This window comes from Xenopus laevis, chromosome 6S (genome assembly GCF_017654675.1).
Source record: "Xenopus laevis strain J_2021 chromosome 6S, Xenopus_laevis_v10.1, whole genome shotgun sequence".
Classification (NCBI taxonomy): Eukaryota; Metazoa; Chordata; class Amphibia; order Anura; family Pipidae; genus Xenopus; species Xenopus laevis.
The window spans coordinates 97,127,089-97,199,177 of record NC_054382.1 but is presented as its reverse complement, the minus strand read 5'-3'; the positions used below and the strand labels follow the sequence as shown (position 1 = coordinate 97,199,177).

At 38.8% G+C, this 72,089-nt stretch overlaps 1 protein-coding gene across 1 annotated transcript; it reads left to right on the top strand.

The window, feature by feature from the left end:
* Nucleotides 1-14,993: 14,993 nt before the first annotated feature.
* dsc3.S (desmocollin 3 S homeolog) lies at nt 14,994-49,717 on the top strand (the record flags this gene model as incomplete). Its single annotated transcript, NM_001095736.1, is given in 16 exon segments — nt 14,994-15,259; nt 23,613-23,697; nt 26,557-26,756; nt 29,171-29,287; nt 30,080-30,235; nt 32,145-32,289; nt 37,619-37,785; nt 39,345-39,479; nt 40,434-40,619; nt 41,787-42,046; nt 43,759-43,901; nt 44,001-44,228; nt 44,329-44,562; nt 45,150-45,271; nt 46,321-46,593; nt 49,232-49,717. Coding segments are annotated over 16 exon segments (2,712 nt in total). The 3' UTR covers nt 49,430-49,717.
* Nucleotides 49,718-72,089: the final 22,372 nt, after the last annotated feature.

Genomic DNA, 72,089 nt, shown 5'->3' with positions numbered 1-72,089 from the left:
AACTCAGGTAGTGTTGTATTTATTAGGGCAGCTGCCGTTCTCTGCCAAGTTTTACAACTAGGAGAAGATACTGAGCAGTTGTATTTTTTGCCCCTTGCACACTGTCTTGGAAGTCGTAACTACACCCTATGTCTTTTACTTCTGATGCACTGTTCAATATTATGTAATAACAATGTTTGCAGACATCTATAACTTAATTTATAATTATAGCAAAGATGTTTCCTATAGGTGAGGTCTGGTGTTGACTATGATAAGCCTGTGAGGCCTTGATGAAAGAAAAAACTAAGACCAACCGGCTTATGCAACTGGATGCATAACTAGCTTTGTGATATAAATCACGCCAATGCAGAAAATAATGACCAGATGAAATTATGCACATTATTAATTTCCTTCATGATGATGAATTAATATATTTTTCAGGAGTGGCCTTAATATATACAATCGCTTGGCTACTTTCACGTCATAAAGTATGACGAAAATATGGTTAAAGTAATAACAATATGCAACCACTGTATTTGTTGATATAAAAAGTTATTTTTTCATATTTTTCATTTTACTTCTTCAAGACAAGAGGGAGTTTGCACTTGTACATTAGCTCTGTAGATACCACTGGACGTGGAGAAAGAAAAATAAAGTGTTGCATGACACTATTGTTTGATAGAGATTCATGTGGTTTTTCATTAAAGAAGCAGATTTAACATTCAGTAACACTGCCAAATATAATAGCAGTATATTTAGCCATATCTGTTGTGGTAGAATGACCAAAGGAATATGTAAAAAGGTACGTTTTGGCGTAGATTTCTACCCAATAGGATATGAAAGTTGCAAGGGAGATGTTACTAAACAGGGAATGGTTTCTCTGTTTAAAGGATATTGCGGGCTGGCCCTGGAAGCTATAGTGTTTTGGAATTACTTTGGAATTGCATGTTGGAGCTCACTTTCCACTGGAAGGCTGTCCTGTGGAAAGGTATTTAATTATAATACAGGGGCAGATGTATCAAGGGTCGAATTTCGAGGGGTTAAATCCCTCGAAATTCGACTGGGGAATAGAATCGAATAGGGAATTCGGGTGAATTTACATGCTGGCGAATAGTCAAATGGGCGAATATTCGCCCGGCGAATAGTCGCACGATCGAATATTTGATCGAAGGAATTTTTATTCGAACGAATGATCGATCGAATGCCTTTTTATTCGATCAAAAACTTAGAAAAAAAGCCTATGGGACTTTCCCATAGGAAAGGCAGTCGAATGATTTTTAAAAGAAACAGTACTTCCACTATTGAATGGGCGAATAGTCGCAGCGTTTTTTCGCTCGATCTATTAGAATCATTCTACTCAGGCGACTTTAGGCCAATTCGATTGTCGAGGAGCACAAAAAACTCCTCGAAACTCGAGTTTTTTTCCCTCTATTCATTCACCCGAGCTTGGTGAATGTACTCCTAAGGGTTAGGAAGGTCTCTCTAAGCAGGGTATAGAACAGGAAGGTTGCCTGTATGTGTTAAGAACTCCCAGAGGGGCTGGGGTGCTGCCTGTCACTGCAAGGAGTAGAGGGAGACGTCACCAGGTGATTGAGAGTCTAAAGTGATTGAGGAAAGCTAGAAGGTGAGCCAGGCCTGAAGCTGTGAGCTGATATCCCAGGAGGGGCACTGACATTATGTTGGAAGAGTTTTCCCGAATAAACCTGTGTTTTTTGCCTGAAGACACTGGGGCCCATTTACTTAGCTCGAAGGAAAAGAAGAATAGAATAAAAAAAACTTCGAATTTCGAATGATTTTTTTGGCTACTTCGACCATCGAATTGGCTTCTTCGACCTTCGACTACGACTTCGAATCGAACGATTCAAACTAAAAATCGTTCGAATATTCGACCATTCGATAATCGAAGTACTGTCCCTTTAAAAAAAACTTCAACCCCCTACTTCGCCACCTAAAACCTACCGAGGTGCAATGTTAGTCTATGGGGAAGGTCCCCATAGGCTTCCTAGCAATTTTCTGATCGTAGAAAAATCGTTCGATCGATGGATTAAAATCCTTCGAATCGTTCAATTCGAAGGATTTAATCGTTCGCTCTAACGATTTTTCAATTGCGGTAAATCCTTCGATATTCGATGGATTTACCTTCGGCAGTCGAATATCGAGGGTTAATTAACCCTCGATATTCGACCCTAGGTAAATCTGCCCCACTGTGTTCCTGTCTTTATGCTCCTGATACTCTGCTTACCTGCCTACTAATTTCCCCCAAAAATTACGTGTACAGACATCCAGCTTGTCACACTGTGCAAACACTCCCTTATTTCTAATTTCTTAAATTCTGCATATCTGATCTGAGTGAAGGCATGAAAGGGTGTGACATGTTCCAGACAAACTTCAGACAATTGTCTTACTGTGTGTGCAAAGTCCTCTCTCTTGCAGCAAGGGTGTGTGCTAAAGCAGTTTTTTATACAAATCCACCTGCTAAATTCTGGTATAGTTATAGACTTCAACTATGATTAAAAGCCTGGGGCAATAATGAATCAATCTACCAGCCTATGATGTAAATATTATAACCCCTTTCAGTTGCATCTCTCCTCCTCTTTTCACAGCAATCATTGACCTAGAGCATGAGCAGTTAAGTCAAAGATATATTGGCTTCAGTTGCGCATGCTCCTGGTATTAGATAACTGGGATGAGAATGATACCAAACAGTGCAGAGCAATGAAGTTAAAAGTACTCTAATTTTACCCCTGATTACAAACCTTGACTTTTTAAATAAAATGCAGATGATAAGCCATTTAACCAGATTCTCCTTCCTAAATAAACCCCCTTGTATAATGTACTACACTACTTCTTATCGATTCTGCCTGTGTCACTGGCAGCTATGAGCAATAACAGTAAATTATTATTCAGAGATGATTTACTATAATTAAATGAATACTGCTTATTAAAGGAGGAGGGAATATAGGCTAATAAGGGTGAAAAATACAATGCTCATTAGTCATGTATAACAGAAAAATGATGAATATTGTATATTGGACATTTAAAGATAAACTCATCTCCACCCCCCAATTATTTCTGTTTAGAAATATGTAATTTATGTTTAGAAACTTTATTTCTGTTTAGAAATGTAATTCTGAGAAACTTTCGAATACGATAAACATTTTAAACAAATTGTGAGTTATTTTTAACCGTAACTGCTACTAAAATAAACAGACCTGTGAGGAACTGGAAAAGAGCTGCCTTTTTAATTCCTTATCCGTCATAATGGATAGTTGCTTATAATTATATTTTTCTCACTATTTTCTGTTAACAGTTCAAGAAAGGGTTCCCTACGACCCAAACATTGCTCATTTTGGACTATGCATGGTACACCACTTTATATATTGAATATATTCTCTCCTGTTAGAATAAAATAGGGCAAATTATGTAACATACTGTAGTTTTGAATTATAGGACATTTAGAAATTTGTTTTTGCTCACCTAACTGTGACCTAACCCGTACCAGCTTTTTTTTAAATCAGTTGGTAGTGTTCAGGGACTTTTGGGGCTTATACTGCTGCCTTGACTACAGCTGTGTTTGCTTGCACTTCATGAATCATATTCTTCTGTATGACACATGTGCCACTTTGCTTTCTGCCTTGAAGTTGAGTTGCTTTGCTTGGCCTGTAGCGAGCCATACACCACACCCACAGACAAAAGTACAATGTGACGCTTGTCAAAAAAAAAGGTGCAGCAAGCCCCTCCCTGTAATTACTTTCCTGGAGAAAGCTTAAAACGAACAAAATGTTGTGAAGCTATATCCCAAATGAATAAATACCATCACCATTACTCAAAAAAATCCTTAATAAGTGAATGGTCAACTCGGCCACAGTTTAATCAAGGTTAGATACGTTATATTACATCTGACAAATTTAGACCAAAGATCAACGCCTACCTATTTCCCATTTAAAGGATTAAATAATGCTTAATCTACAGTCCAATTAGCTTTATATAGAACATACTGTACATGCACACACATACTGTAGCTCAGATGCTGTCCCAAGCACCTATCTACAAACTCATTCTCATATTAAATGGTTTTCATCAGAATCTTGAATTAATTACAGTTCAGTATCATGAATGCATTAATCACACATCACCTTGGTAGTGTGTCCCAGCCAAAGTTCCCCTACAGGTTGATGGGAGACATTTTTATTCAAACCTAAAATAAAAACTATTTCTTAAGCCTGCTCCACATGTTTGGAAGTGTGCCTCTCTCTCTTTCAAACTGATATTATTATTGTTCCATTTCCTTATAAAGAGCCAAAATAGTCTGAATACCTGTACATAAGGTTACATAACAACTGATATATCTGATAGAGCAGAAAATGTGGAACCTGTCTGCAATGGCTAACAATCTAAATGCTGGTACTCTACAGGGTGCATATATGGGATGTCTTACCCAGCATCCTCTTATCTAGAAAGCTACAAATTACAGGAAGTCCATCTCCCATAGAATCTGTATTAAGCAAATGATTCTACATTTTAAAATTGGTTTTTTTATTTATTTTGTAGTGATAAAACAGTACTGTAACTAAGCTGCATAAATCCATATTGGTGGCAAAACAATCCTATTTGATTTATTTGCAGACTTAAAGGAACAGTAATACCAAAAAGGTGAAAGAATTTTAAAGGAATTGCAGTATAATGTACTGTTGCTCTGCAGTGGTAAAACTGGTGTTATGTTTCTGAAGCAAATACACTAGTTTCAACAGTGCAGCATAACAGTACAGCAGTGGTCCCCAACCAGTAGCTCGTGAGCAACATGTTGCTCTCCAACCCTTTGGCTGTTGCTCTCAGTGGCCTCAAAGCAGGTGCTTATTTTTAAATTACTGGCTTGGAGGCAAGTTTAGGTTGCATAAAAACCAGGTGTACAGCCAAACAGAGACTCCTGAGGGCTACCAGTCCAGATAGGGGCTACCAAACAGCCAATCACAGCCCTTATTTGACATCCCCATGGACTTTTTCATGCTTGTGTTGCTCTCCAACTCTTTTTTACATTTAAATGTGGCTCACGAGTAAAAAAGGTTGGGGACCCCTGCAGTACAGTATAGTGAAACACTTTCCTTTTTTTGGTGTTACTATTCCTTTATGGTTTGGAGAAGCAATTTACAGAAAGATCCTGTACCTGGAAAACCTAATGTCCCAACATTCAGGATAATAGACCCTATATATGTAGCACCACACATCCACTCGCATTTCCTTATTTACTATAAGTGGGCAAAGCATTTTATTTTTCAGAATTTCATCAGTGAATTCTTGTAGCCGTTTATATATCTCATACAAACTATATCTGTGTTATTATGGGTGTCACAGGATCAGGCATTGCCTTGATTCAACTGGCAGACAAAACGTACAAGGGGAACCCTGTACTTAACTCCTGGTGAAAGACAGTTTTTAAGTACAAGATTCTCTTGTGACCACAGTGTTTCACACTGAACCTAAGTCACAGTAAATAAATAATAGACACAAAAGGCCTAGTTGCAATATGCACCACCATATTAACTTACACTGCCACTGCTATATGGTGTCTGTAAGGGGGCAAATCTGTGTCCATTTTTGAGCCTATTACTGCATCTGCCTATAGTAAAAGTGACATGTAGCCTCTTCTTTATACAGCATTTTAGGTGCTTGTGTACCTACTATGAAATATTATGACAGGCACTTTATGCTGTGGGTCTGTTTTTTTTTAAAAAAAGAAAGAGGTGTACAACATAAAATAGGATAGAATAAAAATAGCATCCAAGTAGATAAAGAAAGGAAATACTGTTAATGAGAGTTCTTGTACAATATCTCAAGTATAGCAGAAGACAAAGTTTCTAAACCGTATATAATTTGTTAAAAAAAACAGCTAGTCTAGGTTAACAGTGCATAAATATAAAACTTTTTGAAATATCCAGTGGGATACATATCTATATGGTTCTCAGTAGTGATGCGCGAATTTATTTGCCAGGCCCGAAATCGTGGCGAATTTTCACATTTCGCCAGTGGCAAATAAATTCATGAAATCGATGTGAAAATTTGCCGGCGCGAATTTTGCAGGAGATTTGAATGTTTTTCGGCAAAATGGGAGAAATTAGCCCATCACTAGTTCTCAGTAATAAGAAAGACAAAAGAGAAATGAACATAGAAACATAAGAAAAAGCAAATATTGGGGCTGTAAGGAGCGGTGTATCCTTCTAATTCTAATTCTACAGTATATATTGAAAAAAAAATGTAATTTATAGATGGAAGAAATAGAAGAAAAGAAGGAATAATAATGGATGCAGGAGGAATACTGCAAAAGAACCTATTTTGGCCGGCTAAAAAAAGCTTGGGCAATGATGCTCTATTTGTACACAAGGCTTAAGACTGGGAGAGGCTCAAAACAAATATCCTGCAGTGGCCCAGTCAAAGCTCTAATTTCAATCTAACTGAGAATCTGTGGCACTATTTTAAAATATTTGAAATGAGGAACCTGGAGTAAATTACCTGGGAGAATAGGTTGATGCTTCAAAGAGTGTAAAAAGCTGGTAATGGCCAAAAGCTCTTATTGCTGCAAAATATATTTTAAATTGCAAACTCTAAAGTGCAGGCCCTACTTTTACCTCCTGTATATTTCAGTGGAATTTGCATGTTTGATGTATAGATTCCTGTCCTGCACTGTTGCATATATTACTGACACCTAAATCCATGTTCATTACTGTATGATAATAAAATAGTATGCAGAGATTATATATTTACAAACAGAAAAGTTTTTTTTTTTACATTTTTGAGATAAAAATACCACAGAAGACAACATTTAATTGTATAATTTATTGTTCAGGAAAATAAGAGAATTGTTTAAGGGTCTGAATATTTTTTATAAAGCACGGTGAGTGTGTGTGGAGAGTTCTGGAAAGTTGTAACCAAAATAACTGCAATATTTTGAATCTGTATTTCCGTAAAGGCTGCAGGTAAAGGTTTAATTGAACCTCACAAATTTGGCAGACCTCCGTTCATATTAATGACAGAAGAAGTATATTAGGTATATTCATCTAAACACCTTAAGATACTGGAGATACTGTGCAAAAGTAACCTTCCACATATCTTTTAATAATGACTATGAAGATTCTCACTTTTCCAGGTCTTGATACTATATATCTAGTATAAGTAATTCTAGAGCAACTGGACTTGCTGCGTAATCATTGAAGACGTTTCACTACTCATCCGAACAACTTCTTCAGTTCAACTGTATGGGAAGTCCCTTGCATATAAACTCTTCCACTAATCCAATCACAATGGCCCATTGTAACTTTTGAGAGAGGCAACAGCTGAAACTCACAGAGGTGTGAATGCTGTGTATCTACCGTGATAGGATTACCAAGGTATCATGCAACTCCTAGAACCAAGTGTTACTTGTGAGAGTTGCATGAATGATTATGTGAAGTGTTCTGAAACCGCTGGGGAAAAACTTGCCTTTTTGGACTGTTTGATATCCATCCAAGAGGGGGTAGCTTGAAAGCAGATGTATACAGGAAACCCACTCATACGGATCAATATCTGTTGTTTGATTCCCACCAAACTGGGTGCCATTAAAACTCTGCACCACCGGGCAGAAAGTATACCAACTGATACTGAGTCCAAAGACAAGGAGCATAAGCATCTGAGAGAAGCTTTGAAAGCACGTGGCTAGCCAGACTGGGATTTTGTCAAAACAACAGCAACTAAGCATAACAAGAACACCAAAAGAAATAACGATCTGGAGACACACAGTAGGCCCAATATAGTCATCCCTTTTGTAGCTGTGTCAGAGAAACACAGGAGGATTTTCAACAGCACCACATCCCTGTGTATTTCAAACCTAGCAACACACTGAGACAATAACTTGTACACCCAAAGGACCCAACCAAAATACATAAGTTATCATGCCACACCAATGCTACTCATCATATGTGAGTCCTACAATGCCGACTAATGTACTAAATCTTATAATGCATTTAAAATCAATAATCCTCCAGCAATGTTATGCACTAATGTATAAATGAGCAATAAATCCAGTGAATTAATGTATTACTTTAAAACAATACTGACATGTTCCTATAAAAAATCATAGGAACGTGTCAGTTTAAAGTAAATGCTGCACAAGGAATATTTACCCTAAAAGTCTCCCGCACTCACCCGACCCTCCGACACTGCTAAAAGATCTTCTCAATCATTTCAGTGAAGCTTGACTGGGGGCAGCGCGATACTTCCATAGGCTGATTACGAATGAAAACAGGACTTCAGCCTATGGAAGGATCGCTCCGCCCCCAGCCCTGCGTCACTGCTGTACTGCGAATTGGAGTGATATAATCCCCTCCCTCACTCCCCCTCAGCAGCCTAACAACAGATCAATGGGAAGGTAATCAGATAGCAGCTTCCTTAAACAAGATAACTGTTCCCTGGTAGATCTAACACCTGTACACAATAGTAAAAATCCAGGTCCCACTGCAACGCCTTCAGTTACATTAAGTAGGAGAAACAATAGCCTGCCAGGAAGCAGTTCCATTCTGAAGTGCTGGCTCTTTCTGAAAGCACATGACCAGGCAAAATAAGGTGGCTGCCTACAACTATAAGAAAATATACTTGTTGAATTAGGAATGACCTTTTATATGGTAGATTGAATTATTTGCAGTTTAAACAGTGTAACTTAAAAATAAAAAACACTATAAAGATCATGACAGAATCCCTTTAACATGCCTTAATTTGTACAACCCGGCACAGACCACACACAGCAATATGTCAGGCTTACTTTAACGTTTGGGTGTTTGCTTCATTGTACACTGCCCAGCAACAAAAAGGAATGCCTGGAAGATCTGTAATAGTGAATGCTGCAGCCTGAATAGTGGTACAAATATAGGATATACAGTATTAGCTTGAATTCTTTTGGTAATTTGGATCACCATCAGGGCCGCTCCGGCCATGAGTCAAGGTGAGAACCTTAAAAAATGTTTGATTTTGACCAACTGCTGCAGTCTGTAAGGCCTGTCCAAAGGGCCAAAGCCCTGGAATATAGCCCACAGCTCAAAGGGCACATGTTTCAGATTCATAAAATATATTCCAAGGCATTCTATAAAAGTTAAAAAATCTGTCTTTATTTAACATCAAGTATTAAAAAGTAGGCATGAAGACCAATTGACGTTCTGCCTTACGCGTTTCGAACCGAACTGTACTTATTCATAGGATGAATAAGTACCGGTCGGTACGAAACGCGTAAGGCGGAAACGTTTTGCTGCTGCCTGGACATAGCCCTGGCCTGGAACCTGGATACAACTTCAAAGTTCAAATACTTAAAGAACTGAAGATACTTAGAAAATAGTTTAAATGCACCTGGGCATGGCCCTGGATTGAAACCTGTCTTGAAGAAGATGGCCCTGTTGCCTGGAAACAACTTCACAGTTCAAAATACTTAAAGATACTTAGAAAAAAGTTTAAATGTACCTGGGCATGGCCCTGGATTGAAACCTGTCTTGAAGAAGATGGCCCTGCTGCTTGGACATGGCCCTGGAACCTGGTTACACAGTTCAAATGCAAAGATAAATATAATTAGAAAACAGTTTAAATACTGCTGCTGCCAAACAAGTCATAATACCTAACACTTATATTTCTCAGAACAGTGTATCTTTTCAAGAATGTCTTTTCTACTTGCTAATTCAGCAGCAAATTCCTGGCATGTCATTGGAAAGTTTACCAATACTGTAAGCATAGAATTGACAGACTGTACACTTAAACGTGATTTATTGGAGGGCCACATTATGTTCATAGCACCTCCACAGGTGCATTGCTTCCAGGCAAACAAAATGTTATCTCTACCAATTTTTGTAACTCAAGATAAGGAACCATCTTTTCTTTAAAATGGAAAAAAATCTGACTCCATCTCTCACAAATTGACAGATTATCAGAGTTCCATTCCTGCAATTTTGTATCTGTTGTTAAACATTTTAAACAGCTAATTTCATCAAACAAGTCATCCTCCTTTATATCTAATAGATCTGACTTACTCTTAAAAAACTGAACAGCCTCCTCAAAGAACTGCCTATCAGGAACATTTTTTAGTAAAACACACTCAGTTTTATCAATGTGATCAAAATGAGTACACCAAGCATTCAAGTAATCTACGCCTGTATTGTAAAAGTCATTAGAAACATAAAGGTAGTCCGCTTTGGTATACAAGCCATCGTCTTCAAGACAAGTCAGTGTGGCTTTTACCACAGATGGGATAAAATTCTCATCTCTTCATGCAGTCATCCTTCGAACTAATTCACTTACAATCAATGAAGACTCAACAGCAATTCCTTCTTGTGTTTCAACCTTCTTAATAGTATCATGAAAAAGAGGTAGGGTTGCATTAGAAAACTGTAACCAAAGCTCAGTGCAAGGATCAGAGAACCATCTCTTTAAGACAATTGGACATTTGTCATCAGATAAGAAAAATGATTTAAATGCTGAGTAAAGGTCAAGAATTCTTCTTAAGGCTGGTAACAAAGATAACCACCTGACGTTGCTAGAGCTAAGAACTTCCTTCCACTCTTGCCCAACAAAATCACAAAATCCTTTGAGGCGTTCAACTCTAACTGTGAAGATATGAAAATATCCAAAAATCTTTGAAACTACACCATGAATATCTAGAGGGATCATACCAAAACTGGTGTGTGCAGAGTTATTCAAAACGTGTGCCACACAGCCTAACACCACAACATTTCTGTTAAGAGATAACTTTAGTAATAACGTTATTGCCCCTTTTTCTTTTCAATCCACCAAAATTAATGTTAGTGTTATCAGCAAATATCCCAATTACTTTGTTTTCTATATGCAACCTACTAATAACCTGGAGGGTTTTCCCTCGACAACATTTCAGCAGTTTCTCCTTCAAGTTCAAAGTATCTGCACTTGACCACTACCCTGTGACTCATTTCCAACAAGGACATATCTCAACAGTATAGAAAAAAGTTTTATATGGCTATGGTTTGAAGCATCAATCAGTAAGGTAACAAAGGAAGTTTTCTCTAAATCTTGAGTAACCATTTCAGTTGCCCACCTAGTCATCACATTAGTTAGAATTAGTTCACATTTTGTTCTAGAACAACTAAATTTGCTCTCATAGAATTTCTTAATTAAATGTGAAGAACAATCCATTGACCTAAAACTATGATGATGCTTTATTGTATGGAATGCATATGTTCCTTCTTGAAGTGCCAACCGTAACTCACTTTTATCAGGTAACAATTTTTAAAAAAATGTGTTTACTTTTGAAGTACCAGCTTGGGACAGCAGTGCCCTTTTATGTTTTTTAGAAGCTATATGGTCTGTTACAGATGCTAGCCGACCACTTGCGATAGTAAAAGATATCTTACACATTGAACAGAAAGCAGAGTTTTCCTTTTCTCCTGGCCTGAGAAATGGAAATTATTTTCAAATAGAGTCAGTCAATACACACTTGCGTTTTCTTAGTTGCTTTGGCATCCTGTTGGTCTTCCAAGAACTTAGCTGTAAAAAATCCTACAACAAAGAAAAAGCTTGTTAGAATCAAACACATTGCTGAATTTGCAACCACTCTCCTATTAGTTAAAAAAAAGAAGTTAGAAAAAGAAATCTGACTTGACTTGAAGAAGAAATCTGACTTGAAGAAGAAATCTGACTTGACTTGAATAAGAAATCCGACTTGACTTGAAGAAGAAATCTGACTTGAAGAAGAAATCTGACTTGACTTGAAGAAGAAATCCGACTTGACTTGAAGAAGAAATCCAGCAAAGATATCCTGTAAATAAAGAGACACATTAGTACTACATCAGCAAAACTCTGGCAGGTCAGACTCCTAACACTACTTTAGAGACTTACCCGTTTATCCTGGCTTGTAAATATCCAACATGGCAATTGTGAGATGGAAGGATGACCGGCTTGGAATGCTTGAAGGAGTCTGACTTTGAAGAAATCCAACTGTGAAGAAATCCAGCAAAGATATCCTGTAAATAAAGAGACATATTAGTACTACATCAGCAAAACGCTGGCAGGTCAGACTCCTAACACTACTTTAGAGACTTACCTGTTTATCCTGGTTTGTAAATATCCAACATGGCAAGAAGAAAGGATGACCAGCCTTGAATGCTTGAAGGAGTGCAAATAAAAAAATATATAAAAAAATGAAGACCAATTGAAAAGTTGCTAAGCTACTTTTCAATTGGTCTTCTTTATTTTATTATTTTTTTTATAAAAAATAATTAGCCATACAGCATTATTATTATTATTATTAACATGTATTTATATAGCGCCAACATACTGCGTAGCACTGTAAAGTAGATGTGATTATACAACTAAATGACATGAATTATATACATAGAACATATGGAGTTACATACATCACAATCAATACAGGTACAAAAAGGTGAGGAAGCCCCGAAGCATAGGCATACACTCTAAAGGGAAGTGAGTAAAACACAAGGTGTGGGAGTGGGCAAGATCGAATTAAGTGGGTGAGAAATGTGGTACTGTATGTGGTGTTGCGTTTGGTAGTTAAGCAGAGTGAGGGTAGGCTTCTCGAAAGAAGTGCGTTTAAGAGATTTCTTGAAAGCAGAAAGGTTGGGAGAAAAGTCGGACAGACCGTGGGAGAGCGTTCCAGAGGAGGGGTGCAGCCCTTGCAAAGTCTTGAATGCGAGCAAGTGAGGAGGTAATGAGAGAAGAGTTGAGTAGCAGGTCAATAGAGGAGCGTAGTAAGCGTTTGGGTGAGTATATAGAGATGAGTTCAGAGATGTAGGGTGGGGCAGAGTTATGAAGTGCTTTGAAAGTCAGTGTCATTAATTTGAATGACGAGGGAGTGAATAAGAATTTTGGCAACATCTTGGGTGATGATCGTATTTTGGATATGTTCCTTAGGTGGAAGTGACATGATTTAATAAGTGACTGGATATGAGGAGTGAATGGCAGGGCAGAATCTAGGATAACCCCAAGGCACTGGGCTTGGGGAGAGGGGGTGATGTGGAATTGTTAACTATGATGGATACTTCCGGGATGTTACTGGTGTTAGTTGGAGGAAAGATCACCATTTCAGTTTTGGAGAGGTTTAATTTAAGCATACAATACTAAAACATACAGTTGGGACTCCGGAGTCAGACTCAATCTCAGACATGATCACTCAAACAAGTAGTAAAGCAGGTGCACCGTGCAGACTGCGCAGAGACAGCTATGCCTGCTCCTCTTCTTCCCCCCCGTCGCCCTGCCTATCTCCCTTCTATGACACACGGCGATCACATTAAGATCCTTCTCCAATCTACATCAGCCTGCGCAGCCCTGATGGTCTCGGACTCGGAGACCGGACCGCGTCCGCAGGGCCAGAACATTAAGCAGAGCAGACCGTCACCGACCCGAAGCCAGACCACCAGGAAAAGAATTGGTAAGTAACCAGACTCAGTCAGAGTGGTCACCTCACCTTGTGGCTGCACATGTCCTCCCCGCTCGGTCCTCCCAGGTACATGGGTACTATATATATAATATCTCCCGGCCCAGCCCCATTCTTCTTGGCGCCAAAATGTAGCCAATCGGGATAACTGAACCGTTTTTTTGTGCCCAATGATGTGGTTCCTTTTACATTTTTGCATGGGGATGTTGGCAGCAGTACACGGGGACTTTAAACTTAAAGGCAAATAACGGGGACACTTCACGGGGCATTTTTCGCCGGGGCACAGGGTCTTGAAACTGGGACGAATGGTAACCTTATGTCACTAGCTTTAGTCGGACATTGCATATAAATTAAAGACATGTTTAGTCGGACATAACTTTCGTATGATTGCTGTCAGGGGCAGAACATCGGCTGATCTGTTCTTTTGTACTTTGGTTAGTGGCAGGTCGGAAGATGGGAAAGTCCGATTGTACGATGATTCGTACGATGGGATCTTTGCGTCTATGGCCAGCTTTACACGTACAGCAACTTTACCTGTATAATAGATCCAATACCTGTAATTAAAGAATTGGGCTTACTCATCAGGCAGAATATAGATAAGAGATAGGGTTGCCACCAGTGTGGTTTTGAAATGGACATTAAAACTTTCTGTCTAGTTTACAACATTGAGAAAAATGGAGGAAAATCTGGCCGGTAAAAATGATGGTTGATCCCAATGTTATTAATAGGGAAAAAAGATAAATATATAGGAAGGATGGTATTTTTTTCCAGAAAAGGTGGCAACCCTATCAGCAGAGCAAATCTCAAGCACTTCTAAAGCTGAGGCATGGAAACTATTAAAGACTAATAACCCATTCAGCAACTGAGTGTGGGGCCTACATTACTGTTAATGGAACCTGTAAAGCACTCTGGAGCTTTTTATATACTCTTCCCAATCACAGACTTGTGTGACATGACAGAAAATCCCTGTTATCTTGGCAGAAGAGGAAGGAATGCAGCTCCCCCCCCCCTTTCCTCCCCCACAAGGCTGAGGTACAGACACAGTGAGAAAACTCTCTCTTTGCTTAAGTTTCCTAAACGGTGAGGTTTATATCCCTACCCGCCCCCTCAAGTTGCACAAAGTAAATAGAGAAGAAGTCCCTGCACGAAAACGAATTTGAAGGCAATTGCGCACATAACTGATCCCGGCTGGAAATATAGTGCAGCGCCATGTTGTGACTTGCGTTAACTTTTTATTATAATGGGGCTGGACTCGAGAAGTCTGAGGAGACAGTGTGAAACGCCTCAGCCAATTCAACGCACTCAGTGGCGCATATGGAGCTCTTTGTTTGCGCAAATATTTGCCATCAATCTACAGTAGCCTGACAGGCATTAACACACAGCGGGAGAACTTTGACCCCTGCTTGTTCCTATCACAATGCACAAACAAAGCAGCTATGTCTCTTACTGGGAGCAGGGCGCTCTCATAATAAAGGAATAGTCTCTGTGAGACTGGTATCGGCCACAGCCCCCGCCCTCGCCCTCGCCCCACCTTCCTGCTCGCTACATGGGAGGGGACAGGTGCAGCGTGTAATGAGGGAAATCAAGGAAGCCAGCCTTGTGTTACAGACGGAGCAGCAGCAGAAGTTGTGCCCAGTGCTGGCAGCCATTCCAACAGTAAAGTAAACCACAGCAGCCAGGGCTGGGGCAGGATTCGGTGGAAGAAGTTTGGAGTAGGAACCAGCTGTGCACACGCTAAAGGACAGCGCTGCCTTACTGCTTTGTCTTCTGATCAGCTGAGGTCTCAGTATGGGACTGACACTGACATCCACAGGGACGTCCCTTCTTGCCTTGTGCCTGTTACTCACCCTGGTAAGTGATGGGCCTCTAAACTGGCCACAGAACTAACAACTGGCCACAGAACTAACAATTACGATCTTTCTTGGAAAAGCTGAATCGTCAGATATACAGGTAGAAACAATAGAATTCTTCCTGTATCTGACGATTGAGCTCTAACAACGGTCCATGTTTGGGAGCCTTCACAGGGGCTCGAACGACGGGCCGGCCGTTATCCAAGTCTTCTGCCGATATCGGTCGGCTCTTTTCCCACCATACACGCAACGAATAACGTCCGAAATTATCTGTGCGTCTATGGCCAGCGCTTACAGTGACCCGATTCAACCTGGTATTGTCGCAACTACTTGTGCTGCTATTTCTCTGGTTGTCGGGTGCGACCCCGTCCCTTCTAGGGCTCTAGGTTTGGAGCCATTGGTGTCTCTTATTTTTGTTTTGTTCCTAAAAAGCACACACCCTCTTTATACAGGCTGCTGGCTTGAGTGGAATGCTGGGAACTGTAGTCCAAAAACAGCTCTCTGATTTCAACAGTGTAAATACTATGGAATTCAGCTACCGACATATATTAATCGGTATAGTTCTACTGCCTTGCCTCTTGTATTTCTGTGTCTGTCCCAACCACACTTTTTTTTTATTTCATTTTCCAAATTCCTCTCCCATGAGCTCTGAGCTAAGTGACACAATGTAGTGTGGAGTTTCAGGGGAGAAGTTCTAGCATACAGCCTGCTGGTTATTCAGACTTACTGCAGAGATCACCAATCATTCTTCTCCTTATTTCAAGTACTTCTATAAGCAGAGATATTTTGTATTTATATTTACATGGGGTTCTCTTATCTCCTATTAAAGGGTAAAGATAAAAACTGGCAACAGACCAAATTGGAAGCTTTTTGGCCCGTGTATGGGGCCCTCCAACGGGCTTCCCTATCGATATCTGGCCGAAAGTCGGCAGATGCCGATCGGGCGGGTCTAAAAACCCTGTTGGATCGCAGACCACATCTGTTAGTTTATGCAGTCCCGCGATCCGACCGCCCGTTTAACCCATTGTTATGATCCGATCATTGGGCCCCAGGGCCCACGATCAGATCAGCCCGATATCACCCACCTCAAACGCGCGGATCTCTCCATGTATGGCCACCTTTACTAGTTTGGCTAATGGCTCTTCTGGCATGATGTGAAATTGGTCACAATTCCATATACTGTAATACCAAGGCACTAGGACATAGTTCATTACCCTCATTAGCTTGGGGCCCATTTATATCTCTGGGAACTGGATTCACAGTCCAATATTTGAATCGGAGTGAATAATGTCTCCCCTCTTAATCACTGTTTTCTATTGAAGAGAGAAATGAGATTTGCCTTAAAGGTGTAACTTTTAATGTAATGGTAATAATTAAAGACTATTTGCAGTTGGTCTTTCTGTTTTTTTTGTGTCTATGTGGGGTTTCTAAGTATTTAGCTTTTTTGTTTAGTGATGCACCTGTTTTGACTTTTAGCAGATACAGTATTTGGTGCTAGGGTCTGGTTGACCCAAGCAACCAGCCAGTGGTTTATCTGAGAAACTGTACTGGAAGATAAATGAGGGTATGGATAGAAAGAAGCAATAATAACATAACAATTATAGTCTCACTGAGCAATAGTTTTCTTTTTGTTTGTTGCCAGGTTCAGTGAGTCCCATTTTAAAAACTGGAAATGGGCAGAAGAAGGTGGCAAATGATTAAAAGCTATAAAAACTACCAACTAAAAAGCTGCTAACATGAGGGCATTCTTTAACACCCTAAGTAAATTACCCCTTTAAAGTGTTGCATAGTGAGCTATAGTCAGAGAACCTCTAGCTCAGGATAACCTTCATAAAAGTTAGTTGTAACGCTAATTTACAAATGTATTATAATGTTAGAACTACAGGTATAGGACCTATTCTCCAGAATACTTGGTCTGCTAAAAATAATGAAAACATTAAATAAACCCAATAGGATTGTTTTGCCACTAATATGGGTTCATGTAGTTTAGATAGGATCAAATACAGGTATGGGACCTGTTAACTAGAATCCACAAGACCTGAGGTTTTCCAGATAAAGGGTCTTTCTGTAATTTGGATTTTCAAACCTTAAGTCTACTAGAAAATCATGTAAACATTAAACACCATAGGCTGGTTTTGCATCCAGTAATGATTCATTGTATCTTAGTTTGGGTCAAGTACAAGGAACTGTTTAATTATTACAGGTATGGGACGCTTTATCCAGAATGCTTGGGACCTGGGGTTTTTCGGATAACCGATCTTTCCGTAATTTAAATCTTCACACCTTCTTACCTTAAGTTTACTAGACTTAATTGGTTTGTTTCCAATAAGGATTAATTATATCTTAGTTTGGGTCAAGTACAAGTTACGGTTTTATTATTACAGAGAAAAATGAAATCATTTTTAAAAATTTGGACTATTTGATTATAATGGAGTCTATGGGAGACAGCCTTTCGGTAATTCGGAACTTTCTGGATAACGGGTTTCTGGATAACTAATCCCATACCTGTACAGATAAAAGGGAAATTTTTTTTTTTTTTTTAAAAAATAGGAATGGTTTGATTAAAATAGATTCTATGGGAGACTAAGCTTTCTGGATAAGTGATCTCATACCTATATCAGTTTGAGCAAAATATTTCAGTATTGGATTACCCCTTACTGTCTATCAAGAAGAATGCTTGACGGGAATAGAAAATAGTTTCTACTCCAACCAGATGCTTTGTCATTATCTGTAATCACTTTCCCAGTCCCCCTTTTCAGGAAAACTGTATGATAAGTATAATAATGTAATATAAACAAGTGACATTTTCATTTAATCTTAAAAAAGAAATGTTATATATATTTACAATATACAAACCCGCTTGGGACCTGGGTTTTTTTTTTCTCCATACTTCAGATCACCATACCTGAAAGATAATTTAAACAGTAACAATGAAAAAGATTGTTTTGCCACCCATATGTTTTGATGGAGCTTGGAAACCATCAAGTTCAGGTATAGGATCCCTTATCCGGAAATCCGATATCCAGAAAGCTCCAAATTACGGAATGGCTGTCTCCCATAGACTCCATTTTATCCAAATAATCCACATTTTTAAAAATGATTTCCTTTTTCTCTGTAATAATAAAACCGTAGCTTGTACTTGATCCCAACTAAGATATAATTAATCCTTACTGGAAGCAAAACCAGCCTATTGTGTTTATTTAATGTTAAAATTAATTTCTAGTAGACTTAAGGCATGAAGAAGACCCAATTTACGGAAAGATCCGTTATCGGAAAACCCCAGGTCCCGAGCATTCTGGATAACAAGTCCCATACCTGTACAAGGTACTGGTTTATTATTAAAGAGAAAAGGCAAATAAACATTTCTTGCTTAAATATTACTATAGGAAATGGGATTCCTGTATTTCAACATTTTCTGCATAAAGGGTTTCTGAATGATAGATCCCATACCAGTACTGTATTTTACATTTAGCATATTAACACCTTAGTGCATACTGTATTGCTCTGGCAATGCTCCATTGTTGCATAGAAATTGAATGAAAATCAAGTATAATGGATTTGTTACGAAATTTAAGAGGCTGAATAGGGCCAAATTGGGGTGATTTCCGGCATTTGCAACAACCACTGCTAGCCAAATAATTAAGAGTATAATTTACAATATGTTTTTTTCTAACATTGATATAAACAAGGGAAGCAAAGGCTTCTTATAAACTGTCGATTGTTCATTGTACACACTTCATTGTAAGAAATGGAAAATGTTATGTCATCATTTTATAACAGCAGTTATGTAAATCAAAGTTTACTAAATTTTATTAGGATACGGTAGGTTTTCATATCATCAATGAATTCCTTGCCACTTGTGATTTGCTATACAGGTATGGGACCTGTTATCCAGAATGCTCGGGACCTGGGGTCTTCCGGATAACTGATCTTTCCATAATTTGGATCTTCACACCTTGTCTACTAGGAAAACCTTTAAACAGTAAATAAACTCAACAGACTGTTTATGCTTCCAATAAGGATTAATTATATTGTAGTTTAGAACAAGTACAAGGTACTGTTTTTTATTACAGAGAGAAAGTTTTGGATTATTTGGATAAAATGGAGTCTATGGGACATGACCATTCCTTAATTCAGAGCTCTCTGGATAACTGGTTTCCAGATAATGGATCCCATACTCATACCAAATAATTTTCTGTCAAGGAAGCATCATCAGCAAACAATAGTGTATAGCATACCTGCTATTAAAATCCTGTTTACTGAGCACTTCTGGTCTTAAAGGAAAAGTAACACCAAAAAACTAAAATGTTTTAAAGTAATGAAAATACAATTTACTGTTGCCTTGCACTTGTAAAAACTGTTTGTTTACATCTGCAACACTACTATAGTTTATATAAATAAGCTGCTGTGTAGCCATGGGGGTAGCCATTCAAAGCTGGAGAAAAGGTGCAGTTTACACAGCAAAACAATAAACAATGGGATTCTTCAGAACTTAACTATTATCTACTGTATATCCTGTGCTTGAATGGCTGCCCCCATGGCTACACAGCATCTTATTTATATAAGCGATCGTAGAGTTTCAGTAGCAAATACCCCAGTCTTACCAGTGCAGGGCAACAGTATATTGTCTCCACAGAGAATTAAGCTGAAATGCTACACCTTATGTTTTTGGGTTTTGTACCAGTCCAAGGCTACCACCATTTAGTAGTAAAGATCTGTGCCTCCTGGTAGCTTTGCATCGTCTTTACGTTAATTTACAGCATATTCTTTGGGCTACTGTTAGTTACCTTATCTGAGGGGCCAGACCTCAGTATGCTGTATAGACACAATGTAATCAGGATCGAAGGCTAATTAGTAATTCAGACTCGCATCACATGGCAATATAGAAGCTAGTGCAATAAGCATCAGCATGTTTGATAGATGTTGCCTCAACCAATTTTTTGATGACCCCTTTTTTGATGGAGGTTCTAAGAGTCTCTTGGAAACAATTGACACACAACACCTACGTATAAGCAAAGTTTTTATTAGAGATAATAGAAGAAAACGAAATACATCGCTGAGTGAGCAAATGAGCAAAGCACCCCTCTTTGCATCCAAGACTGTGAGATCCCAATACAGTCAGCAGATCGAAGCCTCAAACGGTCCACAAGGTCCTGGGCAGTACGCGCACTACTCCACAGGAGAGATCTCAGCTGACCAAATGGAGACCCCCAGTGTTAATGCTCTAAAACTGTGAGCTCATACATTAAACTACTTCGTTACTAACAGATCTTGCTTCCCATGCGCTCATTGTTATCTGGCCAGACTCCCAATAAGCACATCCGAAGCAGAGATCTTATCTAGTCAACTAGTAGCACTTTAACACATATTCTGCCCCTGGCTATAACAAAGGAAAGCCCCATGAGAGGTTCCAGAAGTCATAAACCTATTAGGGACAAATACAAGTAAAAGGTCATCGACTAATTGGGTTCAGTAGTTTCTCTTGTACAAAGCTTTGTTATACATGATTATAGGTTATAAAGCTGTCTTGTATACTATGGTACAAAGCTTCGTTATAACCGATTATTGGTTATAAAGCTGTCTTGTATACTATATTGGGTTTATCAGTAGAACAGTTCTTTGTGTTATATTTCTCAAAGTATCATCATGAGCCACCACTGATGACCGTTCTTTATCAAAGTATAACAATGAGCCATCATTGAAAAAAACTCCTCTCATTACACCCCCTAAAGCTGACCATACATGGAGAGATCCGCTCGTTTGGCGATTGCCAGACAATCTCTTCCTGATATGCCCTTATTGAGGTTGGCGATATAGGGCTGATCATAATGCTGCTATCGACATCTGACCGACTTTCAGGCAGATATGGATTGGGGAAGCCCGTGGGAGGGCCCCACACACGGGCCAATGAGCTGCCGACTCGGTCTGTAGTACCGCTGGTATGCAAAAGATGTCCTAACAAGGTCCAAGATGGAGAGCAGCTGCGGACACATTTGAAGGCCTGGATCATATTCTAGGGTTGATAACATTCTGGGCTGGTACATCAAGCTTAGTAAATAAAATACAACAGTTCTGCATTTTATCCGCAGTTCTGTTTTTAGTTTGTATACTCCTTTAAGCCAGCAAATGGGTGTTGTAAGACCAGACAGCCTTGTTTGGTGCCTTTGTGATTGTCTGGCCCAGTCCATTCAATTTTCTCAGTCAGTGAAAGAGAGGGGTAGGTTTTTAGGCCAGAAGCACTGTTCTATCACACTGTTAGCCACCTACCAACCTAAGCTTGAAAGCTTATGGGTAATATTGTGTACCTGGTAGTATCTGTTTGCATAGGACACATGTCATATAAAGACTGTTTTCCTCTCCAGTGCTAATAGAACCTGCATTCCAGATGGAGGAAAACTAGTATATTTTCATGAAAACTGCCCCCACCACTGCTATGTATCCTACATCACACGCATGCTGATAACGAGCAAGCTGGAGTACTTGCTTATTATGTGCACGTGTGTGCCCCATCATGGCTGTCCTCACTGTACACGCCTTCTCAGCAACAGCTGGAGTCCCTTGCAGTCCCTAAATTTTTCATTATGCGCTATGGTGAACAGAATCTGGATGCCTCTTCTAATATTGCTTGTCTTTGGAACACTCACTTCTCAGTCCCAGACTGTTCCTGAAGCAACATCTGCACATGAACTGTTGGCTGCGAGCATGGCTTTTTCATAAGCAAATGTCAAAAAATGTGGCCTCCCATGTACCTGAATAGGAAACAACATGTTGCAACAATTGCACTGGGTGTTACCCCAGCACTCTTGCCTCCCATGTATACCCTGTATCCTACTGGTATAACTGTTGTACAAAATGTATTGCATATTCATCTGAACCACAAGCCAGCCAAAAATGTAATTTGTGACATTACTTATTATTATAAAGAATAATGACAAATGTCAAATAATATAACAGGAAAGATGAATCTGCCATTCTTTATATGAAATACTCTGCCAGCATGCTCTCATGCATTATTTTACTACAATGCACTTTAGGTGCCTTGTGCACCTGCATTATTATTTTGAAAGGCTCCAATAAGTAGATTCTAGGATATCAACTAGAGTCCTGAATTCCAGTACAGTATTTGGACAATTTAGCAATTCATTTTAAACTTTTATGAAACCAGACTGATTGAATGATGAATCATATATGATGTGTATTCAAGGGATACTGCCATGATTTTTATGTTGTTTCTATTCTAAATTACATTGTTTACACTGCAGATAAACAGGCTATTGATTCTCTTATTCTATGTAACTGAAGAAGTTGTAGTGGGACATGGATTTTTACTATTGACCAGGGGAGCTGTTATCTGGTTACCTTCCTACTGTTCTACTGATGGGCTGCTGGGGATGGGGGGGATGTTTCACTCCAAACTGCAGTGCAGCATTAAAATTGACTGAAGTTTATCAGAGCATAAGTAACATGGCTAGGGGCACCTGGGAAACTGGCAATATGTCTGGTCCCATGTCAGATTTCAAAATTAAATATAAAAAATCAGTTTGCTCTTTTGAAAAACAGATTTCAGTGTAGAAATCTGCTGGAGCAGCAAAAAAACACATTTTCCCATGAGAGTATCCCTTTAATTTGGAGGTAGAGAAGTCCTGGTGTAAAACTATTACTTATGAAAGGTGAAAATGTGGACTTTTAGTGCAAAGATATGACATTACTTTTGTGACAACTATAAAGGTATGAGGCACCAGGCCAAATATCATTATAAATATTTCAGAGCTCTAGATCTACTCTGTCTGTTTTATTGGTTCATTAATGTTTGCCTTCAATGCCCAGAGGGCATGCTGAATTAGACTGGTTATTTATGTATAATGCACTACAAGTGCTCTAAGTTAAAAAGGTGATGTCATGTGACCTAGCAAAACTTGCATATTCCTAGTAAATGAAATACCTTTTGTAAAATCTAAGGATATTCAAGGTTTCCTATATAAAAGTACCATACCGTTAAGGTATTTTCCAGGTAATTATAATGTTTAAAAAATGTCTTTTTGTTTTTAACCACTATCAGGGATACTATATTTTGCTACATCGAAACATGTTGCTCTGAGCAAGGGCTAGACAGTGTTTGGGCTAGACCTCCCCTCTTCAAGGGTGCATCTTCTTAAATGGAAATATAATAGTCTTATTCAGAATCTCACTGTGTAACAAGAACATAGTTGTGTAACAAGAACACAGGATGGGCAAGTTGGAACCTTTTTCAAATTAAGGCAATGGTGAAATTTGCTTCAGTGTTAATGCAGCAAAACATTTAATATCAAAATGTAATAAATTGTTTTATCTTATTTATTTTTTGTTTTTATTAGCCAGTAGCTGTGTTTACAGACACATGTGAGAAAGTGAAACTGCATGTACCTTCTGTAATCTATTCTGGAAATCTGATCGGCAAAGGTGAGAAGGGAGGCTTCTTGTTATTATCAGCTTGTTTATCTGAGCAGTGAATCTTGAGTTTTACAGGTACTCACAAGACCGTTTACACAGCAGTGGAGTAAAGCTGATATGCTGTTTGTGAATGTGTGCAGACACAGAGGATCAGCCCTGTCAGTACACACATAGTTTAAGGGAGCTAGCACATGGGTAGATTCGGGGGGGGGGGGTTTAGTCACCTGGCGACTAATTGCCTCTTGTGTGCGGCGACAATCTCCCCGAACTGCCTTTCCCCTGCTATAATGAGAAAACGCCAGCGTCAATGCACTCGCTTTGATTTCAAAAGTCGTCCGAAAGTTGAGGAAATCGATGCGCCGCAAGTGCATTGGCGCTGGGGTTTTCTCATTATAGCAGGCAGAAGGCAGTTCAGGGAGATTGTCACCCTGCAGAAGAGGCGATTAGTCGCCATGCGACTAAATCTCCCTGAATCTGCCCCGTGTGCTAGCTCCCTAAGGGGTTGTTCACCCTTTAAATTAACTGTTAGTATGTGGTTTTTGAGTTTTTTAGTGTTTTATTCAGCAGCTCTTCAGTTTGCAGTTTCAGCATTCTGGTTGCTAGGGTTGATATTAACTTAGCAACCATGCATTGATTTGAATAAGAGACTGAAATATGAATAGAAGAGGACCTGAATAGAATGATCAGTAATAAATAGTACCAATAACAACAAAAAAATGTAGTTTTAGAGAGCATTTGTTTTTAGATGGGGTCGGTGATCCCCATTTGAAAGCTGGTGAGATGGAAAATATTGAAGACCAATTGAAAGGTTGCTTAGAATTGGCCATTCCATAACATACTAAAAGTTAACTTAAAGGTGAACCACCCCTTTAATGTTTCCGCAACAAAATTAGCTGCGTGTGTGCTCTAATAGGCTGATACCATACCTATTCGCACATTTACTCCGGCAGAAAAACCATGTGGTGTGCTATTAAAGGAAAAAATTAAAGTGTTTTAAAGCAATTCAAATATAAAGTAGTGTTGCACTGCACTGGTAAAACTGTTTGTTTCAGAAACCATAGGTTTCCATATAAACAAGCTGCTGTGTAGCAATGGCAGAAATTAAAAAAAGGGCTAAATGACAGGATAAATAGTGGATAACAGATAACATTATGTTCTACAGAGCTTATCTGCTATCTGCTGTGTAGCCTAAACCTTTTCTTCTTTGAATGGCTGCCCTATTGCTACACGGCAGCTTATTTATATAAACAATAGTAGTGTTTCTGAAGCACACACAGCAGTTTTACTCCGTATCTTAACTAGAGGGGGGCGGGCCCTGGTGCGTGACGCAGCCGTGCCCCGCCCCCCCTCCATACTGCCATTTTCAGTGGCGCACAGGCTGCCGGGGGGCCCTAAGGGGGTGCGGACCCTGGCCCGCTTGCACCCCCTGCTCCCCCGGTAGTTCCGCCACTGGTTTTACTAGTGCAGGGCAACATTGAATAATATTGTATTACTTTAAAACACTTTCATTTTTGATGTCACTGTTCCTTTAAGCTCGGGCCAGATTACACAGATCTCAGCCTGTGTTTCTCCTCAGGGTGAGAATCTGCTACCCCCCTGCTGCTCCGCTCCTGCTTTGCCTGCACCTGGAAGCATTGTTTCTGCTCGGGCGCAGGCAGAGGCAGTGGATTTCTGCTCCAAAATGCAACATTTTGCATCGAAATCCGTCCTACCTTCAGAATACAAGGGGAGGAATAGGGTAGCGGATTCTCCACTTGCGGAGAATTATCTCTATCGACTAGCCCTAGCCTTCGCTTTGAAGTCTGTATTTGCTGAGATTCACAGGTTTGAAAAGCGACAGGGGCATATTAAAAATCTAATTTGTGAGTTGTGTGAGGGTTTTTCTGTTTATAAAAAATTCAGAATGTCAAAAACTTGAATGACAAACAACGGGGAAAAAACTGCAATGATGAGTTCATGTCCCGAAAAAAACTCAACACGCTCAAATTGATCAAGTTTCATGGATAAAAACCCTCAAATCAACCCAAAACTCGAGCTTTGCCTATGATAACTCCCATTGACTTCTACATGACCTTGCCAGCTTATAGATGGTCAATTTTTACATTCGAATTTTTGAGGTTTTTTTTGCTTAATAAATAGCATAACATGTGAGTTTTTAAAATTATGACTCGAATGTGTGAGTTTGGATGCAAAAAAAATTTGAATTGTGGAAAAAAAATCAAATTTGATTTTTGATAAATCAGCCCCTAAAACTAATCATATGCAATCGTAACAGATTATTTTAAGCAATAGCTGGATTGCGAGCGAATGAACAATGATCAGTATCTGAATGAGCTTATAATGGGCTAATGATAATACTGGGAAATAGTATAATTCAGTTTCATTGTGGGAATGGGATGCAAATTCTGTCTTTTTAATGCCTATTACACAAAACATTATGAAAAATACATATGGGATGAAAGCTTATACTGAATGGTGGTATGACACACTAAATACAAGAGTAATAGGACTGTTTTGATGTTGGTTTTAGAATTCAGTTTCACTGTAAAAACTGTATTTGTATGCTGAACACAGGGCAGATATTGGAGGTGCACTTCTCATTAGAGCTAGAATGTGGCTGCATGTAGATGTAAAACAGTGATAGTTTCTAAGTGACACTCCTTAAATATTTCACCCTTGAGCCTGAGTCCTTCCCTTTTTTTTTTTTTTTTTTTATACCACCTGTTTTTTTCCAACATTATCTACTCAAGGCATATTCTGCCCAAGGTATGTAAGTAGAATGAATAGAAATAACATTATGGGCCATGTTACTGATGGTGATATCCTGGCAAGCTAACCTTCTTCTGTTTTCTTTTTTTTTCCTCTTAGTAAATCCTCGGCATTGTCTGGATTCAGATTCACTTATCATTCAGTCAAGCAATCCTGACTTCTTAGTTTTGGAAAATGGATCAATTTATGCGCAAAAACGTATTTCACTGGCTGGTAAAACATGGTTTACAATTCGAATCTTGGACTCCGTGACTCTGACTGAGAAAAAAATTCGAGTTAAACTGATAACCAAAGCAAAGGTAAATATTTACTACTTGTTTTTTTCTGTCTTTTTCAGCAGGATTTGTATTCGACCTAATCCTTCTGTCTGGCCGAACCTAATCCTAATTTGCATACTTTTTGTCACAAAACCAGGAAGTAAAACATGTTTTCCCCTTCCCACTCCTAATTTGCATATGCAAATTAGGATTAAGATTGGGTTCGGTATTCGGCCGAATCTTTCGCTAAGAATTTGGTGTTTGGCTGAATCCAAAATAGTGGATTCGGTGCATCCCTACTATGTGATCAGGCAGCGATATACAGACTGATAAAAGCTGCAACTCATTCTGTGTATTGGCCTGTGTATGGGTCCACACGATGTGCTTCCCTAACCGATATCTGACCAAAGCTTAGGCAGATATCAATATGTCTGGTTTAAAAATCCTGTTGGAGCGAGGACCATATTGGCTCTTTGATGCAGTCTAACAGGTCCCCATACACGGGCCGATAAAAGCTGCCAACAAACTGAGTCGGCAGCTTATCGGCCAGTTTGTGGGTCCAACCAACGGGCTTCCCTGATAAATATCTGGATGAAAGTTGTCCGATCTCGATCGGGCAGGTTAAAAAAAATCCCATCGGATCGCGGCTGCATCTGTGCGTTTATGCGGTCCTGCAATCCGACTGACTGTATTGGATGCATTATGATTTGATCGTTGGGCCCTAGGGCCCTTGATCGGATCAGCTGGATATCGATCACTTCACTGTGTGCATATAGGGAAGAGAGCCACTCTTCCCGATATCTCTACGTCTATGGCCACCTTTAGGTCCAGTGATTTAAGCAAATACGATAACTATTTTCTGCAGCCTCTCCAAAATTTCTGCCGGTGTTTGGAAAAGAAGTCGGCACCTCTCCAAGGAATTCAATAGGAAGAAATTACCAAACACACGAGGGCAAGTGTAGCGTGTTTATTCACGTCAGTGATGTTTCGGGGGCGGACCCCCTTCGCCAGACACCTTTAGGTCCAGCCACTTGCATCTTTTTCATTTGTGCTCCATCCATTGGGCCCAATGACTGGATCAGCCCAATTTATGAAATATTGAATTGGAGAATCCAGCATTTCAACATTTTTCCCCTATACTGATATTCTACAGAACGTCAAAAACATTTTCCAGAAAGGGGTTCTAACATAGTGAAACATTTATTAAAGAGGATGAGGTAGATTTAATTTTGTGAGAATGTCTTGATCCAGAAACCCTGAATGCAAAATTCTCAAAAAAGCAGCAAAAGCCATTCACCGGCCCATCGAAGTAAGGGTCTGGCCACATGAGCAGATTCGGGGAGGTGAGTTGCCCCAGCAACAAATCTCCTCTTCTTCAGGGCGACAATCTCCCCGAACTGCCTTCCCCATGCCCTCCTCCCGTTAAAATGAAAATCGCCTGCGGCAATGCACACGCGGCCCTTCATTTTCCAAAGTCGCCCGAAGTTTCCGCTTGGTTGGTGACCTCACCAAACGGATAGATCTTCAAGTGTATGGCCAGTTTTACTCAAATTACCAAAATTATAATGGCAAGTGATCTGACATCAGTAGTAATAACTCACTGTATAAACAAACCACTCCTTTCCCTCTAGAAGATAAGGAACAGCTTGTTATACAGTGGCTTCTCAGTGGACAGCAGAATTGTTTTTACTTTGATTGTAGGGACTGGAAGTAGGATGTGACTTTTTCAGGTTTTGCCCTGTTTGGTACAAGAATAAAACATATAGACACTTTTGTTGTAATTAGGAAGTACTAACACGGTGGTTAAGATATGAACGCAGGACAAAGGCAATAACACAGCACAGTAATCATTTTTGCAAGATATATATAAAATGTATTTGTGTGTAACCTTAGAGCTCAAAAGTTGCTACAATGTTTTCCAGTATTGCAATAAACTGGGACAGCAGCTGCTGCGCTGTATGGCTTTTCCTGGTGTGGCAGATGCTTCTTATATTGCTCAGTATGCAAAAAAGGGCATGCATGCCTAGACACATATACATGAGTATTAGAAATAATTAATAATAATTAAAAAAAACAGTATTTGCCATCCTTGCCAATACTTGCTTCGGGCTGTTTCTAGTTTAAAAGTGTCAACAAAGGTGGTTGGCAGGCAATTATTTGAATGTACGCACTATTACTTTTGCAGGCAAGAGTTGTCTGACAATTGAATGTGTTGGGGCTTTCAAACAAGCCTCACTGAGGGCAAGAAAGGGCAATCTTAAATATTTTGTGTTTAGGAAGGAAAACATGGGGAGATTGCTGTGTGGACCAAAGAACTAAGGCTTCAAGGGGATATAAGCTGGTAAAATTTGTACACAGAACTGAATGTGAGTGAATTGTTGCTGCTACCTGTACATCAGACATTGCCTTATTTTATATTTTAATTGCAATTGAGCTTTTCTGGGGTTTTTTTCCAGCCTGCTAAATCAAGATATGCAAGAGAGCTACTGAGACGTTCCAAACGAAGATGGGCCCCTCTACCATTTTCTATCATGGAAAGCTATATTGGACCATTCCCATGTTTTGTACAACAGGTAACTTTTTTTTTTTTTGTAATCCTAAATATACGGATTCACTTTCCCTGAAAAAAAAAAATGTTTAGATTCTCCAAAGCCAAGACATGGAAAAATCTGCAATTATGCATAGGTAGAGTAGACTGTGTTCTTGTAAAACCTTTCCAGTTACCATTTAACGATATATCAATCCATTCGTATTCAATACATCAACTCCAAAACAAAACCCCAAGAGAAAACTACATGCTCTGCCACTTCCTGATTTAAGTGTTGCTTCCCAGACTTTGTCCAAGGCAGCTCTAGATGGGAAGAAAATTGACTGATGTGTTGGCAAGCTGGCCTATGATGATGGCAAGCTGAACTTCACATCCCTTCTGTTGTAGCTGCTTGCATTCCTGTGTGCTAAATTATATAGCCGTGACATTGGCCAATTCCATTAAGAAGGAGTTTTGAGATATTTTTGGGCCTGTAAGTTTGTTCAGGGAATTAAACTATTTCCAACCATTTTAAATTAAGAGGGAACTAAGTCAACTAATAAGCCAAATGTATAGGCCACTTTGTTAAATAAATTGATATTTATCATTGCAGCCTCCAGGATCTGTGCCAGGCCGACGATAAAAATTGATAAAACAAAAATTGTTAGCTCACGTTTTCATGTAGAATGTGACATTTTTAGTAAAAAGTTTATTAAAAATTTTAGTAACATTCCTTTTGTGTACAGATTCCATCAATGCAAGCAGCAATGTATTTACTTCAATTTGTATATGGGATTTATTTTAAATGCCTTCATTTATATTTCATATAATTCTGTAGATCCAGTCTGATACACAGGAGAACTATACAATCAGATACTCTATATCAGGACCTGGCGTAAATGAAGAACCCTTTGACTTGTTCTACATTGAACCCACTACTGGAAATATATATTATAGAAGAATGGTTGATCGTGAGCAGTATCCAGTTTTTAACGTAAGTTGTTTTTTGTGTGTTACATATTGCATATCATATTTAAAAAGGGGGATACAGATTTCTTTAGAAACCTCAGCTTCCCCTTCCACTTGCTTTCATCAAGCTCCCCCCCTGTAACATCTATTGCTTCCAGAATATTCCCTTCGAGCATTCATAACTTACTCCTGCAAATTCTGTGTCAGCAAACACAGAAGAGGATCCGAAGACAGGGGAGGATGTCTTCTGTGCAGTTTCATGGCAGGTCATCATAGGAAACATTTTAATGGAGTATATGTTGTGAGGAAGCTTGGAGGGGGGCTGAGGGTTCGGGGAGAGTATAGTTCAAATTCTTTTACGCCTGATGTGTGTGTGTATATATATATATATATATATCTATATCTATATCTATCTTATCTATCTATCTATCTTATCTATATCTCTCAATCAGCCAAAAGTGTGCACTACATTTAATAAAGTTACACACCTGGGTGCAGGAGTCTGGAGATTTTAAAACATCATATTACACAGCACTCACAGGGCTTTTAGTGATGAACAAAAATATGTTCATTAAATGTATTTTTATTAATGTAATGTGTGTGTGTGTGTATATATATATATATATATATATAGATATAGATATAGATATAGATATAGATATAGATATAGATATATATAGATATATATATATATATATATATATATATATATATATATAGATCTATATATATATACAAATATACATACACACGCATCATGTATGCATATTATATATATTATATGTACCAACAATTGTGTTTTCCATTTACAGGAATGGGGGGGGGGGTTCTGGTGCTTTTTCTACTGGTTTAAATACCTCTAAGGGATGTGACTCCCTCTGTACCTGCTCCTAATGTAATATACTGACTTAAAATGCATGATTCTTGGACTTATAGTTGAATCCCCCACAAGAGATTTTTAGTTGAATCCTCCACAAGAGATTTGTCCAAATACTGCACTGAATCCAAATCTTAATTTGCATATGTGGGGAAAGCAAAGAAAAGCAAATTTATTAGAGTAAAAAAAAATTCACATAACTCTAAAATTCGACCTTTGATAAATGGGTCTCCTACCCATTCTCTACTGGAAAATCTGGGATTCAAAAGGGAGACCATTCTTTTTCATGAAATTGAATCTGGCCCACTATATTCTATTATATTTATCATGAAATTGAAATGTACATCTTAAAGGGGTTGTTCACCTTCCAAACACTTTTTTCAATTTAGTTGTTTTTATATTGTTCCCTAGAAATAATGTCTTTTTTCCAATTACTTTCCATAATTAATTTTTTACGTTTTTTCCAAAATCTAAGTTTAAAGTTTAATGTTAGTGTCTCTGGTGTTTGTCTGGCAGCTCAGTAATTCAGGTGCAGACTCTGAACTGTTACAATTTTGCAACATTGAGTTGATCCATTTCTCAGCATCATCTCTGGAGTATTAGCAACAATTGTATCAATTCTAACAGCTGCCTGTAATGAAACCCAGAGATTCTGCTCAGCAGGGACAAAGATAAGAAATGTATCAACTAAATGTATCAATTTAGAACAGTTTACAGGATCGGCGACCCCCCCTCCCAGAGCTGCTTCAGAAGGAGAGAAATGACACTTTATACTTCAATATTAGAAAAACCGTGACACATAGAAAATAGAAAGTCTTTTGAAAAAGTCGTTATTTCTGGTGATCTATCTGATAACAACTAGTTGTTTGAAGGTGAACAACCCCTTTAACCATAAAGATCACTTTAAAATTATTATAGTGATATAGTTGGACGGCAACTTGAAATGGGGAGCGCCATTCATCACAATTAGAATAATGAACTGTTCTGTATCTTTGGTAAATTGTGTGCATTTGTTCTGTTCACTTGGTTTAGAATTCTTTTTGTCCTTGATTTCCAGTTAATTGGCTTTGCAAACACGTTGGATGGCTATTCGCCAGAAGCTCCTTTAAATATAGTAATCAAAGTTGAAGACAGCAATGATAATGCACCTATATTTGTAGAAGAAGCATTTTGTATTGAAGTTGCTGAACACACAAAACAAGGTAAGTACTTTAATATATATACTGATCCAACAAGACATGAAAAAAAGTCCTCCTTAAGTTAGTAGCATGGCGCGACAGTTCTATCACAAAATGTATCAATGTCTTTGCATAGCACTAGGTGTGCATTTCTGTTATACTTTTCCAGAACAATCTAGACTGGGATGCGAGGGACACACAATCACAAGTCAGGACAGTGAGGTTGTGGAATGCAGTGCCGGGTGATGTTGTGATGACTGATTCAGTTAATGCCTTTAAGAATATCAGTTAGTGGCTTCCTGCTATTGTGATCCAATTTTTGGCCAGGGGGCCAAATGTTTGGATCAGCCTGCTAGGAGAAAGATCTGTATGTTTGGCAACTTCACCAAGCAAAAGGATCTTTCCATATACTGTATAGCCAGTTATTTTTGTAATTATTTAAAAAAAAGTTGCTTCTCATTTAAAGTTTATGCAGTTTTTGCAGTTATAAGTTGGAAATGAGGTTTTACACATGCCTCTAACACAAAAAGGCTATGCACTGAGCATTACATTTGATTATAATACCGTATAAAGTGTTAAAGACAGCGGAGTACATGTTATAACCATTATGGTGAAAAAAAGCTTCCCCCACTGATAATTCTACTTTTGCTACTGTGCATCAAACAATCAATCGTCCTACATAGCTTTTGACATTGTAAAATCTCAAGGGATGACAGCCAGCCATGGTAAGTATATGGGCAAGTGCAAGAATGTAGTATTATTATTATTATTATTATTATTAATTAAAAAATATATATATATATATCTCTTAGATTTTTTTAATCGAGTTTGCATATAGATGCCTTTACAAAGGCATACAGGCACGTATTATGTTGCACGCACGAAAATCAGCACTTGTAATCACTTGACCGCAGGTGAGAAGCACAGATAGGATACAGCCACATATGTATGGATTATAATACACTTGGCAACGTTAAAGATATATAATGATTGACACTTATGTTCACTGCTGCACGTTGGGGTTTGTACACTCAATTAGCCACGCCCACTGATGATGTCACTGGCGAGTTTTGGCGCCATTTTCAAGTATATAGGAGTGTGTTTGTTGTGTTATGTTCACTTCCTGATGACGGCCCGAGTCATGGTGCCGAAACGTTGAAGATAATAAAGATTCACCTTTAAACACATTTGAGAAGACCTTGGAGTGCGGTTTATTGTACCTCTTTATATTACTTCGTGTGAACCTGCACCCAGGCATTAATGGATGTTGGCTGGGTGTGCATCAGACTGCGTGGAATATATATATATATATATATATATATATATATATATATATATATATATATATATATATATATATATATATATATATATATATATATATATATATATATATATATATATATATATATATATATATATATATATATATAAAATTTATTTTTTTTTATCACCAAGCTGTGTTTCAGCAAATGCTTACAGAAGCTAAGAGTTTTATTTGACATGTTTGTGGTGTTACAACTGTAGCAAAAATGCTAAAAACCCCAAATATATTTTTGCCCATCTGGTAAAAGGTGGTATCTATGAAAACTGTGCAAAGCAAAGTTTTGTTTCTATGTCATAGAGCATGAAGGAGTTACGGTACTAAAAATGCAAAGTCTGAGGGGGTGTTGTAACAGTGAAAAACCATTTTAGCAGATGTTCGCAGATATTCACATACAAGGATCTATTTATCCAATTTGATTTTCTCACAAACTCAGCCAAATAGCAACTTTTGAGGAATTTTCTGGAAATTTTGTGAAATCACAAGTTTGGCAAAGATTTGTTGGTTGCTAGTACAAAGGTATATGTGGATATGTTTACATAGAAATAAGACAGTTTTTTTTCCTGGAGTTTGTGTCACACTCCCAAGGCAATCAGGGTAAGAGATGGGTGGAATAAACAGCTTCAGAGGCAGTAATTTAAACTGCAGGTGCTTTCTTTATTTAGCAGTGCAGACACTACGGGGCACATTTACTAAGGGTCGAATATCGAGGGTTAATTAACCCTCGATATTCGACCCTCAAAGTAAAATCCTTCGACTTCGATTAAATCCTTCGATCAAAAAACCCTTTAGAAAAGTAATGGGAAAGGTCCCCATAGGCTAACATTGTAGCTCGGTATCTTTAAAGTGGCAAAGTATGTAGTCAAAGTTTTTTTAAAGAGACAGTACTTCGACTATCAAATGGTCGAATAGTCGAATGATTTTTAATTTGAATCGTTCGAGTCGTAGTCGAAGTAGCCTATTCGATGGTCGAAGTACCCAAAAAAAAAACTTAGAAAATTCTAAGTTTTTTTTACTTCGAATCCTTCACTCGAGCTTAGTAAATGTGCCCATACATGTTTCAGGTCAGAGCCCTTTCTCAGCCCCACTTTGGGATTGAAATATGTTTTAAAATTTAGATTATTTGATTAACATGGAGTCTTTGGCAGATGAAATTCCCACAATTTGGAGCTTTCTGGGTCACGCATGTAAAAAGATATTAAATTACCTAAATTGAAAGCGCAGAAATGTTGTAAATATTTTTTTATAACATTTTTGCATTGTAAGCGATAAAAGAGTCTTACGGGGCAATGTAATAAAAGTCGGTAACAGAAAAAATATTTGCGATGCGAAAAGTTATGCCTCTTTGTGAACAAATTTAATATAGCTTTTGTGAACCTGAAAACTATTTAGCAACCACTTCCGACAGTGGAAGAAGATTTGCGAATTTTTTACTTTGCGCCAGTGAGCAGTGAATGTAATAAAACTTCTTACTGAAAAAGTTGTTACGTTTGCGCCAAAAGATTAAGACACCTTCAAGCACTTCTTAAAAGTGGGCAATGCGCAATGAAAATTCCCAATGTAATACCAGTTTAAATTAGAGTATTACATTGCAAAATGCAAATTTTAATTCTTATCTGTGCAAAGTGTTTTGCTCTTTGCGACTTTTACATTCTCCCATTAAAGCATTAAATGTGTGGCATGATTTTCTCTTTCAACTATAAGGCAATTTCTTACTTTCCCCTGTTTTGTTCTTCTTTGTTAGTACAATTCTAATCATTGACCCTCATGCCTATATACTGTAACAATACAATATATATAATATATAGAGCTGCTGCTTTCTCTCTCTTCCACTATATCTATGTTCACTTTGTGTTATATTCGTAAACATTACAGCATGTCTGAATGGTGTCATGGAGGGTTGGGGAGGGGCTTCGAATATACATATTAATGTCTGAAGTGATGAAAGCAGAGATTTCCAATATGAATGGTTTTGTTTTTGAAGTACAGGTATGGGACCTGTTATCCAGAATGCTCTGGAAAACCTTACCAAACCTTAAATCTACTAATAAAGGGTATTGTTTTGCCCCCAAGGATTATTTATATCTAATTTGGGATTAAGTACAAGGTACTCTTCTATTATTACAGAGGAAATCATTTTTAAAAATGTAGAATTTATTTGATTAAAATGGAGTCTTTGGGGGGCGGAGCTAACTTCCGAGCGAGATGGAAGCGTGGTGAGAGAGCTCCACATACGCAAACTCTAAAACAATATCCAGTCCACCAAAGCGGAGAGGAAGGTATGACACACAAACCTACCGAATCGCAAAGGCTCCTAAAGTCCCGTCAGATGGAGATAAGGCCACGTCGGTTCCCAAGATAGAGTCACAACACACTAAGGACTCTGCAACGGAATCAGACAGTGAATCAGTGAGTTCAGAAACAAACACTTTGGCATACTTAAAAACCCTCCCGACTAAAACTGACTTATTAGAGATGATGTCGCAAATAAAAAGCACTGTGAAAGAAGAGGTGGCGACTATAAAAGCAGAAATTGTATCACTTAATGCATGGTTAAATGATTTGGAAGCTAGAAATGACTCTGCAGAAACAGTAATAGAAGTGTTTAATCTTGCCAATACTCACTATGCTAAATCAATAAACACACTGCAACGCAGATTAGACGACATCGATAACAGAGGGAGGAGGAACAACCTACGTATTTGAGGCCTACCTGAACTTCCTAAAGGGAGTAATCTCCAAGAGACTATAATCTGGTTGTTCCAGCAAATACTGAACTCACGACAACTATCAATAATGAAATTGAAAGGGTACACAGAGCCCTTAGGCCAAAGGGCCTTACCACAGAAAAACCCAGAGATGTTATATGTTGTTTATCGAGGTTTCGAGTAAAGGAAGAGATCCTAACTAAGGCCAGAAAACAACAGAGGGTTACATTTGAGGGAGAGGATATATTGAGAAAAATCTCATTTTTCTCTGGATGTACCCATTTGGAATACAAGTTTCAAAGGATGGAAAAGCTGCGAATATAACTAGTCCAGAAGATTTACCCACCTTTTGCCAGAAACTCGGTTTAACAGAAGCAGAAGTTGAAGAACGGAGATATAAAAAAAGGATTCAAGGACATTGGTGGGCTCATCTAAAAACAAGAAGAAAAAAATAAAACAGACATGGGAAAAAAATGCAAAAACAACAAAACTTGACTTCCTATAAGTGACAATCCTGAAAAATGTATGGGACACAGAGTCTACTCTAGATGCTTTTGCAATATTGTTTTTTTTATAGCTATGAATCAAAAGATACTACAAAAAGATTTCTTTTACTCCAACTCTTAATCGCTGCAAAAGCTTTGATACCTATGAACTGGAGAAAAGAAAACCCACCAACAATAGAAAATTGGTATGCTTTAGTAAATAAATATCCTTAATGGAATAAATAACAGCTTCCATCCACAACACCTACTTAGACTATGCAGCCGTATGGTTGCCCTGGCGCAAATATATTGAGAAATAAATTTGTATTCAACGACAGAAGAGAGAAACAAGTATTAGAAAAACTCGATATTATAAGTATTAGCAATACTTACCTTATAGATCGTGATTAGAACCAATAGACCCACACAATAAGAAAGGGAATAAGAAACTCAGATTAGGAATGAAACAGTGCTGTTTGTTACACTGTTGTTTATGTTATATATATATATATATATTGTACTTTGACTTACCTTTTTTATGTTCGGTACTTCTTGTTTGTTTTTTGTATGAAAAGATATGTACAATAATACTTTAATACGCAGTTCTGTATTCAAGGCGATAACCTATCAATAAACGTCAAATAAAAAATAAATGAATAAAATGGAGTCTATGAAAGATGAGCTTTCTGAGTAACAGGTTTCTGTATAACAGATCCTATACCTGTATTTACCCAGGTAATTAAGGAGTTATAAAGTTGTGGGACTTATAAGCTAAAGATGATAATTATTTTTCTTTAAACATATCTCAGCTGTGTTTTTTTCTGTATATTGTTCAGGTGTAATAATAGGAAGAGTCAAGGCCTTGGACAAGGATGAACCCAATACCCTGCACACTACCCTCAGATATAGTATTATTTCACAGACTCCTCCATCACCTGTAATGTTTGCTCTTCATCCAGAAACTGGGATTATTACTACAACCTCAAACAGACTTGATCGAGAGGTAAACTCTTCTTTTTTTCAGGCAGTTTAAATCTATATTTGTAGCTGAAGTTTATAAAATATATTTATTTTTATCTTTTGCCTATACATTAAATGGGGTCTCTGGTTTCTTCCAGGAAACATGCTTCCCATAAGGAAACGAGCAAAGAATGTATTTCACTAAATATTTAAGATAATAACTTGCAACAACTATATAATATCTTGTTTATCTGGGTTTCGGTCTAGCTAGTCAGTCTAAATTATAATAGTTTTAAATAGTAATAGTCTAAATAATAATAGTTTCAAGCCACCAGTAGAAAAGTGGGGTCTGGATGCACATGCACATGAGACCCACAGCTTGAGCAGGTAAACAAGAATATGCGTACTTTGGGGAACTTTGATTTATCCTGAGTATAGCCAGTCTCTGACTGATTTCCATAAGTTTCCACAGTCCTGTTGAATCAGTTGGTTACCCTGTCATGATCCATGTTTCTAAAGAGCTGCCTTTAGTATTCCAGACTATTGCCATGTAATATTGTTCCTTAGAACTTGCCATGTAATATTGTTCCTTAGAACTTGCCATGTAAGAATGGCAACCCTTAACACCAGGTTGCATGGTAGGTATAATTAGCAGCAATGTGTGGTTTTCTTAAAGGGTTTTGTAGCCTACGTGCCCTGCAGCGGCAGGGAGTTGCCTCCTTCGTCATCTGTGTATCCTGAAAAACCAGGGGCAAACCCTCAATAATAAATGGTTTGAAGGTACACAGTGGCTGTTCTGAAACAGCAGTATTAGGAACCAAGTGCTTAGGGAGCTTAGGCCATAGTGCGTTGACTTTAGAGCAGGGATCCCCAACCTTTTGAACCCATGAGCAACTTCAAGAAGTTAAGGAATTGGGGAGCAACACTAGCATGAAAAATGTTCTTGTGGTGCCAAATAAGTGTTGTTATTGGCCATTTGGTAGCCCCTATGTGCATTTTCAACCTACATTGAGGCTCTGTTTGGCAGTGCACCTGGTTTTTATACAACCAAAACTTGCCTCCAAGCCAGAAATTCAAAAATAAGCTCCTGCTTTGAGGCCACTGGGAGCAACTTCCAGGGGTTTGGAGAGCAACATGTTGCTCACGAGCTACTGCTTTAAAGTAACCTCATCCATGTTATGTTAGTGCAGTGAGGGGCCAGCTACACTGCAGAAATTCATGGCACAAATATAAATGAAGTAATAAAGGTCGGTGTGGTTATAGGATTATTTTCCCAATATTTTATATACCATTTAGAGGACCATTGACAGAAGCTGGATGTATTGCCATCATTAACCTAAACTTCATTTAACAGTTTATATAAAATTGTGCCCATTACATTTAGATTAACTTTGCATAGTTCAGCAGCAAATTCAGTTACGCTTAGTAATGGTCACTGTATCATGGCAATGAAAAATCTGCAAATGATTTGTAGTAATCTTGCTGTGCATGTATATTTGGTTGCCAGCTCTGTCTTTTAATGGTCCATGTGTTAACGTTTCATTGATGTATGGATTAAAGCTCTTATTTTACCAATGTTTTCTCTTCTTTATTCCCCTTAAGACCATAGAGTCTTATGTCCTTATCATTGGAGTTCGGGATATGCCTGGACAGCGTTCATTTTTGTCCTCGACTGGAACAGTATCCATAACTGTTACGGATGTAAATGACAATCCACCCACTTTTGTGCAAAAGTCTGTAAGTTGTGCCAATAGCCCTTTTCCTTTTCTTCTCTACCGTTTCATCTGTAATCCATTAGGACTATTTTGAAAGCATTAGTCGCTTTTCTGTTTGCACAAGGAAGTATAATTAATCTTTGAAGTTTTTCTTCCCTTACAAAGCAGGGACTGTGTAATGCTTTACATCTAGGATTCTAGCAGTTTTTATAACCATCATTTAGACCATTATCTAAATCTCCCAACTGAAATGTATTGTATCACCCCAACATGTTGAGTCCAACTGAACTGAAAAAAAGTGTTAGGAAGTTGAACAACCCCTTTAACAGAATTAGAAGAATACATGAGAAAATTGTAGCATACAATTGCCAGCCTGTGGGTAACTTTCAGTCCACGGATGCAATTTGAATAGCCCTGTAGTCTTTATATGAAAAGAAACAAGGTGTTTACAAGTAAATTCCCTAAGGGCTGAGTTATTGGGAAAGGTGTGTTAATCAATGAAATTGGTAATTAAAGCCACAACAAGTGGGGAAGAGGCAGACTGGAAGAACAAAGTTAAAATGTTGAGGTTAGAGAATAGGGGAAAAGAAAATATTATATACAGATGATCAAGGGGAGGTTCCGGATATGTAATTTAAGGAGTAACTAGCATGTCCATTAGACACCCCTTACCAGCATGCTGTTCAGTTGATGTTAAGTACAAGGGTCCAATTGCATTAAAATGCCCTGTGTCGGTTGTGTACGTAAGTGTATTGGTACAGTGTGCCCTGTAGGGGAGCACAGTTAGCCGTGTGGTTTTTTTCAACAAATGGCCCATTTTATATTTAGAGAGAGAGAGATACTAATTTATGTAAAATGTGCCATTGGTGTAAATTTTAACCCCATTATAACTCTCTAGCTTTTCATTTCAAAATGCGCTAAACTGTATTTCCATTTTCAGTTGCCTTTAATAAAATATATATTTTTTTTCTTACAGTACCAGGTAGAAGTTAATGAAAATGAAAGTGGAATGGTCCTCTTATGCATACCAATAACAGACAATGACATTCGCGACTCTCCCAATTGGAGAGCTAAGTATTACATCACTCAGGGAAATGAGAGAGAATATTTCAGTATCGGTACAAATCCTGAAACCAATGAGGGATGTCTCAAGGTCGAAAAGGTACATATTAATCAGAAGTTCCTAAAGCATTCACATGAAATACAAGTTTAACTGCTGTGTGATTTGTATGCCAACAACCACTCAATCAATGTATTTAAATTGCACCTATGTCTGAAACCGTAAACATTCGATCAGTAGGTAATGAAAATATCTTACGTGCATATATAAACTTTCAGTATTTTCTGTCACCTCTATAGGGGATTAAAAAAAATCACCCACAAGGAGTTAATTAATTACATATTTGTTTGATAATCTCATTCAAAATTGTTTATTTTTATGACTAAATGCATTAAGTCTACATTTCTGTTTGTCAAGTTTGATGTTGAGGCAGGGGTTCATATATTACTTTTGGCCAGATGACTGCAGGTCCATGAGAACTCTTGAATGGACTTCTATAGAAAATCATGTGGTTCTGTGGGCTTGCAGTGCTGTCCCATTCTAAAATGAGGGCAGCTTTACTCCTAAACTGAAATGTAGACTGGACAAAATAAACTCTCTAGTTTTGCACATAAGCACCATCTTTAATATACAGGTATAGGATCTATTATCCAGAAAGATCTGAATTAAAGAAAGATAGTCACCCATAGACTCCACTTTGTGCAAATAACCCATGTTTTTAAAAAAAATTTATCCAGAATGCTAGGGACCTGGGTTTTCCGGATTACGGATCTTTCCATAATTTGGATCTTCATACCTTAAGTCAATTAGAAAATCGTGTTAACGTTAAATACCAATAGGCTGGTTTTGCCTCCAATAAGGGTTCATTAAATCTTAGTTTGGATCAAATACAAGCTACTGTTTTAATGTTTCAGAGAAAAGTCATGGAAGTCATTTTTTAAAATTTCGATTTGGAGTCTATGGGAGATGGCCTTTCTGTAATTCGGAGATTTCTGGATAACTGATCCTAGACTGTACCTTGCATTTGAGCCAAATAATAAACATTATAATTGATGCTTACTGGAAGCAAAACCAGCCTATTTGGTTTATTTAATGTTTATATGATTTTCAAGTAGACTTAAGGTATGAAGATCCAAATTACAGAAAGATCCATTATCCGGAAAACCCCAGGTCCCGAATATTCTGGATAACTGGTCCAATACCTGTACAATATGTATCCATCAATTTGCATTGTCCCCAAGAATGACTAACTGCATTTTGCTTTTTTAGGGACTAAATTATGAGGAAACAAAAAGGATTCAAATACTGGTGGGAGTCACCAATGAAGTTGATGTTATAAACTATTCAGGGGTGAAAAGTTCTGGCATGAGCACCATCCCTGTCACCATAATTGTTAAAGATGTAGATGAAGGACCTGAGTTCATACCAACTATCAAAGAGATAAGAGTGAGAGAAAACACACCAGTAGGGACTGAAATATATAGATGTCAAGCAAAAGACCCAGAAACGAAGAACAGTGATGGCATACAGTAAGTACAGTGCAGCCATTTATAGCGCATCCTTCCTTATATTTAAAAAGAATTCTATTAGTACTTTTACTGAAGTGGGTTTTTTATATTGCTGCACATCTTGTTGGCTTTTTTTGGGGTGGTGTATGCAGTATGTGTGACGGCCGAAGCTGCTCTAAAGAGACCTAAGAGTGCTTGGAAGAGGGCTTGACAGTAAATACCTTGTTTAATACCTTCTTAAATACCTCCCAGTTTATACATCTACTATCATTGTAATTATTATGCCTTATTGATGAAACATAATGTGGATTGGGGGTAGTAGCCAATAATATATAGTAGCCAACAGTATATTAACATACCAATTATTAACATAGGAACAAGCCTAAACAAACCATTACATATGGTCCAAAGACACTGCCTCTCTTTTCAACATTTAGTTCAACGAATAGAGCTTGTATTGAAAATGCTGTCTGTTTAAGTGAAACATATCTACTGCTTTTGTGAGTTATTGCACTAAACAGGGCAAAATATGAAAATAATAGTGAAATCATATTCTACTTCCTGCCCTTATGATCAAGGCAAAAACAAATAAACAGTTAACTGAATGGGTTGTGATATAACAAAAAGCAGCTCATAATGTGGAGAGCTGCTCTGCGGACTACCCATTTGGTTTTGATCTTCGCTTAGTGGGACGGGAAGACATACCTACCTGCCCAATGGAAAACAAACCTGATTATAGCCAACTACAAGCCGCTGAAAATCATTGTGAGTGGAGTGCCATGAATACAGTCTACTCACTACTGATGTGACCCAGGCTGGTACATTTGTTTTAAAGAAGAGCAGGATTACAAAAAAAAGTTGTATTCAATTGGATCAATCAGCCGGCAGAACAAAGGCCTTATAAGATTTCAGTTACAGATCTTCTTACCTGCAATAACAAATCAACATGTAGCATTAAAGGAAAACTATACCCCATACACAATGTTGGTCTCTATAAAAAGATATTGCATGAAACAGCTCATATTTAAAACCCTGATTCATGTAAACAAACCATTTTCATAATAATATACTTTTCTAGTAGTATGTGCCATTGGGTAATCATAAATAGAAGACTGCCATTTTAAAAAAATAAGGGCTGCCCCCTGGGATCGTACGATTCACTGTGCACACAAACATACCAAACAAACTATACTTCTTAGATCACATGACAGAGTTTTTGCTTCAACACTTCTTCCTGTTAGAGTTGTAGTATTTCTGGTCAGTTGATCTCTGAGGCAGCACACAGACCATCATGAAATAGTGGTTCAAGGCAAGAGATTTAAAAGAGCAATATTTACTTAAATATATATTCAAGTGGTAAGATTCTTTCATATGATATAAACTCTGTTGCTTAATTATTCATTTCGGGGGTATAGTTTTCCTTGAACAGATCCTTACTTACAAGAAAACATCTTATTGATATGTATTAGTTACTGCACCTGAGCGAACTCTGGCTTTTACTATATGGGGGTATGTCTTGGCTAAGCAGCTATAGTCTCCCTTCTAAGCTGACACTTGCTTCTATATCACCTTTGTAAGAAATCAACAGGTATAGTGGTATGATGCTGCTTGAGGATAATGGCCAATAAAGCAGGTCCATAAAATGTCCTCTCCTTCACCATAAAAATCTGAATGTAGCGTAACCCTTTAGTAGACTGGAAGTATAATGTAAGTCACTCCCATTATCTTTACAGGTTTTCGGAACAGTTGGATACACTTAACTGGGTAAATATTGATGCAACAACCTGTCGCATAACAATAGCGAGAATCCTGGATTATGAAACGGATCAGGCACCAAGACACCAGCATAATGTGACTATAATTGGAGTAGATCAGAGTAAGTGGCAATATAGTCTTTTGATTAGATTGAGTAGATTTTAATGATGTAAGCTGCATTGTGTCTGGATCTTCTAACAATTTCTGTTTCTGTATATAGGCGGCAAGACAGGCACTGGAACACTTGTAATATATCTGGAAGATGTTAATGATAACTATCCAAACATTTCAAAGGCTGACACAACTGTTTGCCAGAGTGGTAGAACCTATAGTCTGGTTGTGGCCGAAGACCGAGATGGAGTTCCTAACAGTGCACCTTTCGTATTCCAAATTGATTCCACCAATATCCCCAACCTGCAAAATCAGTTTAAAATAGAAAGAATTAATGGTAAGACATATTTATTGTAAAGCACTGATCTGATTGCCCATTTAACTTTCCAGTATGTATTTGTATAGTTATGTCTATCTCTCCTTTTTTCCTGTGACAGATACAGCCATTTATATAAGAGCCGATGGGGTTCCAGATGGAGATTACCAAATTCCACTAATCATAACAGATCAGCAAGGATATGGCCAAACACAGATTATGAATATTAGGAAATGCTATTGCCCTGATAATGAGAACTGTGTTGGTAATATAAGATCTTCAAACAATGTTGCCCTTGGTGGATGGGCTATTCTAGTGATGGTGCTGGCTGCATTACTCTTTGCCCTGCTCTTATGTAAGTATACAGATATTTCTGTATTTTGTTTGTCCAGTTAAGCACTTATAGTTTATATATTAAATTATTGCCATGACTGCAAATGAGAACAGGGTGGTCTTATTTAACTTTTGCGATTCTCCCTTTAGACAACAGTACATTGTGAAGCAAACACTGTTAAATGTTCCTTCCGTTGAACTATGCCCTCTTTGGGGCCTGACTAGTAAGGTCATACAGACGTAAGGGATACTTAAAATGTATCGCAGTGCTGTCATTTAAAGGGGACCTACAGGTTTCATATTTAAACCCAGACACAGTTTAAGTTGGTCCCTTTTATCCAGTGAGAGGGTCGGACTCCTCCAGGGTGCAAAACCCAAAGTATGGGGTCCTCTAAATTCATTCCATTATTTTAAATACCTTGGAATTGAATTATATGTGGTGCTGTGATGTTCAAGGTTAATAAATTTGTTCCATGAGGTTCATTTGCGACAATGGGTTCTAAATTCTAATTAAAGCAAAAGCAGACCTTTGCTTTCATTCTCTAAGTAGCAAAATGCTGATTGTTTACAAGATGATGTAAATATATTTTCTTTTGTTTCCTCAAATAGGTGGTTTGTGTGCTTGCCTGTGTGGTGCCGCAGCTACAAAGGGTAAAAAAAGTTTTCCTGATGATTCAGCACAACAGAATCTAATTGTAACCAACACTGAGGCACCAGGAGCAGATGTGATGGTAAATAAATCATGTATTTGTCATGTGTACATATGCGGCAGCTATTATTCCAGTGAATATTTGTAACTATTAGTAGGTTTGTTAGCCTTTTATTTTGGCCTGGAGAATCCTTAAATGTTCCAAAACACCTTTTTTCAGCTCTGCCCCATCTATTATAGTGTTTGATTTTTCTTCTCAACTCTTTTTAAATGGATGCTGTCATGGGAAATTTTTTTAAAAAAAAACACATCAGTTAATAGTGCTGTTCCAGCAGAATTCTGCACTGAAAGCCATTTCTCAAAAGAGCAAAGTGAATTTTTGATATTTAATTTTGAAATCTGACATGGGGCTAGACATATTGTCCGTTTCCCAGCTGCCCCCAGTCATGCGACTTGTGCTCTGATAAACAGTCACTCTTTACTGCTCTACTGCAAGTTGGAGTGGTATCACCCCCACCCCCACCCCCAGCAGCCTAACAGAACAATGGGAAGGTAACCAGATAACAGCTCCCTAACACAAGAAAACAGCTGCCTGGTAGCTCTAAGTACAGCACTCAGTAGTAAAATCCATGTCCCACTGAGACACATTCAGTTACATTGAGTAGGAGAAACAACAGACTGCCAGAAAGCAGTTTCATCGTAAAGTGCTGGCTCTTTCTGAAATCACATGACCAGGAAAAATGACCTGAGATGGCTGCCTACACACCAATATTACAACTAAAAAAATACACTTTTTGGGTAAGGAATGACAATTTTCATGGTATAGTGAATTATTTGCAGTGTAAACAGTGTAATTTAGAAATAAAGACTACTCCAGGTATTTCTGCTATAAGCCAATAATAGAAACATACTACATTTATCTCTGTCAGTTGTGAAAGTGGGTCCCAGATATCAAATTTTCTAGTGGGCCCTTGGAGCACTAGCTGTTGTAACTATTACACTTGCTGGTTAAGGAATGAAATTTTATATTGTAGAGTAAATTATTTGCAGTATAAACAGTGTAATTTAGAAATAAAAACGACATAATAAAAATCATGACAGAATTTCTTTAATGTGTATCGTTCTCCATAGGATTCAAATTTCAAAGTTCCTGTTCATGTAACAGATGCACACCGTAGTGGAAATGCTCCATCTGTTTCAGGTGGCAAAGGACAAAGTGGAAGCCAAATTATACAACAAACTATCCATACAAGAAAAACCACAGGGCAACTAAACACTGCAGAGGATAACCGAGGAGGCCTTACCTTAACTTCTATGGGTGGAGGAGGACAACAACAGTTCTTTGATGTGAACAGAGTAAACTATACAGACTGGCATAGTTTTATGAACAACCATCTTGATGAAGTAAGTGTTTTCTTTTTCCAAGTTGATCAGAACTATCTGGCAAATTATAGTCGGTCACTTTTAAAGACATTACAAATGTGCTTCTAACCCGTGGCAATCGCCAAAGGCCTCCCTCCAAAACCACACAACAATGGACTCAAATCACTTATCGCCGTACCTGGTTAAAAATCCAGCACATACAGATTGGCTCCTCTTTAGGTTTTTTTCTGCCTGGCTTAAACTGGGCATATATAGTTAATAATAGATGGAGGGCACACCAAAAACGTTCAAAAATTAGCAAGAGGTGCAAAAACAAATGTTACCCCTACCAAAGGTAACCAATATCAATACTAAGTCAAAATATTTGCACACTCAAAACAAAACAATTGGACATAAGGGTGGTTTGAAAAAATAATTTTTACTATTGTTCAAGAAAACATTTTACATGGATAATGCCATACAATATATGGCGCAATTTATACAATGTTAAAAAGTAGCATAGAAAATCAATCACCCATTAGTCTCATGTAGCAAGCAAGAAATCAGCAAGGAAGAGGATACACCTACCAGAAAAATGAGAATGGCCCCAACGTTTCGGCACCAAGGCCTTCTGAGAATCCCCTTGACAAAGGCCTTGGTGCCGAAACGTTGGGGCCATTCTCATTTTTCTGGTAGGTGTATCCTCTTCCTTTCTGATTTCTTGCTTGCTACATGAGACTAATGGGTGTTTGATTTTCTATGCTACTTTTTAACATTGTATAAATTGCGCCATGTATTGTATGGCATTATCCATGTAAAATGTTTTCTTGAACAATAGTAAAAATTATTTTTTCAAACCACCCTTATGTCCAATTGTTTTGTTTTGAGTGTGCAAACATTTTGACTTAGTATTAAACTGGGCATATTCCATGATGGCATTCCTGAAGCCAGCTCCACTGACCTACTCTTCATTTTCCTGCAGTGAGATGGTGGAGGGATACATTTGGAGGGGTTTGAGGATTATAAACACAATTTCTTTAATCTATAGATTGTAACCTTTTTTCCTGTGCCATTGTTTGTATTTGTACTTAATGTATAATGAAGTGTGGAATATAAATTTGTTGATGCTTATTAAAGAATAAAAAGAAGAAGGAATTAAAGTCTAAAATAGAATAAGGCTAGAAATGCTGTATTTTGTATACTAAACATAAACATGAATTTACCGCACCACAAGCCTAATAAAATAAATGATTTATGCTTTCAAAGTTGGCCACAGGAGGTCACCATCTTATAACTTTGTTAAACATCTTTGCAAGACCAAGACCATGCACAGTGTGGTCTGGGCTGCTTAGGGATCATCACAAATTATCAAAACAGCACAAGTCAAATAATTTCTGCCAGAAGCTGATACAGCAAGACTTAATAATCAGAATATGCAGACTGCACTGGGTCCTGTGTTGTCACATAATCTAATGTGGATTTTATAGTTTTTGTATTGTTTAATACAAACTTTCTCCAACTCTGCAGAACCAGTGGCTGCAGCAAAATAATTCTCCAAATAGAATGCCAGTTTATCTGTTTTAATCTGGCTCCAATATCTTTGTCCCTGCAGCTGCAGTTGGAAATGGTAAAGGGGATGTAAATGCAAAAATAAAACCCAATACAAATCTCTACACAGTCGCCGACTGTTCTACAGGGAAAAAAAAACAAGCTGCTTGAGTTCTGCATGGCTGGGAAGTAAGGCCGGGGGTCCCCCTGCTGTTCATAAGTATGATTGTTTCCCTGCAGAGCAGTTAGGGACCATCTGACAATTCCTATCCACAGCAGTAAATGAAGTGAGAATTTCACTGCATACATTTTCTTATAAAAATGGTACACATTTTTTAATTAAAGTATATTGGAGATAGGTTTCTTTTTCATTAAAGAAAGTAAAATGGGGTTTTATTTTTTTGCCTTTACATGCCCTTTAAAAAAAAGTTTAGATAATAAAAGGAGGCCTTGCATGTCTAGATGTGTTTGGACAGTGTGACGGTATTCGACAAAACTGCCGTAGTGTCTAGCCATGTGTGGCTCCCCTGGTGACAGCGTCAAAAAAAATCCTGCAATCCTTCATACATCCATTTGTCCGAAATTGAAATTTCATTTGGTGAAGCCCCTTTTTGGCACGTGGATGGGACAATTAAATTAACCGCAATCCAACCTATATATAGGGAGCGAACATTTGTCCTTTTAAAGCAGAGCAATATCTGTGTAGTCACTGATCACTGTTGGAAATGCGAATTATATAATAAGCTGGGCACATTTTTTCCCAGCCATGTAGCAGCAACTTCAAATTAAACTTACATTATCAACAAACCGTTATGGCTATTAGAGCTCGTTATTACACTCTCTTTAAAGACAGCCACACATAAACATCAAAAAAAGCAAAAAAAAAAGCCATGCCCTTGTAGTCTTTCCTGACTAAGCGAACTGCAGCACTTGCAGAATGACACACATACATTCTTGATCAAAACAAGTATGAATATTGCAAATATCTCTATAACAATGTGATAAAATATATATTATACATATTTTAGTATGATGTATTTCTCTTTTCAATTAACCAGCTATCCATATACCAGAATTGCTTTTAGCTTTAACTAAGCTTGGCTTACTGACCTAGGTATGTTTTCTCCCACAGAAATTATACATGTGTGGACAGAATGAGGAACAACAACATGGAGATGATTATGTTCTGTCATACAACTTTGAAGGAAAAGGGTCTGCGGCAGGATCTGTTGGATGCTGCAGTGACTTTCGAGATGAGGACAGAATGGACTTTTTAAATAATTTAGAACCAAAGTTCAGGACATTAGCAGAAGTCTGTGCAAAAAAGTAAATGTGTTGTCAAATATTGAGGAAACCACTGTATACCACCTAATTCCTGTTTATATTTTGTAACCTAAAACGTATGTGGTTTCTTTAGGTTAACATCCATGAAAAAAAGGGTCTGCTGAGTTAATGAGGAATTTAGCACTTTTTCAAGACTGTGTAATCTTATTTCCCAGAACCACATTTTAGAGATTATGGGGACGTTAACCAAATAACCTAATATTTTTGCAGAACAGTCAGTTAAGTAACTCTAAAGCCTTTTTCTACTTCTCTTAAGAAGAATTTAAAAAAAAAATCTGGTTGTTGGAGGGAATCCAGTGCAAGCCCAAAATATACAGCACTACCCTCATTTATGGAATCGGGCAAAACCAAACAATTTTTCTGTGATTGAATCATTTTAGTTTGTATTGGGATATAATGTATGGTTACCTGCTCGAGTAAAAATCGTATCATGCAAAAGACAGGAGAATGTAGAAGCATAGGGGATGCCAGAGATAAGCATCTCAAATCCCTGGTGGATGCTTAAGAACATGGCCCCCAGTTACCCTCCCTTTCCTTCTCCATTAAAATAAGTATGTTGTTTTCGGTTAAAACTGTGATTCAGGTTTGCCAGGATCACATACTGCATAAGCTGGTTAGAATTCAGTGTTTTTAAATTATATTAGACTCTTGCTGCCATGCATTTTTTTTTTTTTTTTTTGAAGTTGCTGCACTAAAATTTCTCCATGTGCATAAAGTATATAAGTTTTTTTTTGGTGTTATTGGACCTAAACCACTGATCTGTTGACAGTGATCAGATCCAGATAGCATTTTAAATTGCAAAATAGAGAGCTGCAGAAGCCAATATAAAACCACAAAAAAAGACCAAATGCAAATTGTCTCAGAATACCATTATGTAAACCATTAATTACATTTACTGCAAACGTCACTTTTAATCTTCTGCTGCTACTAGCTGCAGAGCTCAATGTTCCTTTTGTGTCTTGGCTCCTCTGCAATGGTACATATTGGCTCACATGTAACTGTATATACTGTTAGTAAAGCACAATGTCCCTGCTTGCATGTTTCACAATGTCCCTGCTAAAACATATCGAGCACATTGTTAGCAGGGGCTGGTTAAACACAACATCTTTTTACTGTGCACGTCTTGTTTGTAAAAGTGTAAATAATGTTTTGTAACCATCCTTCCTTGTGTCGGCATGATGCAGTGTTTAAGATATGGTAAATGTATAACATTTGGAAGAATTTCAGGTAACTCTTTTCTGTAAATGCACTTCTGTTGGTGAGCTTGTTCAATGTAAAACATTTGGAACAATTTCAGGTGACTTTTTTTCTGTAAATGCACTTTTCTGTTGGTGAGCTTTACATAGCTGGTTAAGCTAGATGCACCTTGTCTTAGGTTTTAAATATTGCAGAACTTCACTGACGTTTCTTAGCTTGCTTGTTCTTCGGTTTAGTTTTTATATAGAGTCACATCTGTCTGTGCATCTGCTTGTCTTTTGTTTTGTTCCCAACATTCTAAACTGCTTAAAGTGTGAACACTGCTTGGACTATGTTAGCCTTAAAGGGGAACTCTGGCTTCCAAACCAAAATTTGATAGAGGCACACATAACACAGAAACCCCTAATATACCCATCACAGTTACCTGTTTCTTCAAAAAGTATAAATAAATGCCATTTTCTATGCTGAACTCCAGCTGTTTGAACAGTTCTTCTCTTTCTCATTTGAAATCCTGGCAGGGAAAGAGGGACTAAAACACTGAGCAGGGGGCTAGGCTTCGGGAACTGTTAGAAACCATTAAAAATCATGAAAAGTCTGTATATTTTTTAATTGATGTATATTGCTAAGTTGCTTGAAATTATGTTTACTTTTCAAAAAGCATAAAGTGGACCTGTCACCCAGACACAAAAATCTGTATAATAAAAGTCCTTTTAAAATTAAACATGAAATCCAATTTCTATTTTTTATTAAAGCATTCATAGCTGCTGTAAGCTCATTTAAAAATCTCAGATGTCAATCAAATATTGTCATGGGCATAGAGGCGGGGCAGACAATTACTTTCACTTTCCATTCAGCACTTCCTAGATGTCACTGCTCTGCACACATTCCCCCGTTCACTTAACCATTTAATTGTGTAGCCAGGGCATGGGAATGGACATTGGGTCCCCCATTCTGGTGCACAAACAAGATCATGAAATGATGCAAGGCTTTCCTTAAAAACAGTGTCCACAAAATGGCTGCTGCCTGCTTGCTATCATTTTGAATTCCCAGACTGAAGGAAACAAGATTCAAATCATTTAAACAGTGTAATTAAAGTTCATTTTGCTTGACTAATGTGATAAAATAGGATTTTGAATCATTTTTTTGGGTGACGGGTCCCCTTTAAGTTACGTTTTTGTGGAGGTCCCCTTTAAATACCAACCTTTTAAAATGCCTTATTGGGCAGGACAAGTCCCCATTTGCAAACATGAAATACCAATTGTGACATGGGTGGGCTTTGTTTTCAATAGTTGTCTTAGATAGGAGGTTAGTCTGATAAAACTGGACATGATGGAGGAGGACCAGTGTGGCCCAAAATATGTCTACTTTCCAATCTGCTAAAAAGACCAGCAGCTACTGTAAGATGTACCCATGTAGTATTGACTGGCAGTCAAGAAAGAAATTATTAACTGAAGCTTCAAATATTTGTGAAAATAATACAAACGTTAATCCCTTTTCAATAATGCACAAGCAAACCTACACACATACACCCTGGTTACTGATCAGTTACAGGATTGCTTTGTGATCAGGCATTTATAGAACAATTCTATTACTCAATGCCATTGTTATGGCTTTTATCGCTTTTGAGTGGTGGGGGAACCTCTATTTTGTTTTTATTAAGACACAATTTTGTAACACCTCATGCTGTATTGCTGGTTATGTATTTAACCAGGATATGTATTTAACCCTGCTGACATTTTAAATGACTTTTAACTATAAATTTAAAACAGCATAAAAACCACATTCTTTTTTAAGGCTTTCTAAAATAAGCTATTGTCATTTTTATTTATGACTCTAATTTTAACCACATTAACAAGTGGAAGTAGTAGCATTACCTGGAGTAATCATCCAATATAATGCATACACTATATGCCATAAGTGTTCACACACAACCATTTAAATAAAAACCTATTTTTCTAGAAACAATATTTAAATTAGCCGCGGTCTCCAAACAAATGAACCAAAAACTCTCCCCACCTCCTTCCTATTAGCATATACAAGCGTAACTTCTTGTCAGGGCCCGAAGGCTCCGATGTAGTGCGGACCAAGGAGGAGGCAATAACACCAAGTCCGGGTACAAAAGGATTTATCAAGAGGATGGTCGAAAACAGGCAAATGGTCAAATACAGGCAGCAAGGATCAGAGTCGTAAATCAGGCAAGAAGTCGGTACACAGATAATCAGAAAGCAGTAAATCACACCCAGGAACTATGCAAGATAGACCTATAATTGGGCAAGGAGGTAAAGGGCAGTCAAGAATAAATAGTCCAAAGTTAGCGCCAAAACTTGACGCGATGACGTCATGACGCTGACGCCGGCGTCCTCACGTTAGCGTCCTGACGCCGACGCACATTCTGACGCCGGCGTCCATTCCGTCGCCGGCGACCAATCCGGGAGCGACTCGTTTCTGACGCCGTCACATTGCGACCAGGAAGAACCGCATGGTGGAGCAGGAGGTCGCCATCTTGGACATCGCGTGGGGTGAGTTCGCCATCTTCCATTACAGTACCCCCCTCCTTAGGGGGGGCCTCAGGACCACCGAGGCTAGGGGAGGAAGGAAAGAGTCTGTGGAACTTACGAACCAGGACAGGAGCATGTACGTCGGAACTTCTCACCCAAGAACACTCCTCAGGACCGAACCCCTTCCACTCGATAAGATATTGAAGAGTGCCCCGGGAAATACGAGTCCAGGATTCTTTTGACTTCAAATTCCTTGTGATCGTCAACCAAAACAGGAGCTGGGGAAGAAGAAGAAGAACAAGACATGGCAGGTTTAAGCAGGGACACATGAAAAACATTGGGTATCCGCAATTCAGGAGGAAGTTGAAGACGAACAGCCACAGGATTGATGATTTCGATGATAGGGAAGGGACCGATGAATCTAGGACCAAGCTTGGGTGTAGGAATCTTGAGACGAATGTTGCGTGTGGAAAGAAAAACTTTATCACCGGGACTGTATGGAGGGGAAGAAATCCTTCTCTTGTCAGCAAACTTTTTCTGCGCCAGGGAACTCTTCTCCAAGTTTGCCGCAGTGGCATGCCAAACAGCATATACCCTGTGGCGCAGCGTGTAAGTTGACTGGCTTATGGACTGGGAATCTTGGGTTAAAGTGAGCTTTTCCCCCACAGTAGAGACATAACCCAGCAGCCCTTCTCCGTAGCTTCTCCTGTTCGGAAAGGCGTGCCCGACCGATCTGCATTGGTTCTTCAGATGGCAAAGAAGAAGTAGCAGGTGTCGCAGGAGGAGGAAGAAGATTAGAAGCTGTACTGGGGAGTAGGGGTCTTTGGAAGCGTGGAGCCAGGGTGGGTTGAAACCTGGAAAACTTCCTAGCACGATCCCTGTCAAGTTCGACTTGGAACTCCCTCTGTCGGGTGTCAACCTTTACAGCCAACGCAACAAGGTCCTCCCATCGAGGAGGAATCTCACGGGATACGAGATCGTTCTTGATGCGCATCGCCAGACCGTTGTAAAAGGCAGCATGGTATCCATCGTTATTCCACGAAGTTTCTGCCACGAGAGTTCGGAACTCGATGGCATATTCAGGAACTGAACGAGTCCCTTGCTGCAGCTGGAATAAACGGGCAGAGGCAGAAGTAGCCCGACCAGGAGCATCGAATACTGTGCGAAGGTCCCGGATGAAGGCCCTGGCATCATCGATTACCGGATCCTCCTTCTCCCAAAGAGGAGAAGCCCACTCCAGAGCTTTCCCTTGCAGGCGGGTGATAATATAGCCCACCTTTGCTCGCTCCGAGATGAACTGACCTGGAAGCAGGGTGAACTGGATTTCACACTGGTTGATGAAACCACGGCATGATTCCGGATCACCGCTGTAGAGAGGAGGTGCAGGGATGCGAGGCTCGGAAACCTGGAGCGGGGTTGCAGGAACTGGCATAGGAACTGGAGCCACAGGAGATAAGGCAGACAGCTTCTCCAAGATTGCTTCTAGTGCCTGGCCGAAGTGGGTTTGCTGGGCTTCATAGGAGTGCATGCGAGAAGCCAATCCACGAACGGCTCTGCCGACATCAGTTGGAACTTGAGGCTCCTCCGAGGGGTCCATGGCCCAATTATACTGTCAGGGCCCAAAGGCTCCGATGTAGTGCGGACCAAGGAGGAGGCAATAACACCAAGTTCGCGGTACAAAAGGATTTATCAAGAGGATGGTCGAAAACAGGCAAATGGTCAAATACAGGCAGCAAGGATCAGAGTCGTAAATCAGGCAAGAAGTCGGTACACAGATAATCAGAAAGCAGTAAATCACACCCAGGAACTATGCAAGATAGACCTATAATTGGGCAAGGAGGTAAAGGGCAGTCAAGAATAAATAGTCCAAAGTTGGCGCCAAAACTTGACGCGATGACGTCATGACGCTGACGCCGGCGTCCTCACGTTAGCGTCCTGACGCCGACGCACATTCTGACGCCGGCGTCCATTCCGTCGCCGGCGACCAATCCGGGAGCGACTCGTTTCTGACGCCGTCACATTGCGACCAGGAAGAACCGCATGGTGGAGCAGGAGGTCGCCATCTTGGACATCGCGTGGGGTGAGTTCGCCATCTTCCATTACACTTCTACAGCATAAAGCAGGGGTGTCCAAACTTTTGGCTCGCCGGGCCACATTGGAGAAAGAAAAATTGTCTGGGGTCACACTTGAAATACACAAACACGTTTGATTTGTAAAAGTAAAGGAAATACACAGAAAAGAACTACAATACCAGTTGGATAACCAGATGAAGCTATACATTGGAATATGGGACATCTGGATATTAAATAGACGTATTATTATATTATTATTACTAACTGGGCTATGGGCAGAGTCCCTCCTCTTCCTTTATCCTTTGCGACATGACGTTTCCTTGGGAACCAAGCTGGGCCGCATTCATATGCATCCTGGGCCGCATGTGGCCCTCGCACCCCAGTTTGGACACCCCTGGCATAAAGCCACACTCTTTTTCTGTCTGAATTAAATGCCGAGCCATGTGCACGGTCTGCCCTGTGTTGTTAAAGTCGGCTCTGTGAGTATTTGATTTGCTTAAAATGAAATGGAACCCTGTGTACACAAGCCATGATTTTTATGCACGCCATATGACCAAGAATTCAATATTCACTTCTATCTTTCATGCTGTTTAGAACAATTTTTTGTTTTAACCGATTTAAAGAATATATTGTGCTTTTTGTTTCATAGCTATCCGGGGTTGCTAAATGTAAATTTTTGGCACAGTTCCCTAACTTATATGATCACCGTTTCAATTACATTTAGAATTGACAGAAATTCCTTTTAGAATTGACTAATTCTTCAATTACCCTGTATACTGTGATTTCAATCTATGCAGATTTTATTGTGGTTCTTTGCCGACTTTTACCTTGTCCTAAGCCTCTGATCTTGCCACACTGCACGCACAATGGAAACGTAAAATCTATAGTGCCAGCAGTCGGGTGCTTGAGAGCAGGTGCTATAGATTATATGATCCACAGCTATAAATTAACATTTTTCTTCACTGTCCTAAATTGCTGCCTCAGTTGTAGTCAGAAAGCATGTCTAGATTAATAGATTTTGCATGGGCAAGTTTTATTTCAATAATTCATTCAATTATAATACATTATTTTAAAAATGCTTTGTCAGAATTGCTTTCCTGTATGTCATATCTTTGTAGAGCATTTTAAAGGACATATGGGGGAATGTAATTAAAATCGCAAAGAGAAAAACATTTTGCTCAAATAAGAAGAATAATGTAATATTCCTACTAAATGCCTTGCATCGCAAAGGCCTACATTTTTGCAAACATTTTTCCATTACTGACTTTTATTACATTCCCATAACTATGCAATATTTGCCTTAACAACAACCGCATTTTGAATTGGACATGTTGGAAACCGAATTCAGGTGATTGATCAAAATACTACATGTAAAGGATCACTGACCAGAAACACGAATGCCCATCATGTCTGACTGAGCGACTCATTAAGGCAAGTTCTGAAAAAACTGAATCTAGACCTCTATAGTCCATTGTGACCACTTTTTTAAACCAAATCAGTCACTCCTAAAGCTTCAGACCGAGCAGCAGGTCAATTGTGTTATTATACTGGTAGAAGCTGTTCTCAATACAACATTCATTGTAGTTTAGTTTTATTTTATAGGATTCCAAAGGCAAATTGGTGATGAAAGAATATATGAATGTTTCTATGTAGAATTGAGCTGCAATATTTTTAAATAATAAAGAAAAAAAATATGTGGAATTCATTTTCGGTCTGTTCTTTTCATTGATAGTTATCTATCCAACACAGTAGGAAGTGCTGATATGAATGATATTGAATATACAATGATATTAAATTATATAACCCCCCCCCCCTTTGCTTGTAATGGACTTTGGGGCTCATTTAGAAACTTTGTGCAGGGCAGAATGGTTTGCACAGTGAATATATTTGCCCTGCGAATGGTATTATTTATAAAGCTGAATATGATTGGTGTAGAGCAGGGATCCCCAACCTTTTGATCCCGTGAGCAACATTCAGAAGTAAAAGGAGTTGGGGAGCAACACAAGCATGAAAAATGTTTTTGGGGTGCCATATAAGTGCTGTGATTGGCTATTTGGAAGCCTGTATGTGGATTGTCAACCTACATTGAGGCTCTGTTTGGCAGTGCACCTGGTTTTTATACAACCAGAACTTGCCAAGCCTGGAATTCAAAAATAAGCACCTGCTTTGAGGCCACTGGGAGCAACATCCAAGAGATTGGAGAGCAACATGTTGCTCACGAGCTACTGGTTGGGAATCACTGGTGTAGAGTATTTAATGGACAAACAGAATTGAAATTTCCCCCCCTTGCGTATGACCATACGCTTTTTAAAATGCAAATAGTGAATATTTATGCTCACACTCTGTGTTTTGAATTATGGCACAACTTTGGTGTTGGAGAAAATACTCACAAAAAAGTTTTGCTAATTTAAATTACTGTCAACGCTATTTTCGAGCACAGCAACCTCGCACAGTGGCTAAACTCACGCAAACACCCGTATCGTTTGTAAACCATTTTCCTAAAATTTATACACAAATAACAGAAAGGCACAGCGGTGCAAAATTGTAGCATACAGGAAAAAACGCGCAATACAACCATTTGCAGATGAATATGCACTGGGCGAACTTTATAAATGACCCCCTTTGTATTTACAGTCTGTCTCTCCTCTTGTGCATGCATTATGGTCTGGGGATTGATCAGCAATACTGTATATATTTAGTAAAGACAGGAAGCCTGTAAGATTTGTAGAAAAACATTTATTATTTGTTTTGTGGGGTTTTTTTTTTGGATTTTATAGGGGTACTTGTGGCACTTTATAGTTATTTTATAGGGGTTATTTTATAGGGGTACTTGTGGCACTTTATAGTTATTTTAGAATTACTACTGGGGTATGATAAACCTTTATATTCATGTGTGTGATTACATAAATATATTTTTATGGATGGTATTCATATACCTGCAGTCCCTCATTTGTACTGGAAAGTCCCGTTTTTCTCTGCACTGAACAGCCAGACAAAGAAACTAAGTTTCTAACTTAATTGGCTTTTGGAAGAGAGCCCAGAATAGCCACAACAGAAGATAAGATACATTTGTAACAATTCAAATGTATCTAGATAAGCAAATGAGTAATTGTAACAATATAATATATAAGGGCTTTAGCACACGGGCAAATTCGGGGAGATTTAGTCACATGGTGACTAATTGCCTCTTCTGCAGGGCGACAATCTCCCTGACCTGCCTTCCCCCTGCTATAATGAGAAAACGCCAGCTCCAATGCACTCGCAGTGCTTTGATTTCCTCGTGATGCAACTTTGGGCGACTTGGAAATGGAAGTGAGTGCATTGGCGCTGGCGTATCCACGAATTTGCCCGTATGCTCCCTAACCGGTGCCTTGGGAAAAGTTAGACTCACAGCTTAAAGGGCAATTGACCTTCATTAGCAAAACTGTAATAACAAAAAAAACACAGAAATATGTTCAAACTTTTATAACCTGCAACATTTTGTAAAATGAATATGGTAATTAGTGGGTGTGGTGACAAAAATGGGTGTGGTCAAAAGAATTTCGCCATACTACCCGCGGCAACTTTTTTGTCCCTCTTTTTATTTCCAAAATGTTTCGAGGGATATATAAACTGTATTGTATGGATAATCCCAGTAGTATTTAGGGAGGCGGAGCCTCTCCCTCCTTTTTTCCTCTTCATGTTTTTCAGTATAAGAGCAAGTTAAGAGAAGTCCCCCAGGCATCAGGTTCTGATTGGGTTGGGGGCTGGTGAAATGCCTGAGCAGCTGAGGTCACAGTAAAGTCAAGTGAAATAATGAACCCTTCAGTGAGGGTTACCACGGATACTTTTCAACTACAGTGAGCAAAGTGCAATTTCAAGTGCAATTGACATGGTATTGTTTTCCCACAATGCAGCGTGATTCACCAGATTTTCAGTATTGTTGTGGTTATCAGGAGGGGTTGCTCCTGGCACAGATGCAGCCAATGCATTAAGATTAGAGAAATGCAGGGTAATATAATAAAAGTCACAAAGAGAAAAACAATTTGCACAACTAAGAATAAAAATTCACTCCTCGCAAAGTAATGTTCTTCCTTAAACTGTTATTGCATTGCAAAATGTAATTGTGCACTTTTAAGAAGTGCTGGAGGTTGTCATAATCTTTTGCAGCAAACATAACGACTTTTTCAGTAAGAAGTTTTATTACATTTACTGAGCACTGGTGCAAACTTTCTTCCACGGTCGGAAGTGGTCATTAAACAGTATCCTGGTTCGCATAAACTATATTAAATTTGCGCAAAGCAAAATTTGTTTGTGCAAAGAACAGATTTTCCATTACCGACTTTTATTACATTCCCCAAATGGTGCTCAAACTTAAACACGAATTGGTCCCAATTGTGCTAGAAATGTTCAAAGCCCAGTTGTCGTAATTTCCGGCATTTGGTGTTTGTTTGTACCCTATTGTTTCACCACAACTGTGCTACGTGACTGACTCAGGCCACTGTGGGAGCCTTGGAGCTTCTGCCCAGTAGCTCCATGGTTCCTTTGTGTCAATAGGTACAATTGTGCTCAATGCAGAGCAGAAGTCAGGAAGGATGGAGCAGCGCCAAGCTCCGTTATACCGAAGTGCAAGGAACGCTTGCAACTTACTATGAGGTAATTTGTGTGGGGCCGTGACTACGCTTGTGGTCATAAATGAGCGGGACTGGGTGATCTATCAACATTCAACTGTACTTTCATTACTTGTTGTACAATATACGTGCAAAAAAATAAAAGATAATTCAATGTAAACTTTGCCATTCAAAAGCTGTCAAGTTCACGTACAAGTCTATGGGAGCTGTAACACAGTAAGTTAGGATGAAAAAAGACACACGTCCATCAAGTTCAACCTTTTAACTTTTTTTTATTAACCTGCCTAACTGCTAGTTGATCCAGAGGAAGGCAAAAAAAACCCATCTGAAGCCTCTCCAATTTGCCTCTGAAGGGGAAAAAAATTCCTTCCTGACTGGGGCAAATTGAAAGAATTTTTTCAGTGCAAGTCTTTTATATTTGTTGACCCATTTAAATGAATAACACAGCGCACATTCAAGGTGTTCAATCTTTTATTTCATGATTTTATTCAATGGGATGTTTTATATACTGATATTTTAATAATTGAACATACATTGAAAGTTTTTAAAAATTTGAATTTGTTCAGAGTAGAAAAAAACCTCTAAACAAATTCGAACTTTTATAAATAAAACTTCTTGTTTTTGAGTTGATAATGGCATCTGAGCCTTACTACTGTCTTTTATTCATTTTGTTCCTCTTTAAAAATTCTTATGTAGATCTGTATCATTGGAGCCTTGGTACTGCAACCCACCTATGAACAGTCTTCAGCTGTTTTCAATGGAAAGTTATATGTAACAATGCTTGGAAAGATAAAAGCATTGACATAGAATATTACATTTTCTTTAATATAATGATAATCTAAATATGTTTTTATGAACCGGGCAGGTTAAAATGGTATATTTTTGTCACAGTTGTCTGGTTAAAGCATGTGCACTTTGAAGGTCAAGGATTTCTCACTGCAGCAATATCTGCTAAGGTCATTATCATTTACACTCTGCAATTGCTGAAGGGCAACACTTGACCCTAGACATTAGATCAGTCTGAGTACATTCTGGGACAAGTAAACTAATCAGTGGGAGGACGAGCCTTGCTGGGGGCTAAAATTGCTCAAAACTCATGTTTTAAACATGCACAGACTTTCACTAGACTAGATATTTAAAAATCTGACCTTGTTGCCTTGTAAACGGCATCTGCCAATAAGGCTGTAATTAAACAGATAACTACTACATGGCAGCACAGAAACCAGTGCAATTAGCATCAGATTTTAATAATCAGCCCTGTAGCATTGGCTTATATTACAGACAAACCTCATTTTCTGCTTGATAATTTGTGACGACCCCTAAGCTTAGCTTCTCAACAGCTGCTCAGAGCCCACTGAGCATGTGAGTGTCACAGACACTTTCCAAGATGGTGACCCCCTGTGACAAGTTTGAAGTCCTGGATCATTTCTGCTATTGACAAGCTGAAACTTTAGGCTGGCGCAATAACTCATTATATAAAATATGTTCGTTTTAGCCATATTCATTTTTAGGGTTTTGTTCTCCTTTAAGACAGGGAGTTACTAACCAGCAATGCTCCTGTTTCAGTAAATATTGATGATCTGCGTGCCAGATGGAATCTCTGCTTATTTACACATTGCAACTGGGCCACACCAAATATTTAAAGAAGCCTTACATGTGAGCCACACCTCACAGCTTGAAAAGCCCTGGAATAATTTGCCCCATGCTGTACAGTATAAGGATATTAGAAAGTGAGTTTGTAGGTGCAGCACCAAGGAATCCAGGAGGTAGAAAAATTAAAAATATAAACCTTTATTCAAGCATTTTAAAATGGTAGTATGAAAAAGCATGCCCCACACTAAACAAAGGGCTGTTCACTCAACGCGTTTCATGGCTCTCGCCACTTCCTCAGGAGCTCCTGAAACGCGTTGAGTGAACAGCCCTTTGTTTAGTGTGGGGCATGCTTTTTCATACTACCATTTTAAAATGCTTGAATAAAGGTTTATATTTTTAATTTTTCTACCTCCTGGATTCCTTGGTGCTGCACCTACAAACTCACTCTCTCTTTGGAAGCAACCGTTGGGATCTTCGGTTTTGTGACATGCACAGGTGAATCCTAGTACCTGGTAAGTGCTCCCACTATTTTTTGCAAGTTAAGGATATTAGAAGTCAGACAGGAGGATGCCATGACAATAAAAAGCACAGCACTTGCCAACAACTCCGTGCAGTATCTGCCTGGCTCTGTACCAACTCTCAGCTTACATAAGGAAATCCTTTGATATATAAAGCTGTTAATTGTTGTATATTTACTAAGGCTATGTTCTTTTAGTTTTGCTAGAATGTTTCTTGTGGTAATTACCGAGCATTTTCTTTTCATAGTACAGATGTTTGATCTATTATCCGGAATGCTTGGGACCTGCGGATTATTTTGCCATAATTTGGATCACCATACTAAAAAATCATTTAAACATTAATTAAAACCAATATGATTGTTTGCCGCCAATATGGATTCATGCAGCTTAGTTATCATCAAGTACAAGGTGCTGTTTTATTATTACAGAGAAAAGGGAAATTGTTTTTAAAAAATAGAATGATTTGCTTAAAATGGGCTCTGTGGGAGATGGCCTTCCCTTAATTTGGAGCTTTGTGGATATTAGTTTTCCAGATAAGGGATCCCATACCTGGTACATCACAAGACATAAATAGCCTGCAAAATATATAGTAAATAATGTACCCTATTTCAACATGTAAGTGAATGTGCAATCCCTGACTAGCAATTTCAGATCTGTAACAAACTGTCCCACTGGTTCATTTGCATCTTGCACCCTTGCATAGAATTCATATCTTGCAAAGATTGGGTTAGGTTTTGGGGTTACATAATCACTGTATATTTTATAGTAAGAGCTGAGCTGCTTGCTCTCCTTTGTAGACATGTCTCCCCATGAGTTATATTTGTCCCTTCCTTTCTCTCCAACCCATAACAACAAATAACTGCATTTATTTTCCTCTTCTTTTGCCTTGAGAGGACCCTTAAAGGAGAAGGAAAGCCCCAGGGCGCAAAACCCCTCCCCCCTCCCGTGTATTGCCCCCCCTCCCTCCTCCCCCCTGGCCTACCCCTCCCGCTGGGCAAATGCCCCTAACTTGTTACTCACCCCTCTGCGCAGGTCCAGTCCAGGGAGTTCACAGTCGCCATCTTCTCCCACGCTCGTCTTCTTCCTGCTCTGACCGGCGTCTTCTGGCGCATGCGCAGTAGGAACAGGTACCGGTACAGCTCTATTGCGCATGCGCTGAATGTCACGAAGTTTTCCGATTTCACTTCGTGACATTCGGCGCATGCGCAATAGAGCTGTACCGGTACCTGTTCCTACTGCGCATGCGCCAGAAGACGCCGGTCAGAGCAGGAAGAAGACGCGCGTGGGAGAAGATGGCGACTGTGAACTCCGTGGACAGGACCTGCGCAGAGGGGTGAGTAACAAGTTAGGGGCATTTGCCCAGCGGGAGGGGTAGGCCAGGGGGGAGGAGGGAGGGGGGGCAATACACGGGAGGGGGGGGAGGGGTTTTGCGCCCTGGGGCTTTCCTTCTCCTTTAAATATTAGCTTTTCATGTTGTTTAAGCCTTTTCCATTCATCTGGGAGGTTGGTGCTATTCCATTTAGTAATGTGCGGGTTGTGAAAAACCGAACCCGCACCCACCCAACCCACACCGAACTTCCGCCTTCCATTTATAGACCCGCGACCCTGGGACAATTTGTGCCTAGGCTGTGTTTTGCTTTTTGTCAGCCAACTACATGTAGAACAATAAAAGCAAATATTTGATTGGGTGACTGCCCAGTGTTTATGAATAAACTGCACTTTTCTGTATTTTCTTGATTACTGAAAAGGCCAAAAACATTAACATTTTAATTAAATAAAATGACTGGCAGACCAATACTATTGGTGTGGTTTGGTTGATACAGAAGCATTCTGATGTATAATTGATGCTCTCTTTCTAGCCCTGTACATGTACATTAAATCTGTTGCCTAATGGTAGCAATGGCTTAATAACCACCTAGATAGTTATCTGTGAGGTATTACTTGCAGCAAATTACTTATTACTGTATATTTGTTTGATTTATACTAGGGATGCACCAAATCCAGGATTCGGTTCGGGATTCGGCCTTTTTCAGTAGGATTCGGATTTGGCTGAATCCTTCTGCCTGGCCGAACCGAACCCTAATCCTAATTTGCATATGCAAATTAGGGGTGTGATGGAAATTGCATGACTTTTTGACACAAAGCATGGAAGTAAAAATGTTTTCCCCTATCCACCCCTAATTTGCATATGCAAATTAGGGTTCGGATTCGGTTCAGTATTTGGCCAAATCTCTTGCAAAGGATTCGTGGGTTTGGCTAAATCCAAAATAGTGGATTCGGGGCATCCCTAATTTATACCTTGTATTTCAGTATTATCCTCCTTTTTTTTAATAGTTCATTAAAGTTTCCCTAGAGATGAATCACTGTATGGTGAAATGAAGGGAAATAAATAAAGCCGTTCCATGATATAACGTCATAACTTCTGTTCTTCGCTGTGTATATCGATATGCATCTGTTTATAGCAATTCTCGTTATTCTTTCCATTTTTTTCTGTTTTCTGATGTTAGCACATTCTTTCAGGTTCTTAAATATGATTAGTGGATAGGACAACAGCATGTCCCTAATCATTTGCTAGGGAGACTAACATTTCGACTACTGCTGTACTCTGCCTGTCCCCTCTCACATAACACATTCAATAGTAAACCAAGCTCAAGAAGCACCCATAGTATTGACAGTCAGTCCTCCAGTGAGCAATTCTCAGCTAAAGGGTCTGCTTGAAGCAGTGCATTTCCCATAGTTTAGGGCTTGTACAGATGAGCGGTTTGTCTGCTCTCCCCTGTGTTCAGTTTTAATGCATTTCATTGCAGGGGAGCACAGGACAAAATGCAGTCAATTATTTTAAATAGGGCTGTGCTCCACCAAACGCAGGTGGAACGCAGCATGTTGTGTTCCACCTGCATTCAGCACTTACATTCGCCTATGTGAGTACAGGCACCTTGAAATGAATGCATTCCTCCCTGCGCTCACCTGCTGTGGAACACATTAAAACTGAACTCAGGGTAGTAGAGGCAAAACCTCTCATCTGTATGAGCCCTCAGAGATGGGCCATATTGACTGTTGCTGTTTTCCATCTGTTTTTCCATCTATAGCAAAATGACCCATCAGGCAGTGCCAGTTTAAGAACAGTTGTGCCATTTATTACTTTACCGCCCAAGTTTGCTATATTGATTTTGAACCCATAGACAATGGCAAAGTGTTATAGTAATTGAAGGCTCCATTCAGTAAGAATACAATACCATTGACAGTTTAGTCCAGTCAGTGTCCAGTCCAGTTTTGAATCAGTTCAGGATTCATCCAAGTCATCCATATCTTTTGTATAGGATTAGTCTGAATCCAAAATATTGATTGTGATTTCTAAATAACCAGCTAAATAAACAGCCTCTCTGTAGTGCCTTTGTAGCTTCCAATCTTTCCATTCTCCATTAGATTTGACCCTTGCCTGCATTTTCACAAATTCATAATTTGATCAGAAATTTCCTCCAAATGATAGCCTCTGAAGTGATAACTTTGTTTAGAACATTGCTTGGAAATTGGTTTGTGTATTTTGGTAACTACACTGACAACAATATTTTAAGCAGGAGCTTATTTTTGGATTTTTGACATGGGGAAATGTTTTGGAAGCATAAAGACCATGTGCACTGCCAAACAAACCCCCCTTTAGTCTTCCAGTCCACATAGGGACTACCAAATAACCAATTATAGCCCCTACTGGGCACCCTCAGAACTTTTTTGATGTTTGTTTTTCTCTCCAACTTCTTTTATATTTAAATGTGGCTCACTTGTAAAAAAAAGGTATGGAACCCCTGACCTCATAACTGTGATGCACTTTTTAAGAAAACATGTAAAATGCATTTAGCTTCACACTTCTTTTCATATACCTTTTTAGCATTGTACTGGGAGTGTGTGGGCCCACTGGGGCTGCTGACACAGGGTTGATTCTGGGGCTGCTGCCATCTGATGCTGCCTCCCCTCCTGCTTCATGCTTGAAAATCAGTGTCAGAGCCTGTCAAAGGGGGGCAGCATCACTACAGCAATGAGCGCAACAGAGCTCTCTGCACTAGCTGAGCCGAATTTCTTGCTCAGAACCCAGAAATTTGTCTCTTAAAGTTACAAGAGGCAGCTTTTTACTGCCCCTTGTAACTGGCTGCTCAGCCCTGCTGCCACATCAATGGTCTGCACCGTGAGGGCCCCCCTCCATTACCCCCATGGGCCCTCGGCTCCAGGAGAATATCCCCCTCTGTCCCACGCCCCCCCTAGAGCGTACCATCTTTGTGCACTAAAGCATGCTATTTCAACTGCGATCAGGTGGGGGGGACGCCAATAGGGAAGCAGCTCTGCAAGCAGTGGACAGCGGATCTGGGCCAGTGGTGCCGATAAGGGCTGGGGGCCCACCAGGTTTTTTTCCAAGTGTCCCACCAGCCAGAGTTTCAGGTCCAACAGCCCTAAAAACAGCCCTCATGCAAACAAGCTGACGTCACTTCTCCATGGCTGCCCTTACATATTTTCTGATCTTGTAATAACTAACTATTACTGACAAGTATTGCATTGGTCAGTTTACTCTAGTTCATTGTGTCAGTCATAATCATTGCTGGGGTAAATAGTGAGCTCTGTAGCTGATAAATAATTATTTCAGTGCTAAAGACAGCAGCCAGAGGAACATGTAAATTATCTGGTAAGAAATGAGCATCTGAAATACAGTAAATACGCTGACCCAGAAAGAAGAGTATTGGAATCTGAGGATACAATAACCGCTACCTTTATAGGTAAATTTTTTGGAACCAGTAGTTTTTTTGTAATGAATATATATTACTAATATTATTGAAATGCTGAAATATCTTAGATGGGATCAACTTGTGTGAAGGTAAATAATCCCTTTAACCTTCATTTTGTTGAAGAGGCCCATATATTTAAAATTAGGCAGTATATCTTCCCGCTGAGACTTACCGATTACTGATCAGTCGTTTCCAATATGGGGGCAGAATTACTAAAGTCGCCAGCGACCACTCACACACATTGCACCACTTCGCCAGGCGCAAATTCGCTACCACTATGCTAGTTCACTAATATGTAAACTTCTGGGCACCCCTCTGAACACTGGTGACTTTGTTGTGTGAGCATTTCATAGCAAGAATGCAATAACTTTCATTGTGCCTAGTGGAAATTCGCTAGTGATATTGCGCTTAGGTCAAATTGCATAGGGCGGGTAATTTAAAGTTGTATGGAGATCTTTATTATAAATGTTGCTGGGCTGTCTCATTATGTTTATCAAATTCAGTTTTAACTAAAATGCCCCTCAAGTTCTTGTTGTGCCAGGATTTGTAGAAGTAAAGTCTCATCTATATACTGTAGATCAGTAATCCCCAACCAGTGGCTCATGAGCAACATGTTGCACCCCAACCATTTGGGATGTTGCTCCCAGTGGCCTCAAAGCAGGTGCTTATTTTTGAATTGCTGCCTTGGAAGCAAGTTTTAGTTGTATAAAAAACAGATGTACTGCCTCATTTAGACTGCCAGTTTACAAAGGGACTGCCAATTAGTCAATCACAGCCCTTATTTGGCACCCCCATAGACCTTTTCATGGCTGTGTTGCTCTCCAACTTTTTTTAAAATTGAATGTGACTCACGGGTAAAAAAAAAGTTGGGGAGTCCTGCTGTAGATCATAACCCAGTCTTTTAAATGTACTTAGATAAGTTCTTAGCCACAGTAGAGTATTCGGGCTTGATCAGTGTTGATACTCCCTTGCAGAATTTCATTTTGTGAAAATTGAATTATTGTAATTGTTGTTTGAATGCTTCTTTATAGTAACCTCTATCCAGAAAAATCTGGAATGTGGCCTCCAATTGAATATGTGCAGTGTCAGAATGTTGTCTCTTGTAGTCAGCAGAAATTCTGAATTGTCCATTGGACAGTTGAAGGCAGGCCTGGAAGCATGCAGAAGACTATTATGATCAATGGGTTGTCCCTATTCTGTTTCGTGTTCTAAAGATCTGTAGATCTAGGACAATTACACAGACTGGGCCAAAGCTAAGGGCTTGATGTAAGAATTCTTGAGCCTTTGGGCTTGTGTATTCAGGTCCATAAACCACAAACTATAACATGGTTTCTTCCATCGAATACCTAGGATTTCTGCCAAGCGGGTTTTTCCCCCAACCAAAAAACAAAAAGCTTATCAGGTTTTCAGTGCAGAGCTTTTTCTGTTTTTGGAAAATCCCCAGCAGGAAGCCAAGGTATTCAAAGGAAGTAACCATGCAAGAATTTAAGAACTCTCACATGGTTTTGGACCTGAAGGCTTGACCATTCTTAAATTTGGCCCTGTGTGATGGGGCTGTGAATTTGATTGAAATAATTATGAAAGGCTGTTAGTCCACATCTCCTTTCCAAATCAAAAGCAGGTCATCAATATAATGTGAATATAGTGACAAGTCATACCCCAGTTACCTCAGAGTGGCCTGTATGTGGTCATGAAACTCCCCTGTGACTTATAATGTTCTTATATTTTAAAATAGTGGCCAAAATACTTACTATAAGTCTTGCTCTAACTTGAAACCTACAACTGAAATTAGTATAGTCTGTGACTCTATTATTTTATTGTTTGTTGGTTTCTAACATATCTACAAAATGAGCCTATTGAAATACATAACAGATTTCATCCAAAGACTGAAATAGATGGACTTCTGCTGCCTGTTGTAGAAAGCTAGCATTTTTCTAATGTATTTTTAGTGCCTTATTTACATAAGGAAACAAGTTGACTTTAAAGTTTGCAGATGCTCTTTAATTATTCATAGCTAACTGAAGGAACTGGCAGGATTTCCTCTTGTTTTACTTTGTAGCTTGTTTATTTAGTAAATATATTGATCTTGCGATGGTTTAATTGTTAAGAAGTGAATAAAAGATGGTTATCTAATGAGCAGTGGAGATGATTCAAATTCTACATAGAGAACAACACCGAATGGATTGTATAGTAATTAGGGGCATTCTTATTAAAGGGCAAATTTACAGCCATAATATAGTGCCGCACATCTTAGGGCTATTGAACTGCTTCTTCACACCACAAGATTAATTCCCATTGACCTTAATATAATGCAGTGGTCACCAGCCAGTGGCTCTAGATGTAATATGTTGCAGCCCCTTGGCTGTTGCTCCCAGTGGCCTCAAAGCAAGTGCTTATTTTTAAATTCCAGGCTTGGAGGCACATTTTGGTTGCATAAAAACGTGTACTGCTTAACAGAGCCTCCTGTAGTTTGACAGACGCATAGCAGCTAACAAATGGCCAATCACAGCCCCTATTTGGCACCCCAAGCTCATTTTTCAAGTTTGTTTTGCTCCCCATCTTCTTTTTCATCTTAAAACAAAGTTGGGGGTCCCTGCTCTAAAGGATCAGTTAGTGCACAAGTTTAGCTCTCAAGAACAAGCAAATCTAGCCCGTAGACTAAAGAAATTGCCACAGGTAAATGCCTAAATGCCTAAAGCGGCTACATTTTTTTTTGCATGTGACTTTTTGTTTTTTTGCAGCAGCTTGCTGTACTTATAATTCAAACGTCCTCATTGGCTGAAATTACAACATGCAGATGGACCCAATGGGTTTTTTCAGCCACTGGCTTTTGGGAGAACTACACTGGCATTTATGGCTGCCTTTCCTTACTTGTTTTCCTAGAGATATTGGTTCATAAGTAATCTTTATTCAATACATGGCTTGATTGTTAGATTTATATTGTAGGTGAAACACTTTGGGGTTTTGTAATAAAATGCACTGTTTGCCCAGAAACAGTCACCAATAGCATTCAGTAGGATGCATCTACTGGTCACCTGTTTAAAAGCTTATTGGTTGCTATGGGTTACTGCTCCTAGGCAAACATAGTGCCATTTATTATATATAAAGGGGTTAGTCTATAATAAAAAGTCATGTGTATTTTTTCTAGCCACAAGTGGTGCAACCTATACAGGAATCTTTACCAATCTATTGATAATTGGCACCGTAAAAAAAAAATCAGTATTATGTTTATTTATTTGTAAAGCTTACAGAATTTGGCAGGTTATGAAAGTTTGAACACATTTCTGGGAGTTTTAAGGCAATTATTTATGTGTTAACCCAGTTTTGCTAATGAAGGTGAAATTGCCCTTTAAACTGCGAGTCTCGGTTTTCCCAAGATACTTCTTAATAAAATCTGGAACTATGGGCTGAGCTGTCAAAATCGGGATTGTCTCACAGAAAACGGGTCATTTGGGAGGCATGCTTGAACTGGTTTCAAAGGTGATGCACAATATATAAATTGTTTATGCTCCCTTGCTTTCCCTATCCATGAAAGCCATATATTGAATCTTGGTCACAGAAATAATTCAGTATTTCTATAATACATGTTTACCAATATTTCTACACCTGGCACAACCTACTGACTTCATTAAGACAAATTCAGGCAACAATTTCCCTTGATAATAAAGAGCAAGGGGTGAAACAGGAATCATACAGCACATTGAGGCACCGGGGCTCATTTAAAACAATGGGCAAATTTGCAGTGACCCACAACAACCAATCAGTGATTAGCTTTTCTCAGGTTGAACCCTGAAAGCAATCACCTGATGGGCTATGGGTTATATTAACCAGAAGTAAATTTGCCCACTGTGCCCCCATTGTATCAGAAAGGCAAGTGGGCAGAAGTAATGTAAACTGTATTATAAGGCTGTGCATTTAAAGAAGTATACTTTAATCTTGATTATATAGTTTATAATGTAATAGTTCATCTTCAGGACTAATTGATACAGAACATGGTACATTATGAGACTATTTAAGCAGTGGTTCCTCAAGGATATAAAAATTACGTCTTTTTTCTATATAAGTTTAATCTGCTGCTATTTATGGTTGAAGTTTATAATATTCTGAAACTTCTGTCCGCTTGTGAAGTATATAATATAATTTTAAGTCTATACATCTGTATTTATTTTTGTTAGAATAAACTGGAGTTGTTGAGTGCAATACTTCTCTGCAGGCATTAGGTGGTGCTGTTGGATAACGACAGACTGGTGTTTCTGACAATGAAGCTTTTGAACTGACTGTGAAGTTGAACTGAAGAAGCTGCTCAGATGAGTAAGGAAACGTCTTCAATAACTGGAGTTTCTGTTTGTGCAATTGTGATCAATGCATTATCAATTCACTATTCTTGGTTGAACTCTAAGGATTTATAAATTTGGAAAATATTGTAATGCTTGACTTGATCTAATTACAAGTGTGTGAGATGAGGATTACTATCAACAGAAAAGCGCAGATATTATTGGTAGTGTTATTCTGCAGATATAAAGGGTTATAAATAAAGTCAGTGCAATGTACAACTTTTAGATGAAAATCCATTTTTTTTATCTACAATTTAACATTTCCCCCAAACTTCCAGCTTTACTGCAGCACAAAGTGAGTTGTTTCATATGTGTGAAAATTATAGCAATTAACAGAGCATGTCTTTGCAAATCAGGTGCAAGTCCCAGGCCAAATGTATTGTATGGAAAAAGGCAATAGCCTTTTAATCCATTTATTTCAGCAAAGAAAATCCTAGAATTACCTCCACGCTCAGGTTGCCGGTAACTCCACAATTACCTAGTGTGCAATTCAAAAGCAGCAGGACGAAAGCAAAGTAACTTAGCTTGATGGAATTTAAATATCTGAACCAAACCCATAGTGTCTCGTTTACTTAAGAGCAAAATAATAGATTTTTTTCTCCCCTGAAATTAGGCATAATTTCAACAGCTGTATAACTGGGCCACAATTTTACATTGGACAGTTTTGGCTCATATTCTATACAAGATGCACCCATGGCTATTTTGGGTCATGTAGGAGGGACACTCAGTACATAAAAGGCGCCCTGTCTGGTCCATGCCGGGTGTAAAATGCTGAGCTAACTTCTTTCTTTGCATGCTACTGATGTTATTAGTGCCACTGTATGTATTCTATGTTTGTCTGTTTTACAAGGTTAATATTTTGTATCACGCTTGGTAGCATCTTTCCTAGGCACTGTGGCAAGGAGAAAGCCTGGGCCTCCCTAGGGCAAATACCCTTTCTGCTTTTGTTTAAAAGCATCCCTGTCCTTCCAGAAACAATGTTAGAGTTACCCATGGTTCCAATGATGCCTTAATCCACCTCTACAGAATAAAGTAAAAGAAACTACAGTAGA